This window comes from Triticum aestivum, chromosome 1D, assembly GCF_018294505.1.
Source record: "Triticum aestivum cultivar Chinese Spring chromosome 1D, IWGSC CS RefSeq v2.1, whole genome shotgun sequence".
Classification (NCBI taxonomy): domain Eukaryota; kingdom Viridiplantae; phylum Streptophyta; class Magnoliopsida; order Poales; family Poaceae; genus Triticum; species Triticum aestivum.
Window position 1 is genome coordinate 365812584 of NC_057796.1, and position 71686 is coordinate 365884269.

At 46.6% G+C, this 71686-nt stretch overlaps 2 protein-coding genes and 1 long non-coding RNA gene across 4 annotated transcripts; 1 reads left to right on the plus strand and 2 right to left on the minus strand.

Moving 5' to 3' along the window:
* The first annotated feature begins 25541 nt into the window (after nt 1-25541).
* LOC123182107 (uncharacterized) lies at nt 25542-32763 on the plus strand. 2 transcript variants are annotated; one of them, XR_006492020.1, is made up of 5 exons: nt 25542-25769; nt 29078-29162; nt 29276-29432; nt 29791-29884; nt 32562-32763. It is a non-coding gene; the product is annotated as an uncharacterized lncRNA (long non-coding RNA). The 2 variants fall into 2 exon arrangements; XR_006492019.1 differs by lacking the exon at nt 32562-32763 and adding an exon at nt 30483-31009.
* LOC123182106 (beta-galactosidase 7) lies at nt 25904-33723 on the minus strand. Its single transcript, XM_044594571.1, has 19 exons — nt 33402-33723; nt 30522-30617; nt 30291-30403; nt 29784-29850; nt 29520-29612; nt 29304-29447; nt 29123-29217; nt 28925-29033; nt 28762-28846; nt 28560-28678; nt 28318-28479; nt 28028-28212; nt 27834-27931; nt 27541-27653; nt 27153-27260; nt 26956-27063; nt 26718-26863; nt 26299-26608; nt 25904-26213 (listed from the first exon to the last, which is right to left on the minus strand). The coding sequence occupies exons 1-19, from the start codon at nt 33600-33602 to the stop codon at nt 26103-26105; spliced, it is 2463 nt and encodes an 820-aa protein (XP_044450506.1). The 5' UTR covers nt 33603-33723; the 3' UTR covers nt 25904-26102.
* A 22666-nt stretch (nt 33724-56389) lies between these two features.
* On the minus strand, nt 56390-59206 carry LOC123182108 (uncharacterized). Its single transcript, XM_044594572.1, has 3 exons — nt 58667-59206; nt 57592-57710; nt 56390-56808 (listed from the first exon to the last, which is right to left on the minus strand). The coding sequence occupies exons 1-3, from the start codon at nt 59093-59095 to the stop codon at nt 56661-56663; spliced, it is 696 nt and encodes a 231-aa protein (XP_044450507.1). The 5' UTR covers nt 59096-59206; the 3' UTR covers nt 56390-56660.
* Between the last annotated feature and the right edge of the window lie 12480 nt (nt 59207-71686).

Below are 71686 nucleotides of genomic sequence, written 5' to 3' on the forward strand. Positions count from 1 at the left end.
GGCTATACTTGACACTTTTATTGAACTAAAAGATGAAAAACATTATTCTAAATAGCAGCAATCAAATACTAATAAAATAAAATGACGCTCCAAGCAAAACTCATATCATGTGACGAATAAAAATATAGCTCCAAGTAAGGTTACCGATAATGTTGGAGATGAAAGAGGGGATGCCTTTCGGGGCATCCCCAAGCTTAGTTGCTTGGATCTTCCTTCAGTATTACCTTGGGGTGCCTTGGGCATCCCCAAGCTTAGGGTATTGTTACTCCTTATTCTCCTCATATCGATATCTCACCCAAAACTTGAAAACTTCAATCACACAAAGCTTAACAAAACCTTCGTGAGATCCGTTAGTATAATAAAACAAATCATTCACTTTGGTACTGTCAAGACAAGATTCAATTTGTTTCCACATGATGCCTACTGTACCCTATCATTTCTACAATTTATATTGAGCAATATAAGCCATAGAAACTAGAAAACAAGCAAACATAAGCATCGAAAACAAAATCTATCAAAAACAGAACAGTCTATGAAGATCTGAATTCAAATCATACTTATGTAACTCCAAAAATTCTGGAAAATTAGGACAACATAGACAATTTGTATATCAATCTTGTGTAAAAAATTCAAAGTTTTTACACGCTCCAGTGAATTTTAACAATTCTGGGACTGGGCGCAAAAGTTTCTATTTTTGCACAGAATCAAGTCAACTATCAACCAGTGGCGGAGCTATGTGGAGCCTGCAAGGGCCGTGCCCCCCCCCCAACATTGCTAAAAGCTATGAAGAAAATTTTTAAGAGCCTGCTTAGATTAGAAAAATTAGAGCCTTTGCCCCCCCCCAAAACATGCATAATTTGTGTTTGGCCCCCGTGAAGATCTTGTCTAGCTCCGCCACTGCTATCAACCACACTGTCCCAAAGGCTTTACTTGGCACTTTATTGAAACAAAAGCTATAAGACATGATTACTAAAGTAGCTTAATCATGTTAACACACAAAAACAGTAGGGGTAAATATTGGGTTGTCTCCCAACAAGCACTTTTCTTTTATGCCTTTTTAAGCTAGGCATGATGATTTCAATGATGCTCACATAAAAGATAAGACTGAAACATAAAGGGAGCATCATGAAGCATATGACTAGTACATTTAAGTCTAACCCACTTCCTATGCATAGGGATTTTGTGAGCAAATAACTTATGGGAGCAACAATCAACTAGCATAGGAAGGCAAAACAAGCATAACTTCAAGATTTTCAACACATAGAGAGGAAACTTGATATTATTGCAACTCCTACAAGCATATATTCCTCCCTCATAATAATTTTCAGTAGCATCATGAATGAATTCAACAATATAACCATCACATAAAGCATTATTCTCATGATGCACAAGCATATAAATTTTACTACTCTCCACATAAGCAAAATTCTTCTCATTCATAGTAGTGGGAAGAGCAAACTCAACAAAATAACTATCATGTGAGGCATAATCCAATTGAAAATTAAAATCATGATGACAAGTTTCATGGTTATCATTATTCTTTATAGCATACATGTCATCACAATAATCATCATAGATAGCAACTTTGTTCTCATAATCAATTGAAACCTCTTCCGAAATAGTGGAATCATCACTAAATAAAGTCATGACCTCTCCAAATCCACTTTTATCAATATTGTGAAAAGATTCAACACTCTCCAAAATAGTGGGATCAAAACTACCTAAAGTTGACACTCTTCCAAACCCACTTTCATCAACATAATCATCATAAATAGGAGGCATGCTATCATCATAATAAATTTGCTTATCAAAACTTGGGGGACAAAACATCTCATCTTCATCAAACATAGCATCCCCAAGCTTGTGGCTTTGCATATCATTAGCATCATGGATATTCAAAGAATTCATACTAACAACATTGCAATCATGCTCATCATTCAAAGATTTAGTGCCAAACATTTTATAGACTTCTTCTTCTAACACTTGAGCACAATTTTCCTTTCCATCATTCTCATGAAAGATATTTAAAAGATGAAGCATATGAGGCAACCTCAATTCCATTTTTTGTAGTTTTCTTTTATAGACTAAACTAGTGATAAAAAAAGAAACTAAAAGATTCGATTGCAAGATCTAAAGATATACCTTCAAGCACTAACCTCCTCGGCAACGGGGCCAGAAAAGAGCTTGATGTCTACTACGCAACCTTCTTCTTGTAGACTCGTGTTCGGCCTCCAAGCGCAGAGTTTTGTAGGACAGTAGCAAAATTCCCTCAAGTGGATGACCTAAGGTTTATGAATCCGTGGGGGGCATAGGATGAAGATGGTCTCTCTCAAACAACCCTGCAACCAAATAACAAAGAGTCTCTTGTGTCCCCAACACACCCAATACAATGGTAAATTGTATAGGTGCACTAGTTCGGCGAAGAGACGGTGATGCAAGTGCAATATGGATGGTAGATATAGGTTTTTGTAATCTGAAAATATAAAAAAGCAAGGTAACTAGTAACAAAAGTGAGAAAAAACGGTATTGCAATGCTTAGAAACAAGGCCTAGGGTTCATACTTTCACTAGTGCAAGTTCTCTCAATAATGATAACATAATTAGATCATATAACAACCCTTCAACATGCAACAAATAGTCACTCCAAAGTCACTAATAGCGGAGAATAACGAAGAGATTATTGTAGGGTACGAAACCACCTCAAAGTTATTCTTTCTGATCGATCTATTGGGCTATTCCTATAAGTGTCACAAACAGCCCTAGATTCGTACTAAAATAACATCTTAAGACACACATCAACCAAAACCCTAATGTCACCTAGATACTCCAATGTCACCACAAGTATCCGCGGGTTAGATTATATGATATGCATCACACAATCTCAGATTCATCTATTCAAACCAACACAAAGAACTTCAAAGAGTGCCCCAAAGTTTCTACCGGAGAGTCAAGACAAAAACGTGTGCCAACCCCTATGCATAAGCTCACAAGGTCAGAGAACACGCAAGTTGATCACGAAAACATACGTCAAGTAGATCACGTGGATATCCCATTGTCACCACAGATAAGCACATGCAAGACATACATAAGTGTTCTCAAATCCTTAAAGACTCAATCCGATAAGATAACTTCAAAGGGAAAACTCAATCCATTACAAGAAGGTAGAGGGGGAGAAGCATCATAAGATCCAACTATAATAGCAAAGCTCACGGTACATCAAGATCGTGCCAAATCAAGAACACGAGAGAGAGAGAGAGAGAGAGAGAGAGAGATCAAACACATAGCTACTGGTACATACCCTCAGTCCTGAGGGTGAACTACTCCCTCCTCGTCATGGAGACCGCCGGGATGATGAAGATGGCCATCGGTGAGGGTTTCCCCCTCCAGCAGGGTGCCGGAACGGGCTCCCGATTGGTTTTTCGTGGCTACAGAGGCTTGCAGCGGCGGAACTCCCGGTCTAGGTTCTGTTCTGGAGGTTTGGGGATTTATAAGAGGTGTTGGCGTCGGGGACAAGTTGAGGGGGCCCTCGAGGTGACGACAAGGACGAGGGGCGCGCCCTAGGGGGGGCCCTCCACCCTTGTGGTGGCCTCGGGACTCCTCTCCGATATCTTTTCGTTCCAGTATTTTTTATATTTTCCAAAAATATTCTCCGTAAATTTTCAGCTCATTCCGAGGACTTTCATTTCTGCACAAAAGAGACACCATGATAGTTCTGCTGAAAACAGCATCAGTCCAGGTTAGTTCTAATCAAATCATACCAAAACCATTTAGAATTGTTGTAAACATGACATGAATACTTCATAAATTATAAAGTATTTATGCCATGTTTGCAACAATTTTATATGGTATTGGTATGATTTGAATGGAACTAACCCGGACTTACGCTGTTTTCAGCCGGACTACCGTGCTGTTGTTTTTTGTGCAGAAATAAAAGTTCTCGGAATTGGACGAAACTTTTTGATGATTTTTTTGAAGCAAAGAAAAATACTAGAGCAAAGAGCCACCAGAGGGGGGCCCCTGCTGCCCACTAGGCACCAGGGCGCGCCACCCCCTGGGGCGGCCTGGTGGGTAGTGGGCCCCCTGAGGCCCTTCTTCGCATGAAACCGATGCCAAAAAATCATATATATTCAGAAACCCCCAAAAGTAACCTTAGATCAGAAGTTCTGCCGCCGCTAGCCTCTGTAGTCACAAAAACCAATCTAGACCCTGTCTGGCACCCTGCCGGAGGGGGAAAGCATCACCGGAGGCCATCTTCATCATCCTGGCAGCCAGCATGATAAGGTGGGAGTAGTCCACCCTCGGGGCTGAGGGTGTGTACCAGTAGCTATGTATTTAATCTCTCTCTCTCGCGCGCGCGCGTTCTTGATTTGGAACGATCTTGATGTATCGCAAGCTTTGTCAATATAGTTGGATCATATGGTGTTTCCCCCTCTCTATCTTGTTGTGATGAATTGAGTTTTCCCTCTGAGATCTCGTTGTTATCAGATTGAATACTTTTATGGATTTGAGAACACTTGATGTATGTTTTGGCACTCAACTCGTGGATTCCCGAGGTAACATTGGGATAATCTATGCATAGGGGTTGATACCGTTCTCGTCTTTGTTTCTCTGGTAGAAATCTTGGGGCACTCTTTGAGGTTCTTTGTGTTGGATTGAGTATTATGAATCTGAAATTGTTTGATGCATATCGTATAATCAACTCATGGATACTCGTGGTGACATTGGAGTATCTAGGTGACATTAGAGTTGGTTGATGTGTATCATATGGTGTTATTTTAGTACAAACTCTTGGATAGATCGATCGGAAAGGATAATTTGGTGTTATTTTAGTACAAACTCTTGGAAAGATTGATCGGAAAGAATAACTTTGAGGTGGTTTCGTACCCTACAAACTATTTTTTTCTTATGTTCTCCGCTAGATAAGAACTTTGGAGTGATTCTTCATCGCACGTTGAGGGATGGTTATATGATCCAATTATATTAGCATTGTTGAGAGATTGCACTAGTGAAAGTATGAACCCTAGGCCTCATTTTCAAGCATTGCAATACCGTTTGTGCTCACTTTTATCGTTTGCTACCTTATTGTTTTTATTTATTCAGATTATAAAAATATATTTCTACTATCCATACTACACTTTTATCACCATATCTATGCCGAACTAGTGCACCTATACAATTTACCATTGTATTTGGTGTGTTGGGGACACAGGAGACTCTTTGTTATTTGGTTGCAGGATTGTTTGAGAGAGACCATCTTCATCCTACGCCTCCCATGGATTGAGAAACTTTAGGTCATCCACTTGAGGAAAATTTGCTACTGTCCTACAAAACTCTGCGCTTGGAGGCCCAACACGAGTCTATAAGAACAAGTTGTGTAGTAGACATCAGTGATTGGAAGGCGGAGTGATAGACTCCACTTCCCATTCATTGGCAGTATTTTTTCTAGCATGGCAGGGTTTGGGCGTCGCCTGGTGATGGCACTGCAGAGGGCATTTATGTTGCCATGGCAGCCGAATTCACTGTCACAACAGTCCTTATCAAACCAAAACATTTTGTTTAAGCAATTTCATCACACACCATTGTGAAATCCTTTAAGGCTTTGAAGGGGAACTTAGTTCATTAACTTGTTCAAGCAGTTGTATCGCAAACCATTGCAAAACCCTTAAAGCACTAAAGAGGGACTAAGTTCACTAACTTACTCGATGTCGGATACCATTTTTCTAGTGGGGTAGCGAGGTTGCTTCCTAATAAGCTTAGTAGGCTCCACCCTTTATGGTGGCTTAAACATAGCTGCCAGCGCGCCACCCTATACCTTGCCAATGTCGGACGAGATGTTGGAAACTTTTCTGGACAGCACATCATTGGTTTAGGGCTCCGTGTCACTAGGCTGAACTCGTCGTCGTGACGCTCGAAGTAATGTAGGTGCGAGAGCCCGCATCGATGCTCTACCGACGGATCGCAAGGGCTACTCGGGGCCGATAGGAGCTGTCCGATCTGCCCGGATGGCTCGCACCCGGGCCACTCGGCTGGAAGGTTGATGACGGGTGAATCAAGGGCGCGTGATCGCTACAGTCGGCATGCGCCCATGATAGGTGGACCGACGGCGCAATTGATAAAGTCAGCCGGCAGGTCGATGACGGGTGGACCGAGGGCGCACGATCGCTACAGTCAACACGCATCCATGACAGGTGGACCGAGACCGTCATGCAGTGGACCCGCCTTCCTGGGTGCCTTGCGGGTGGAGAGAGCCAGCTGGTTGTCGGTCCGGCAGTAGCTTGCGTGAGGGCTACTCAGGAGTGATGTGAGCCATTCGATCTGCCCGGACGGCTCACACCCGGGCGATCCGACTGGGTTGTCCATGACGGGTGGACCGCCCAGCTGCGCCTAGGGCTACCATCATTGGGCAGCGACCTGTGTGTCAGTGCCGCACCTCTGGCCCGTTCTACTAGGGCGAGGCTTCTTCGTGTAGTTAATGCCTTCTCCTTCTCTGACCTCCCGGGGCCACCGTCAACTGTAGAGAGGGCTCTCTGTCTCGACCGAGAAGGCCAGACGGCTAGAGATGCCCCCCCCCCCGGTAGTCATGGCCAGCCGGGTAGACAGGGCTGGCCGACGGAGGTGCAGTGGCAAGGGCACGCCTTAGGGTATTTCGGTCTTTCTACTAGGTCGGTTGAGTTTTCCTATAAATTTGATGTTTGATGTTTTGTGTTGTTCGTCAGACATGGTGCACATTGTCCTTCCTCTTGCTTCGTTTTGCAAGGGATTCTTTGAGCTTACGTGGCGTTGTCGGCTTCATGCTTACTTGGCGTCCCTGGCTTTGAGCTCACTCGGGGTCGCTGGTTTTGAGCTTACTCGGCGGCGGTGGCTTCCTCTTTGTGTTCCTGCCGTGGTTAGGCGTCTCCCATTTGTGCATATTTTTCGCCTCCAGGAGGTATGAAGGCCGTTGATGAGACTGCTATAGAGGCCACGAAGCTCCTTACCCACGAGATTGAGGAGCACGAGCTGGAGATGGAGGAGGTGGACATCGAGGAGTGCCAGACGGAGGAGTTGCAGGTGGCTCCGGAGGAGGACGAGACGCGGTGGTCTATCAAGGCAAGCCACCATGGGACGGACGGCCAGAGGCTCTCTGCGCCCGCCAGCAGCCCAGGAAGGCGGATACTTCACCATCCTTTATAGGAGTAATATCGATGAATTTGATCTATCCATAAAAACTCGTTGAACATCCGATTATCTCACTGAATTTGAAATATTGTTTTACTAGAGATATTTGCATGCCGAACTTTGCTGAATTCCGTCGTGTTTGATGAAAATCGTCCAGCTTCTTGAAATCTGGTTTGAAATGTATATATACGGGCACGGTTCGAGGCCGGCTTCCGCGTCTACGTACGTGGATTGGTCCCCACCGGTCCGTAGACCGATACGGTGTCCGGTTTAGGAATTGGCGTCGAAGATGCCCTAACTATTGTACGGGTGGACTATCAGGTTGGCTACAAGTAACACGTCAACTCCATATAACCAGCTCTTGGCTATACCATTAACCATGCTCTTATGACGTTCCGCGTATAGTACATTCCTACATCATAACAGATATACTCCGTCATCAATCATCAAGTTAAAGTGCTCTACTTTCAGAACATCTCTGACTCTGTTCGTTTACCATGGTGTGCACTGTGCACTTTCGAACATACGCTAGTTAGCGAGTGAAGCTACCGCGTCGTCAAGCTACGACCGTAAAATGAACAAGCTGCTTCCGCGTCGTCGTACTACGTACGTGCTCCAGTACTTAATTGCTCCATGCACTGATCATCTTGCACGCACGTAAAATGAATCAGCTTAGCGAGCCATGGTCGCCAGCCTGACCTCCATCATGCGCGCGTCAAGGAGCCATGCATGCAAATGCAGGCCGTGTTCTCGATCGTAATCATGCATGGTTTATCTGCTACGTCAAAGATGAGTTTTCCTTCCTAGACTAGATTAATCGTACGTACCACGTAGGTACAGTTATAGTTTTGGTTATATAGTCCCATGCATCCGTACTAACTGACATGTACAACGACTGTATTTATTGTGCCCGTCGACAGCTTGGTCTAGATCTGGATCAGCAGGCCCCGGCCACAGTTGCATTGGTTACTGGTCTCCACTACGGATAGAAGCTGCGCATATGCATGTATCATTCATGTACGTGGTATCCGTCAAAGGAAAATCATGTGTGCATGCGATGTGAGATTGTAAGAGCATTACCAGTAGAGCCTTCAAACCCTCAAACCCCTAAAAATAACCGTTTTTTTTTATAGTTTTCGCCGAAAAAACGCCGTAGACTAGAACCTCTAAACCCTCAAACCCGTAAAAAAATTTAGAGGTCCAACCCTCAAACCACTTTGCAACCTGAAGAAGTAGGGGTTGAGAGGAAAATCTCCCCCCAACCCGCACTTCTCCTCCGCTCTCGCGCGGGAGCCAACTGCCTCCTCCTCCCGGCCTCCTCCTCCCGCCGCCTCCTGCCGCGCCGGCCATGGAGGGCCCCGCCGCCGCGGCGCCCCCGCCCGCCTCGCCCGCCCCCGCCCCCGCCCACCCGACCGTGGCCGACGTGGTGGCGGCGACCCACGTCGGGGCCAAGCGGCGGCGGGCGGGCCTCGCACCTCCTCCTGCCGCCTCCCCGGCTCCCGCCCCGGCCACCGTCACCGCCCCGGCGCCCGCCCCGGCCACCAAGAAGAGCCGGCCGAAGGCGGCCTCTCATGGGCCGCGAGGGGCGGCCTCCAAGGTCGCCGGCTCGTCCCCGGCCGTGACCAAGCCGCGGAAGAAGCCCGCGTAGCGGAACAAGCCCGCGGCCCCGCCCGCCGCCGTCGCCGAACCTCCTCCCGCCGCGCACGAGGTGTTCGAGGAAATGGCAACCCCATCCTCGTTCATGGACCTCCTCCAAAACGCGGAGGTGGACCTCGGAGCTCCGCCCCTAGACCCCTTTAGGGTTGGTGACGACTTGGAGGAAAAGGAGGAAGATGAGGAGGATGAAGGGGATGACGAGGAGGAGGTGGCCGAGATAGGGGAGGAGGCATTCACCGCCGCTTCCCGCCACACGCGCAGTCGACAAACTACACCGAGCCGGAAGATGTCCTCTTGGTTCGTGCTTGGGCAGCTGTGGGAATGGATGCAACCACCGGCACCGATCAAACCGGTAAACGGTATTGGCAAAGGATCGAGGACGTCTATTGTAGGCGAAGAATAGTGGGTTCATCCATCGCACTTTCCGGTCGCTTCAAGGCCGGTGGGAGTTGATCAAGCCCGCTTGTGCTCGTTGGAGTGCGGCCATGGATCAAGTGAGGGATGCACCACCTAGTGGAACCGTGGAGAGCGACTATGTGAGTACATATTTCTTTACTATTTTGATTATGTGTGTGCACTATGCTATTGGTGGGTTCTTATGTGATTTATGTGTGGTTGATAGGAGACAATTGCCGGCATGAGGTACAAGGAGATGGCCGCTTCCAAGGGCAAGCCAATTCTTCAAACCTTTGACAAGTGGAAGTTGAGGGATCAAGAGACCGCACCCAAGAAGTCGGCAATGCTAAGGATGGATGATAGTGAAGATGAGGAGGAGAGGAACTTGGGCAAGCCCGAGGGAACCAAGAAGGGCAAGCTAAGGGTGAAGATGGAAGAAGAGGCGTCAAGCCTAAGGGAGAAGATGGACCACATGATGAAGGCAAGAGAGGAATTGACAACGAAGACATTGGAGACGAAGCTTCTTATCACCGAGAAGAAGAAAGAGGTCAAGCTTGCACAAGTTGAAGCAAAGCGTGAAGAAGCAAAGCGCAAGGCCGAGTTGGAGGAGAGGATGATCAAGCTCAAAGAGGCAAAGGTATGGAAAGAACTCATGGTGGAAGAGAAAGAGCACATTATGATGTCCAAGAAGGACATGGATCGAGACCAATTGCAATGGTGGAAGGACACCAAGGAGGACATCGCAGAGAGGAAGAGGATGTTCCGTGTTGCGTCCTCTACTTTTCGAGGTGACACTCCGATGAGTAGTTGTGGTGATGGCGGTGTGTACGACTCCACCGGTGCCGATGGAGATGCTTGATGGAGCCCGCTTGTGGTCTAGGAGATGGCGCCGAGGTGCAACTTTTTGGTGATGGTGCCGATGAGAGGAGGAAGATGATGATTTTGTGATGTAAACTATTAAACCATGCATCAATGATTGTCATTTGGTAGTTTGTTTGGAAGTTGATTGTGTTCTTGTTGTCATAAATTATGAGATGTCAAATGATAGATTTAAAGGTTGGGGTCGAGGCAAAGACTAGAACCCTCAAATCTAATCCTTAAAGCAGTTTAAGGGTTGGGTTTAAGGGTTCTAGTATTTGCCCCTGTTTTTCAACCCTTAAAAGTGTCAAAAAGTGGCACTTCTCAACCCTTAAAACTGCTTTAAGGATTTGAGGGTTTGAGGGTTCTACTAGTAATGCTCTACTAGTAGAGCCCTCAAACCCTCAAACCCCTAAAAATAACCGCTTTTTTACAGTTTTTGCCGAAAGAACGCCATAGACTAAAACTTCTAAACCCTCAAACCCGTAAAAAAATTAGAGGTCCAACCCTCAAACCACTTTGCAACCTGAAGAAGTAGGGGTTGAGAGGAAAATCTCCCCCCAACCCGCACTTCTCCTCCTCTCTCGCGCGGGAGCCAACTGCCTCCTCCTCCCGCCGCCTCCCACCGCCTCCTGCCGCGCCGGCCATGGAGGGCCCCGCCGCCGCGGCGCCCCCGCCCGCCCCCGCCCCCGCCCCCGCCCACCCGACCGTGGCCGACGTGGTGGCGGCGACCCACGTCGGGGCCAAGCGGCGGCGGGCGGGCCTCGCACCTCCTCCTGCCGCCTCCCCGGCTCCCGCCCCGGCCACCGTCACCGCCCCGGCGCCCGCCCTCGCCGCCTCCCCGGCGCCCGCTCCGGCCACCAAGAAGAGCCGGCCGAAGGCGGCCTCTCATGGGCCGCGAGGGGCGGCCTCCAAGGTCGCCGGCTCGTCCCCGGCCGTGACCAAGCCGCGGAAGAAGCCCGCGCAGCGGAACAAGCCCGCGGCCCCGCCCGCCGCCGTCGCCGAACCTCCTCCCGCCGCGCACGAGGTGTTCGAGGAAATGGCAACCCCATCCTCGTTCATGGACCTCCTCCAAAACGCGGAGGTGGACCTCGGAGCTCCGCCCCTAGACCCCTTTAGGGTTGGTGACGACTTGGAGGAAAAGGAGGAAGATGAGGAGGATGAAGGGGATGACGAGGAGGAGGTGGCCGAGATAGGGGAGGAGGCATTCACCGCCGCTTCCCGCCCACACGCGCGGTCGACAAACTACACCGAGGTATGGAAAGAACTCATGGTGGAAGAGAAAGAGCACATTATGATGTCCAAGAAGGACATGGATCAAGACCAATTGCAATGGTGGAAGGACACCAAGGAGGACATCGCAGAGAGGAAGAGGATGTTCCGTGTTGCGTCCTCTACTTTTCGAGGTGACACTCCGATGAGTAGTTGTGGTGATGGCGGTGTGTACGACTCCACCGGTGCCGATGGAGATGCTTGATGGAGCCCGCTTGTGGTCTAGGAGATGGCACCGAGGTGCAACTTTTTGGTGATGGTGCCGATGAGAGGAGGAAGACGATGATTTTATGATGTAAACTATTAAACCATGCATCAATGATTGTCATTTGGTAGTTTGTTTGAAAGTTGATTGTGTTCTTGTTGTCATAAATTATGAGATGTCAAATGATAGATTTAAAGGTTGGGGTCGAGGCAAAGACTAGAACCCTCAAATCTAATCCTTAAAGCAGTTTAAGAGTTGGGTTTTAGGGTTCTAGTATTTGCCCCTGTTTTTCAACCCTTAAAAGTGTCAAAAAGTGGCACTTCTCAACCCTTAAAACTGCTTTAAGGATTTGAGGGTTTGAGGATTCTACTAGTAATGCTCTAATATCCGGGGGTAATACCTGTATGTAGTATGTAACATATGTCATCTGCAGCACTCTGAATTATTTCACGCCAGTAGTAACTCTCGCGCCTGTCGTCCTGCAGCACGCCCTTGCGAGGTCCATCCAAGCACGTGCGGCTGCGTGCATGTCGATCGAAGGCGGGGGAGTAAATCGGGGACCCGGAGACGAACCCTCTCATGAAGCCATCATTCATTTCACTGCCCTCTGGTCCATCGTTCTCGGCGCACAGGCGTAAGTAGAACGTAGGGCCAAAAGTTTTACTACGTGTACCAGCCTTTGGATCTCCTTCTCCTTGCCCGAGTAACAAGAAGGAAAAACAAGTTCAATTCTTCCTCTCGCACCCTGCAACAAGAAGGAAAACGTTGAGAAAAGAAAACGAAGTGGCAGATGTTGCTGCTAGACTCCAAGCCCTGTCTTTGTGTCCAGAAATTGCTGAAAATTTGAGATATTGGAGTCCCATAGAGAACAACAAGATGATGACAATCGCGGGGGAAGGGCCAAGAAAGGGGTCACTGCTTGTAGTTGTAGGTACGGGGTCACAGTTTGTCCCCGACAACAACTAGAAATTACGACCTTGAAAGGGAACTTAAACTTTTAAGTCCTTGATGCAGATCCATGGGGTACGGCACAGCCAGCTTACTGCTTACACGTCACCGGCTTATCTGCTTGAGGAGATTAAACCGCGCTTATGCAAGTTTAGTCGCGATCACACACGAAAAGCAACCTGCTCCACAGGGCGCCAACAGGAGATCTCCAAAAAAGAGACAGGGATTTCTTGGTTTCTTGTAGGACATCTCATCTTTTCTTCTTCAAAAGAAACGTGCGTGCGCGATCGATACTTGTATGTCTCCTTGTAGTGCACACAACCATTCTTATCAATTACATAAGCAGGGTAGAAAATAAAAGAAACCATGATCAAAGTATTACAAGATATGAAACTAACACTTCCGACAGAATCGATTTCTTCCACAGCGGCGTCTTCAACAAGGGCTAAACGTCCTTAGACCAGCGTCATCACGTCCGACCGGAGACATCTTGGACAATTATTTTCATCTTGGTTGTATGTCTCCTTGTGTAACCGAAACTAATTAGTTTGCCAACGCAGGATTAGGACGTTGATTGAGTGATGTTTGCTACAGTACCCAGCATACACCTGCTGGATTAGATGCCACATTACATCATTCTGACAACTACAAAGGTGAGGGGAATGTGATGGCAGTTTGGCCCGCTCTTGTAGTCAATGTCATAGCACTATCAGGCTGTCAGCACCTAGTTCTAGGTAATTATTATAACCCAATTAACTGACTGAACTAACTCGAGGATCAATGATTTGTTTTATTGGTTGCAAGGAGCTAAAGTATTTTTCAAGATCGATTGCGATCAGGATACCACCAGTTGAAGATCCGAGAACAGGATATACCTAAGACAGTCTTCACCACAAGGTACGGGCTATATGAGTACACGGTTATGTCATTTGGATTGACTAACGCCCCAGCCTATTTCATGAGTATGATGAATAAGGTGTTCATGGAGTTCTTGGATAAGTTTGTCGTGGTGTTCATTGATGATATCTTGGCGTACTCGAAGAATGAAGAGGAGCACAAGGAGCATTTGCGTTTAGTTCTCGAGAAGCTCAGGGAACATCAGTTGTATGCCAAGTTCAGGAAATGTGAGTTTTGGTTGAAGAAAGTTGGATTTCTTGGACATGTTATATCAGGAGAAGGTGTAGCAGTGGATCCTACCAAGGTTCAGTCTGTCACTGATTGGCTAGCACCCACCTCAGTTGGAGAGATCCGCGGTTTTCTTGGACTCGCGGGATATTATCGGAGATTCATTGAGAATTTTTCCAAGATTGCGAAGCCTATGACGGAGTTGTTGAAGAAAGACACTAAGTTCAAATGGACATATGAATGTGAGGCAAGTTTTCAGGAGTTGAAGAAACGTTTGGTTACAGCCCCAGTGCTGATTCTGCCGGATATACGCAAGGGTTTCCAAGTGTATTGCGATGCTTCTCGCTTAGGACTTGGAGGTGTATTTATGCAAAACGGAAGAGTTGTTTCATATGCCTCACGTCAGCTTCGACTGCATGAGTTGAATTATGCCACGCATGATTTGGAGTTAGCAGCTGTAGTTCATGCACTCAAGACCTGGAGAAATTTTCTTATTGGAAACAGTTGTGATGTGTACACGGATCATAAAAGTTTGAAGTACATTTTCATGCAGAAGGAGCTAAATCTCAGGCAGAGGAGATGGTTGGAGCTTATAAAGGATTATGATATGAAGTTGCACTATCATCCAGGCAAGGCCATTGTCGTAGCAGTCGCTTTGAGCCGAAAGAGTTATGCCAATACCCTCGTAAGCGGAGGATTGCCAAAGGAGTTAGCCGAAGATCTCAGGGAGCAACGTTTGGAGATAGTCCCTAGAGGTTTTGTCGCAGCAATGAAGGTTCAGTCGACATTATTGGGAAAAATTCGATAAGCTCAGAAGGATGACAAAGAGATTGCCGAGATAAAGGAGAAAATGAGCAAAGGAAAAGCCAAAGGTTTCCGTGAGGATGAGCACGACACCCTGTGGTTTGAGGGTCGTGTTTATGTACCCAATAATGCAGAGATCCGAAAGTTAATACTTCGGGAGGCCCATGACTCGCCATACTCGATACACCCCGGAAACACCAAGATGTATTTGGCTTTGAAGGAGCGTTTCTGGTGGACTGGTATGAAGAAGGATATTGCCGAGTATGTAGCCGTATGTGATGTATGTCAGAGAGTGAAGGAAAAACATCAGAAGCCGGCGGGATTACTGCAGCCTATGCCGATACCCGAATGGAAGTGGGACAAGCTTGGCATGGATTTCATCACCGGATTGCCCACGACCCGATCGGGATATGATTCTATCTGGGTAGTAGTGGATCGTTTGACCAAAGTGGCTCACTTTATCCCAGTGAAAACCACTTATACGAGTGCAAAGTTGGCCAAGAATATATGACCAGGATTGTATGTCTGCATGGAGTTCCGAGGACCATCGTATCAGATAGAGGAACGCAGTTTACCTCAAAGTTTTGGCACCAGTTGCACCAGACTTTAGGCACCAGGCTAGAGTTCAGTACAACCCTTCATCCGCAGACAGATGGACAGACCGAGAGAGTCAATCAGATTCTGGAGGATATGTTGAGAGCTTGTGCTAGATTATGGATCTAGTTGGGATGATAATTTTCCCTACGCGGAGTTCTCATACAACAACAATTATCAAGCTAGTTTGAAGATGGCCCCTTTGGAAGCTTTGTATGGAAGGAGGTGTAGGACACTGTTGATGTGGGATGAAGTTGGAGACCGTCAGTTCTTTGGACCAGATTTGATCAAAGAGTCCGAAGAGAAGGTTAAGTTGATTCGAGATAGACTGAAGGTAGCTCAGTCCAGACATAAGAGTTATGCAGACGCAAAATGCAAGGAGGTAGTCTATGAAATTGGAGATAGAGCATATCTTCGAGTGTCACCTCTGCGAGGAGTTAAACGTTTTGGAGTTAAGGGAAAGTTAGCCTCGAGATTTGTAGGACCATACCAAGTTTTGGAACGTATGTCAGAAGTGGCCTACAAGTTGGAGTTACCCGAAGGACTGTCAGGAGTTCATGATGTGTTTCACGTTTCCCAGTTGAAGAAGTGCCATGCTGAGATGGCCGATATTCCTCTGAGAGATACAATGCCCCTGGAAGCAATTCAGTTGGATAGTGATCTGACCTACGAGGAGAAACCTGTCAAGATTCTCGAGTATGCCAGCCAAGTCACACGCAGCAAGGTTATTAAGTTTTGCAAAGTTCAGTGGAGCCACCATACCGAGGATGAAGCCACCTGGGAACGAGAGGAAGATCTACGAAAGGACCACCCACACATATTTTCTAGCCAACCTGAATCTCGAGGGCGAGATTCATCTTAAGGGGGTAGGTTTGTAACATCTCAAATTTTCAATTTGAATGTTATACATAGGTCATCATTGCATATTATATTTTATTTGCATTTTGGTTTTGATCCTAGAAATTGTAAGCAACCCACGGAGAGAGTTGGGGATTTCGTTTATTTTCATATTTGAATTTTTCTCAAATTTGAAAAGAGGGTCATTTTGATTTTAATTATTTTTCTCTCCAAAATATTTCCAATATAAAAATAAAAGAGCGGAGATAAAATGACTTCTTCAAAATAAACGAAATATTGGAGGAAAAATATTAAAATCAAATGAATAGTTTTATTTGGTTTTATTGCTATTTTATTTGAATTAGAAAAATATGCATTTTTCAAAATTGCATTTTTAGGCCAGAAAAATGTTCACTTTGTTCTAAATATTTTATTTAGACGGCGAAAATTGTTTTTGGCATTTTTTAGAATTGTTTTTATTTATTTAGGATTTTTTTTACTTTCGGTGAAATTTATTTTATAAAAAAACGTTTCGGCCGACTGGGCCAGCGGCCCAGCCGAGCGGGCCGAAGCCCAGCGCTGCCAACCGCCTCCGTCGCCGTGGTAGGCACGGACTCTGAGGAGTTCGGCGCGCCGCCGCCGCCCGACTTCCGCACCAAGTCGGAGCCCCCCCAAGGCTATTTAAGCCCCCCCCCCCGGCCGCCTCTCACCACCACCACCACTGCCGCCCGCAGCAGCAGCCGTCGCCGTCACCTGCCGCGCTCGCCCCGCCACGCCGCAGCCTCGCCGGAGCCACCGCTCGCCGCCGTCGACCGTCGCGCCGCGCTCGCCCCGCCACGCCGCAGCCTCGCCGGAGCCACCGCTCGCCGCCGTCGACCGTCGCCGCGATTCGGTAAAGAAAACTGCCGCCGGTTTTTTCTGGTTTAGATCTAGTTCGTTTTTTTATTTAGTTCGGTTTTCTTCGGTTAGATCTATTTTACGAATGTTTGTTTGTTAGTTCGTATTAATGAACGAATTCGTTCGTTTTCCTCTGTTAGCGAGCGTTCGCGCCGTAGTTTTTTCTTTTTTGAACAGGGACCTATCCGTGATTTCTTTTATCGCAGATTAGCCCCTGATCTTCAAACCCTCGTAAATTTGGTTTCAAGAAGATTTGTTTTCGAGGTTCTTTCGACCATAGTTTCAGTTTCGTAGCTCCGATTTGATCGATTCTTTTTGCAAATCGAAGCTCTTCAATTGAACTTTCAGATTTGATCTGCTTATTTGAGTTTTACCCTTGCATCTATGCTTGAGTTCTTATGTATGCTATTATTTGTTTGCGATAGAATTTCCGGAGTGCGAAGCGTGGTACTACGTGTCTCTAGGGTTTGCGGATCGTCAGCAAGGCAAGTAACACATTGATCATACCCCTTTATTACCCAGTTTTTATGCATTAGTCACAATCCTCAAACACTGCATGGTTAGGATTTGATTAACATGTGGGTATTGGGAAGTAGATGATGAGGTAGAACCTATTGCCCTTTTATTATCAAACCCTCGGGAGTTACTTCTACGTTACGCTCATGTTGCTATGCTATGCTCGTAGACGTGGATTGGGTTTGAGTGTATCCATGAAAAATGTGAGATTATTACTTAATGGTTAACTTAAGGTGGCTACTTAAATATACATCTGGGTGGATTGGTTGCGGGTACCTGGGGATATACCAGTGTTGTCCTTTGGTTCGCCACCCAGGCTCAAAGGGATCATAAGATTATTCATGCTAGAAACTTTCATGTGCAGCCACAAGCTATTATGGGCTCTAGCATAGTTGAGTATGTTGTATGACGTCTTTCAGTGGTAGGCTAGCAGATGTAGGGGATGTAGGTTGGTACTGTCTACCCAGAGTAAAGAGTTAATGCTTCTGAAAGACTGTGGCTCGGTCATCCGTTTTTCAAACACCATGTAGTGCGAGAAATCCAACAGAGGAGATCGAGTCATGTGGGGAAAAGTGTGCAAACCTCTGCAGAGTGTACAAACTAATCATGGTTAGCTGTATCCCCGGTTATGGACATTTTGAGTATTTGGTTCTTGGATTATCATGTTGATCTTATCACTCTAAATTAATTTGTTGGGTTGTTAATTACTTTTTAATTGGGATTGAGATGGGATTACCATTCTCAATGTTTATCAACTACCATGATAGTTAAATAAAATATATTCCTTTGTTGTAGGGGAAAATTGGCTTTTCGCACATAGAGCCTCCACCAGCCATATATGCATGTAGTGATATCATTTACTTGTTCATTGCTCTACTGTGTTATCTTGCCAGCATATTCCATGTGTTGACCCGTTTCGGGCTGCAACATATTATGTTGCAGACTTTCAGATGAAGAGTAAGGTGCGCTAGGTCGTTGTTATGCACTCAGTTATGCCATTGGAGTTGATGGACTCACTTTATCTTCCAAGTCTTCCGCTGTTATCTTTTAGATGACCTTAAGCCATATTTATTGTAATAAGTTCTCTTTTGAGACATTCGATGTAATAAGTGTGTGATTGCACTTTGTTATAAATCCTTCAAATATTGTATGTGTCAGAATTACCGATCCAGGGATGACCATTATACACAGAGATTTGACCGTCTGAGGTCGGATCGCTACAATGTCCCTTTGCACAACTTTATTTATGTCAAAAGAGAAAAACAAGTCAGTGTTATTTTCATGCCATGGAACGAAACTATAAGTGTGTTGAGCGTGCGTGACTATATTTTTTTGGTGAGAATCTTGGGGTTCATCGGTGGAAATTTTATTATATACATGTCTATTTTAAATGAGTGTAAAACTCCAAAAATACTTTTTGGTCACTTTTTCTATATATTTTTGTCAATAAGAATATTTTTTTCTTGATTGTATGCCAACAATAAGAACTAATCAGATTACCCCCTGATTATTGGAAATCATTCCAACATTCTTGATATCTGTGTCCATGGTTCTACAGGACTTTTTTTAGAACACCGGTAACTTTGTTGATACTCATGACCATTACAGATACAATATTTTGGATCTAAAATCCAAGAAAGTACAAAGTAACTGTTACGGTAAAGAATTACAATGAAATCTCTTGGAGATATATTCTCCATGGTACACATCTTTGTAAGGTGAAATAGTTTTAGACATGAACAAAGAGACTGCAATTGGACCGTTGCGCTGAAACTGCCGCTCGTTCACCCGCATGAACTTGATTATCAATAATGGTTTCTAAAAGTCGCTCGAGTCGCCCATCCAAAAAGATGGGAAGCTATGAACAATGAACGAACTAGGACCAAGAATAATCCCTAGAAGTGCAGGTCCTCAAACCACAAGATCTTTACCATAGTGTCACTGAAAGATTCCGACTCCATACAAAATCAAACCAACAAAGGCAACATGATGCAATAACAAAAACTCACCTGATCTGGGAAAACAGATCTATGAGGCCACAAACTCTCTTGCTACATGGCACCACCACGATGGAAAGAATAACTTTATTTGTAAGAATACCACTTGAAAGATGACAACGGAGACCACAAAGGTCTCAAGATCGAAGGTCCTCCATCTTTCAACGCTAAAATGGCAACAATTGGCTAGGGGACGGGGAAAAACATCTTCAACAGCCACACAGTCTCCTTGATTGCTCTACACAGCTTCTCAATGGGAATACACAACTTGTTTAATTGGTAAGTCTTAGAGGGTGGAAAGGTCATGCCAACAAAACTTGCAGCTTCTCAAAATGAAGCCAATGAGCAGGCGCTCGGTCGCTACTGCTTACAAACATGGCTTAATGGTCCGATCCTGGCGTGCCGGCCCGATAGCCCATGTCCGACCTATGACGGGCCACACGACACGTGTCTTAATGGATCGTGCCCGGCACATGGCCCGTCTAGGGCCATGCCTGGCCTGCCTAGGTAGGCACGCGTGGCAACCTGACACATCACTTCTAGAACACTGGCCGTCACAGCACGACACGCCCGACCCGTATGGCATGTTAGCGAGACTGCGAGAGGAGGGGTGTCTCTCTCGTGCGTGTGTCACGAGGATTGTTGAGAAAATAGTTGGGGGAGGAGGGGGAGCGTGTGATATGGCAGCAGTTAGAGGGAGGTTTGGGGGGAGGGTTAGTGTCTATTTAGGTTGGTTTAGTCCGAATTTTGAATATTTTTGACTATTTACTATAGAGCAACAGCCCCACAGTCCTTTTATTCCAGAAATTTTCGCCCAGTCCTGTTTAAATCAACTCCCATCGGGAGTCGAACCCAGGACCTGGGGTGCTACTAAGGTCGCTGCAACCACTAGGCTATAGGCATGTTCGCGAATTTTGAATATTTCACTATTGGAGGGCTAAATTGGTCCAAAAAGGCCAGTTTTTTTTTGCAAGCTGGCCACCCCTCTCATTTCTCACACTCAAATCCCCTCTCATTTCCCACACTCAAACATGGAAAATTCGAACCAGTTCGAATGAAATGCAAGTGATTTTGATATTCACATACCTGAGTTTGTCGATCAACCTATCCTTCTTCCGACAAGAATACACAACCACGATCCGGACCCATTCAACTACTACCAGCACTACCTACTACCATCGGTACTAGAAGGATTCGTCGCAAAACCTCGAGCGTTGGGACTACTTCAATGAAGAAACAGTCAGTTGTGCTTAAAGCTAGGTGCAAAAGATGAGGGGTCTTGTATTCCATTGGGGGGGCAACAACCTCCACCAGCACCAACTGCAGGAGAAAAATAAAGGAGCATGGAGCAAATTATTTGGTTCTTCATCCTCTGCCCCAAGCTCTTCCAAGGCAGTAACAACGAATGTACTTTTAGGTGGCGACGAGTTAGCGAAGTACCTCAACAATGATTAAGCCAGCTTCAATGAAGATGATGAGGATGACTTCGACTCACTGCAGTGGTGGCATGACCACAATGTTACATATTTGGTGCTTTCCATGTTAGCACAACGTGTGTTGTTAGTAAAAGGGCTGCCCAGCCCTCTCATTTCTCACACTCAAACCCCCTCTCATTTCCCACACTCAAACATGGATGATCCCAAACCAATTCCAACTCAATGGACGTGTTCGATGCAAAACTCCTGCTTAGAGCTAGGGTGGTGTCAACGTGCTTAAAGCTAGATGCAAAAGATGCAGGAACTTGTATTCCACACGGGAGGGCACGAAGGAACCGACCACCTAAGTAGGCACAAATTGCCACACGTCAAGAAGGACGAGGACTCCGTGGGGAAACAGGCCGTGTAGTTGTAGTCTTCATTTTTTTTTCCTTTTCCTTTTTCTATTTTTTCTTTTGTAATCTGGAACGTGACTTTGTACGCTTTTACTTCCCACAAATGGAAGGTTTTAATGAGGCAACCACTAATAAAGTCAATATTTATCTCACATGATGACACTTTACCTTGTTTTTCATTTTTTGTATTTTTCTCAAATTTCAACAAAAATTCCGATTTTTTCTTTCAAATAACATCTTTTGGAGGTATTTGGATGAAACATGCCTCGGTGGGCCACGCGAGCAAAGTGTGTCGAGGTGCCTAACGTGCCTCCGTGCTGGCCTGTGTAATATGAGGGTCGTGCTTGGGCCATGCGAAAACTATATCTCGCTTATAGTGAGATGGAAGGAGCTCTCGCTTTCAGCGCATCGCTAGCAGGCTGACCCAATAGCGTAGGGATTCACTCACCGTGATTCGCTCGTTCTACGTTTGCTATGCCTTGGTTTTCTCCTTTTTTTTCATTTTCTTTTAATCTTTTCTTTGTTTTTTCGGTTTGGTTTAGTTTTCCTATTTTCTTCGTGTAACGTATGTTGTTTTGTTTGTTTTTTTCCTTCCTTTTCATTGGTTTTTTCTGTTCTTTCTTTTTTTCTTTCTTATTCTTTCCTTGTTTCTTCGTTTTTCATTTATTTTCTTCAGTTTTGTTTATTTATCTTTATCTTTCACTGGTTTTATGTAGTTTTCATTGGGTTCTTTCTTTCTTTCTTATGTGTTTTTCTTTATGGTTTTCATCGGTTTTAGAACCTTTTAGATTGACTTTTCTCTATGTGTTGTTGTATAATCTTTCCTCAGTTCTCTACGTACATTTCTCATGTACATGTGAAACATTTAATTTTATACTACCTTCATCCGGGATTAGAGGTCCGGCGAGCCATTGTATGCTATACAGATTTACAAGGCCGTGGCAGTTAAATCGATAAGTTTGTTCCCTCGATTCCCCTGCAGTGCGCTGCTTTAATTGTCGTTGAGTGCATGCATCCATATACTCCCTCTGTTTTTATTTACTCTGCGTATTAGATTTGGTTAAAGTCCAGCTTTATAAACTTTGACAAAGTTTATAGACAAAATATTAGCATATAGAATAACAAATTAATATCATTAGATTCATTATTGATTGTACGTTCATATATATAGATTTGTTATGGTAAACTTTTATATTATTTTTTATAAATTTGATCAAATTTTATGAAATTTGACTTCAGTCAAATCTAATATGCAAAGTAAATAAAAACGGAGGGAGTACTACAATTGCTAGTCCATAGTGCATGCAGCCAGTTACAACATGCAGTCACTTAAACAATTGCAGTTAATTGCGCCGAAACTACTTTTTTTTTGTGCCGAAACTAGTGCATGCGGTTAATTTCTGCCAAAGCGCGTGCAAGCCTTGGTCCTGGTGTACAGGCTCGCTGGACTTTTAATCTGGAACGGAGGTCGTACATGTTAACATTCTTTAAATATACAATTATTTTTTAAAATAAATGTATCTTATGTCTACATTTTTCATATGCGTCAAGAACATTTATAGACAAGTTTCACAATCGCTAATACATTATTAGTATTTTTAAATACAATGATTAACATTTCTTTCAAATATATCTTTGATGTATAGATTTTTTATACACATCTGAATCACTTATTTGATATATGGTTAGCATTTTCCAGATACATGATTTCCCATTTTTGTAATATCACAAACATTTTTTTTAAATGTGTGAACATCTTTAAAATCTCACAAATATTTGTTGTACGCTATCAACATTTTTCATATGCATTTTAAACATTTTAAGTACATTTTAACATTTTTAATACATGATTAAATTTTCTTTTCATATATATGTTTTGATGTGTACTCTTTTGCATACACATCGCACATTTTTTGTATAGATCAAGAATAGTTTTTATCCACCTTTAACATTTTTTACATACATTATTAACATTTTTTCACAGTTTTTATGTCTACTTTTCCATACACATTCTACATTTTTTTTATACATTAGAAAAAAAATTCCATACATGTTTAACATTTTTCAAATGCGCGATTAGTATTTCCTCAATTCTGTATGCAATATGATTTTTATACTAAATAGATTTTGAATATTTCAAAATATAAGAAAAACTAAAACCATAAAGCAAAAAAGAGAAAGAAAAAAACAAAGGGAAAAACGCTCAATGCTTGCGGTACCCAGCCAGGCACAGACCAGGGAGCTCCTATACAACGACCTGCGCACTGGGAAAGAAGGCAGCGTGCACCCCATTCGGTTCCTTTTTTTTTCTTCTTTAAGAAAGTTCAGATTGGAAAAGAATTTAGAATTTTAAAAAGTTCAACAATGCAAGGCAATGTTTACGAATTCAGAAAAAGTTCACAATTTCTGAAAAATGAATAATGTTTGAATTTTGATGGACACTTTTTGTATTTGGATGAACACAATTTGAATTTTGGATGAACATTTTGTTAGTATTTGATGTACAAAATATGAATTTTGAAGGAATTTTTTTAATTTAGATGACTTTTTTATATTTGATGAACAAATTTGAAATTCAGTGAACAACTATTTGAAATTCATGAACAAATTTTAAATTCAATGAACACATTTTTGAAAAAACTATGAGCAAATTTTGAATTCGAGAACATTTTCTGAATACAATGAACATTTTTTAATATGATAAATTTTTTGTTAAAATCATGAATATTTTTTGAATTTAATGAGAAAAAAATTATTTTGATGAAAAATTTGTATTTTAAAAATATTCACCTAGATGACAAAAAGTTTTAATTTATAAAAAAATTCACTGATTTAATGAAAAAATGTTCCAGATTGCAGAAAATGTTTGTGAATTTGGAAAGAAAACACAAAAAAATAAAGTAAAAGGGAAATTAAAAATAAAGAAAAAATGAAAATTAAAAGGGATATGAAAAAAGGAAAAAGAAAAGGAGAAAAAAAAAGAAATAACCGGCTTGGCCAGCCCAAACCTAGGCAGCGTCGACTATGGGGGTGCGCGCGGTCACTAGGCAGCGACTGGCACGCCAAATAGGATCCGGAGAGCAACTAATTGATGAGTATTCCTTCTGGAGCCCCCACAAGGGTCACTTGGGGTGGGCTGGGGGCGCGCCACTTGGCGCTTTCTCAACCGCCTTCACGTGTCGCGCTCTGAAAGCTTCCTCTGTATTTTTTTATTTTTCTGTACGCATTTTCAGATTTTAGATTATTTATTTTGGTTTTTTTTCGACTTTTCAGTTTTCCCGCGGTTTTTCTTAGGTTTTGGATTTTTTTAAATATTTTGCGCGCAACAACACGTTTTTTCGTGAGAGGCACATATTTACTTCTTATGAAGGCATGGATTTGCTTCTACGAGAGGCACGGTCGTGTCTCTCGAAAAGAGAAAAATGCATTTTCATTTTTCCCTTCCGCGAGAGGCACATTTTTACTTCTTGTGGAGGCATGGATTTACTTTCGTGAGAGGCACGGTCGTTCCTCTCGAAAAGGGGGAAAACATTTTTTTCCTTCCGTGAGGGGCAAAGATTTACTTCTCGTTGAGGCACGGATTTACTTCCGCGAGAGGCACGATCGTGCCTATCGAAAAGGGGAAAAGCATGTTTTTTTTTCTTCCGCGAGAGACGAATACTTTTCATGGAGGCACGGATGTGTTTCCATGAGAGGCACAGTCGTGCCTCTCGAAAAGGGGAAAATATGTTTCTTTCTTTTTTTCTTATGCGAGAGCCACAGATTTACTTCTCATGAAGGTACGAATTTGCTTCTGCGAGAGGCACGGTCATGCCTCTCGGAAAGGGAAAAACGTTCTTTTTCTTTTGTGAGAGACAAAGGTTTACTTCTCGTGGATGCACAGATTTGCTCATACGAAAGGCACGGTCGTGCCTCTCGGAAAAGGAAAAACGTGTGCCTCTTTGAAAAGGGAAAAAACAGGCTCCCGGTTCGTTTTTTCCATGAAAAAAAATTCCATTGAAACCTATCAACATGGTATCTAGTTTTTAAGATCTTGACATGAATCCAACGATGAAAACGGTTTGAGATTTGGACGAACGGTTTAAGAGATAAAATATTTTAAATAAACGAATATGCGAAAAAAGAGAAACTTCCAGATAGGGACAAGTGATGCACATGCAGCGCGTCACTTTTCACAATCTAATAAGATGAGAGTAATCTTTGAGAGAAGTACTTCTTAATTAGTGAGTTGCGATGTTCGCAAAAAAAATAGTGATTTTGTAGGATCTGCCTACAGACCAACCATGTAGTTTGGCGTGGCTGAGTGGGCCGTGCCGTGCCTGGCCGTATAGCCCACGCCGGACCATTCCGGCCAATCGCGGGCTAGGTTTTTGACTGCTTCTAACAGCTCGCTTGCCCATGCTTAAGCGGTTAAGCCCAAGCCCATGACCGGAAGTTGCATTCTCTCTTTCCTCTGTTTCGTTATGGCCTTATGGGACAGGAGGCCTCACCGGAGAACTCGCTGGAGTTTGCTTTAGGGTTGGGAGTTCGGAGATCTCTGAAGGGAGGGTCGTCAGCGGAGGATGAGGCTGCGGCGAAGATTGCGGCGGCCATCTTCGACCCGCCGCGGCCATCGTGGCAGGTGGTCGGGGCAACAGGCTACATCGCGAATCCGGGCACATTTCCGAACGATTTCTGTAAGTTCAAACCCTCTCCGTAGTACAACGCCCTAGCACCAGTCTATGTTTCTGCATTCTGTTCCAATCATCGTTTCACCCACATTGTCGTAGCGATGGGACGGTACAAAAGCGAACATGAGATACGCTCGAAATGCAAGGGATCCTGTATATTTTCCATTCACAGAAGAATGATGTATCTGTTGGTTTGGAGTGAATTACATATACATCTATCGGATTTTTTGGATTAAAAGCAACGGATCTGTATAACCTAACCTCAATCTGTCCAATTCTTGCTTTCTGCTGATTTAGCGGCCATTAACCTTACTTCCTTTAATGTGTGTATGTATGGTATCATCTGCAATTCGCAACAACTAGAAGGGATTTTTGGATCCCAGGGCACGGATCACCACCAAACCTGGCAGGAGATACCGGAATAGAGCAACCCCTTTTACCTATGCAAGCCTGAAAGAACAGAATAAATAGTTGGATGTTGTTAATAAGGGAGCAGATTGTAACATTAGTTCATCATATTGGTTATAGATATTACCTGTTTTACAACAGATTCCGACAGCGCGGCATGGCAACTTCCAGTTGAAAATGTTGTGCAGTCGCCTGCAGGATTCCCATAACTCGCGAACTCAATTGCCGAGATGTGTTTGCCCCTTTGGCACCGTAGACGTACTTCTGGATCCTTCCCTTGCGTATGGAGAGCCGGCGACGAGAGCTCATTCACGCTGCCACACACTGTTGTGATGGACACTGTGTTCACCGTTATCTCCAGCGGATTGCCTCCGATTTCCTCAACAAGAACAAGGAGGTTGTCTGTAGGTTTCAGGAAGTGCTGTGGAATGTGATACCTTCATGGTTCAGAAATGCAATGCCAGTGAGATATTGCTTGTACGGTTGGTCACAGGGGAGATGAGAGTTTGAGAAAAGAGGCTGAGAGTTGGAGCTAGCTGGGCTTACAGGGATTGAGAGGGCTGTCCACTTGGGGCCTTAAAGGAGACCCAGTACCGTCCAATGCTCTCCCCGTTGACCCATACTTCTCCCTTGCCCATACTAGTGAGGTTCAGTGCCACCGCATCGTTGCCCACTGGTGCGGCGAATGTTGTCTGGGTCACACAACAAATGGTGCAATGTATAGTATACTGTTGTAAAGTGTGGACATTTGGCACAAGATAATGAACTAGCTGGTTTTATGTACCTTGTACCAAGTAAGTGGATGATATGTCAAACTGTTTATCTCTGTCCATTCAACACTGCTTGATTCTTCTTGTGTGTAGATTCGTTTCCCTTCTCCATATAAACCAACCTGCGATTATTCTGTCAGATCAGATTAAAGAGCTTTATATTCATCTCTATCTCACATTCCAAATTAGAAATTAGTTGACTTGGATTTACCTGGTACCCCCATAGTTCGTTGTTGAGGAGATGTAGTGGTTGTTGTCCTTGCTGTATGCTCACTTTACGAATTCCAAAGCTTCTTCTTTCCATGTGAGCGCCGGAGTCCTTCCAATTAAAAGCGTGCAATTATGATAAAATGGCTAGTTTATACACTTCTAGAACTATGTCTGCTTGAAATTTGTTGTACTCAAGCTCCAGTATAACTACGCTTAACACATTTGCTCCTTTACGTTGTTGCAACCAAAAGAATAAGCATATTCCTGGTACATTGGCAGTTCGGGACCATATTGTGATAAAAGGACCCATTTTTAGGAAATCTTGGTTCCCCTCTATTAATTTCTTTTATAAAAAAAAATATTACCGGGGCAGCTCATAGGAACTATACCGGTGATCCAACCATTACACTTAGCAATGATATGGTGTTCTGCCCCTCCTTTAGAGAAATATTCGTGTTGAGAATTATGTTGCCAGGTCCATCATGACTCCCATGCACACACCCTGATAGACATGAGTGAAGTGCGATTAGCAATAACATAACTCATCAGTTGTAGATTGATTTATAAGATAGCATAATCTGAATAGTGTATATCATGGATATTGTGCATTTGTTGTTGCTTTCTTCAAAATTATATATGAAGAAGCTTGATAAAATCATAATTTATCTAATAGGATACTGACCTACGTATTCAGTGTTGACAAAAGCATGCAATACATGTGCTCGTGACTCAGCATTAAGAAGCACAAGCTGGCCATCATCGCTTGGTCTATATTCATAGCTGCATTTAAGCAATACAGTTAGCATAGTGAATCGAAATAATTAAATAAGTAAACACGAATGATGAACAAAAACACCTTTGAGGAAATTTTCTTACCTGACAATGTACCAGAGATAATCTGTCTCATCTTTAGTCATTGAGAGATGTTCAAAGAGTTGGTTTCCAGTGTACACAGCCTTGCTTATATCTTCAGGAATTGGTTCTTTAAATGCCTTCCATGTATGAATATCGTTAAGAGACTCTACTACTTTGGCTGTTCTTGACCCATACTGAGCATTTACCTGTGATAGAAATTAATAGTGAAATATCATAACAAGAGGTTATGCCATTTGCCTTTGATGAAAACGGCTGGGTCCTGAAGGAATATATGCCAATAGGTCACATACCTTGGCTGTTTCAAATACCACTGTCCTGCACTCTGATAGAATACTGATGGATTTGGGTGCCAGTTGGAAAGGTATATTACGGAATACTACTGTTGGTGACTGATGCTTATCAAAGTTGACCAAGAAAGCCACACACTTCAATTCTGTTTCGAATATATGTGCCTGGAGTACGTCATAAATCATGCTTATGTTGCTAGAATATATTGAATAAACTGATATTGTTTTGCGCTGTGTTATTTTACCTCTTGTTCTTGACCTAATGAAAAATTGGAGTATGTTCCGAACAGTAATGGTTCTGAAGATAGATTTACTGCAGCATGCAGTTCCCTGAGATGGCCCCATGTAGGTCGCCATATTAGACCTGGATACAGTAAAACTAAGTTTGTTAGTTGCTGTTATATGTAAATCCTTCTAGCATACCTTGACTCTCTTTGAAATATTTACCGTATTCATCTAGAGGAGCTCCATCATAGTAACTTGTTGTTACATATGAAGAGGCAAACCTACCAAAGTTTGTTCCTCCATGGTACTGTGTCATAACCAACAAGAGAGAATTTAGAAGTGATTATGCTGGGAAACTTTTGAAGTGTTTTTATGAAGTTCGTACCATGTAGTAGCTCACAAAGCTTCCTTTCTTTCTTGCTATGAAAAGTGCAACTGCAAAGGCAATATCTTCTGTAGATCTCAACTTTGTATCATTACCATATATAGGGTAGCTGAATACATTAAGAATTGACCATCAGACTTTTCTTTCCATCAGGATGAGAAGATCCAAAACCAAGTGAGCTGTGAGATTGCAACATACCGAGTTGTCCAATTTTCTGTCCACAATGCAGGCTTGCTAGGTGAGTTTGGTCCTACAAATGTTTCTCCACAGATGAGCCCGTTGCAGGTATTAATCTAGTCATGAACTTACTGTCAAACTGATATGAATTATTGGCTAATGAGGTGCAATCAGGTGAAACAATGTAATAATGAACACTAACAATTGGGTCTGGGGCATCGTTTTGCTTGCACATCATCCATGGAACACCTGTCTGGAGACCTACAGCCATTTCAGCTGCCCAACGGACATAACGCGGGCCACCTGAGCCAAATGCAGGCTCAACCATCTGGTACTCATTCTCAATCTGTGCTTCAACTTATTTAGTTACATAATGAAGAACTTAACACAACCACTACTTCAAGTTAATTTTCCTAACCTGAGAAATAATTATTGGGCCTCCTTGTGGGTAATACAGCCCTTCCTGTTTCATCATGCTTACTATCTGTGTGACAAATCGTTGCATATGTTGCTGCGCGGACAAAAACATATAATTTTACCATGTTAAAGATAACCAGCCTGAAATCATGTTAGTAGTGTTTCTGTAGGATTCTGCAAAACGAAAACTCTGAAATCACCAGTCACAGTTCAGAGTTTTTCATGTTTTACAGACTCTTAGAATGCCATCTCAAAGATTATTTACCTTGAAGGGTTCATTGTCTGTTCGGAAGGTGATGTTTGGAACATCATGTAGCCAAAATGGAAACCCTCTGCATGAACACAAGATACCCAGCATTTGTTCAGGTACTACTTTTTATCCAATTAGGTATGTGCACTCGTATGAAACAGTTCTGTGTAGAGAGTTGTATTCCTTGGAACATTTCAAATAGGAAGATGCTTATCTATGGTAACTACTGCACGCGTGGAATGCACATTTATCTCTTGACAGAAAAAGGTACTAGTATTAAGCATGCGCTAAATTGTGATCCATAAATTTGCAACTAGGAGGTAACGATATTGAAAATTGGGGAGTAATCAAGGGGAAGTTAACATAGAAGTGATTAGGAGTGAGAGTCACTTCTGCAAACAGCCATTGGATTCAGGTTTATAAAATTGAATAAACATCTATGGACAGTCAGATGAAGGTATCCCAGCTTAACCCGTATCTCTATAAGTAGTATAGATATAGATATAAAATATGTATCCATACCCGTATTTCCATTCTGCCTCTATAAAGGGTCCAATCCTGAGGCTTACATAGAGCCCTTGAGCCTGAATTTCTCTGATGAACTTCACGAGATCGTATCTTCCCTCAAAGTTATACTGATGCGATGATACAATTGAAACATACAGTATATCAGTAATGAACAACTCATTTACTAAATATGTTTCCCTTTGACAGACATATTTATGCATGTTTTGAATTGAAAAAGACACCTACCTGGCCCTGGACAGGCTCGTGAACATTCCAAAAGACGTATGTTTGTATGACATCGAGGCCACCCTTCCTGGCGTTCGCTATGAGTTTTGGCCACATCTGTCAATTGAAATACGCAAAAACTGATTTGGTGATGAATCAGAAGAAGTAGCTCATTAGAGAATGCCAACAAGCTAGGAAGCAGTATGGAAGTTCAGTTCAAACGTTGCCTAATATTTGACCTTTGTCTCATCTCCGGAAGAGGATCCACATTTTTTCTACTCGATAGATACTTTGAAGAGTTGTCTCCCTCCCTCTACTTGTGCAATTCTGCGGTCCATTTATTGCCTAGCACCCCTGAACTATGAGGTATGCCTCAAAATTTTACCAGTGACTTTTTAGCCGTGCAAGTTTGATATTGGTTTACCAAGGGGAATTATTACATGTAAAGCGAGTAATGTTTTGCTGAGGATGTCAGAGATAGATGAAATGACAGCCGGAGGTATTACTAATCACACAGGTAAAACAAATATTGCAGTATGTCATAGTTGGATGGAAGTACTTGGTAATTGTGGGCATCTTAATTCTCTAGCTGCCAAAATATTGGTCCATTTTCAACCGGGAGTAGCTTCTTTCAGAAAAGTGTCATGATCCTGAAACTCCTGATGACGTGCGCGGGGCAGGACAGTGGGAGAAGGTCCTCGTGGTGTTTATGCTGGGCCATGTAAGCCGTATGTGCCCAAGAAAGGCAAGCCGATGAGAAGAAATCCTAACTCTGAACCGAGATGGGCTTTAGGCCCATCGTACTTAGGCTACTGACCTGCGTGCAGCGTGCACCAGGGGTTCAAAAGATGCTAAAAAAACCAGGGGTTCAAATTCTTTGCTCAAAAAACAAAAAACCAGGGGTTCAAATTCTTTGCTCAAAAAACAAAAAACCAGGGGTTCAAATTCTATAGGAGACAGATCACAAACGAGAGCTGATCCTCTCTGAACAAAACAAAAAAGAAAATTTCCCTTAAAAAACTGAAAAGAGATGCAATTCCCTCATGGCCTCCATATCGGTCAAACAAAAACTAGACAACCGAAGTACTCCTAGTGATCTAAACGCTCTTATATTTCTTTATGTCAGGAGTACCGTAAAAAACACACGCTAGACAATTGGACTTCCGTTACCATTGAATAACTACACCATGACCAAATCAGGAGGGTGGAAGCTTTGCTAAATGTACCCAAAGCCCTGCTGGACAGTTACCTCAGGGGTGCTTCTAGTGTAGTGCATCTCACCGGAGAACAGAACCCTCCTTGTGCCATTCAGCACCAAAGCCCTGCCATCATACCTCACCTCCTTTCCCGCCCCGCCTCCTCCCTCCCCTCCCCGCCGGCCTCCCGCCACCGCTGCAGTACCCACGCACGCCATCAGCATGGCGACCACCATCGCGATGGTCATGACTCACGACGTCGTCGACCGCTGGCTGATAGTTGGCTAATTTTCCTTGAGGGTTCTCCTCAACTTAGTTACGATATATATTTATGGAGGCGACATGTGCATGCTTGGCAAGTATTTGCGCAGGTAGTTGAAAAAGGAAACGTGTGCTGGCCATGGGCTGCTATGCACGCCCGGTAGTAAAGTTTGGCTTGTCTTTTTGCTGGTCTCTTTGGAGTATAGTAAATCGGTAATGAAGGCTTAATTGCTTTTAGAAATACCCATGCACGAGTAAAATCTCTTCAATAGATTTCTCTCGTACTGAGTTAATGCATGCTCATAATTCTACTCCAAAGAAATGGATGCATGGTCTGTATAGTTTCTGCGAAAATCCCACACGATCAGGATTAATTGAGGTGAGACATAAATTGCTTTATTCGGTCCTCTCGAATTTGTTGTTTTGGGCATCAGAATGATCTTGGAAACGTGATTTTGACAATTAATTCCTGTCACATTATATTTATTAAATGAAATAGAATCGTGTACTAGGAAAATACTATTCAAGAAAAAAATCTTGCATGATTTTCAAGAATCCAATCTAAGTTTTTTTTTGTTAAAGACATTAATGGTCATTGTTTCAGAAGGACAGATTCTACAAGATTATTGTTGAACGACAGCTTCTACAAGATTGGAGAGGAAGAAACCAAGTGGTGTAGAATTACTTGTAGAGAGGTTGATGCGTTCGTAGTAAAGCTTTTGAGCAGAGAGGTTGTCAGGTTGATGGCCGACATGCTCCTATACGCATAAAAATGATCTAACAGTCCCTAAAAAAAATGATCTACTCCATGGCTGGCTGGCTGTGCATGCCGCGCATCAGCGTGTATTCGTATGAGGCGTTCAGTTAATTCGTCCATGGAATTACGGAAACCGCATGCGTCATCAGTTACGTACACGACGGCGACGCAACTACTGGATGCATGCACCAGTATATTAACGGTGCACGCACCAATCAAAACTCCGCAAACGATGAGCATTGTTTGTTATCAGTACCGGACCAAAATAGTACTGGCAAGCCATTCGTGTTGGAAATGAATAAGGCGGTGACCAAGGAGGGAGCAGGTCACCGCTGCACGAATTTACGACCAAGGAATGTTCATCAGTTTCCCACTTTGCGGTGATCACCAATCAATGTCAGCCGCCTGTAGCCGCTCTTCCTTGGCAGTTGCCGGAAGACGCAACGGAGCATACACCGTCGTTTGGACAAGTGTTTTCACTGGTTACACCGCCCCATAGCCATAGGCCACCATGCCCGAGCATGGCATTACCAGCTAGGCGTCGCATTAGCACAAGGTGGCGTGGATTGATTGGCAACCAGAACCAGGTAGGCGATCCTATGCTAAATTGATTGCTAAAACTCAGTCAAGAAGGTAAACAAAAACGCAGAGCAGAAACGGCATCAGAATGCAGAAGGAAGTGGTTACCTCGGGCGTGCTTCTGGTGTAGTGCATCTCCCCGGAGAAGAGCATCCTCCTCGTGCCGTTCACGACCAGAGCCCTGCCGTCGTTGGTGACCTCTCCTCCTCCTCCCTCCTCCACCCGCCGCCCGTCTCCTGCCGCCGCCGACGACGCGCACGCTGTCAGCACGATGAGCGCCACGGCGACCGCCGCATCGACCCTGTACATATCTCTGCCCTTGCAGTATCAGCTCTCTTAGCCAGGCAAAACGCTCAGGACCCGAGAGAGTGTATATAGTGCATGGGATGGCAAGGAAGACAAGCTATCTCCTGCTGTTGCCTTGCTTGGCCTCTCTTTGCTTGTTTCTTGGGGCAAAACGTCATGGATTCATGGGTTGCTTGCCACATTTTGATGAGGAGCAGTGGTAGTAGGGCACTAGACGCATGCGGAAGGGTTTGGTGAACTGAAAAGGTGTGATCACTTTCCATGGTTTTAGCGTTTCACATGGTCCAGGATCCCTGCAGGTACCGACCTTCACCCCATTGATCAGTGCTTTCCAGAAAAACCGATGCCGTATGTTACAGTTCACAGTCCCATTATTTCCGACTTGCATCCAGTAGTACAGCGTGCATAGCACGCATCGACTAGTGCATAGATAGATCAAAGTTTAATTACCATGCAAGTTTTTGCCAGCAAATGAACTACTGGCTTACCAGGACAGTAGGTCGCCACGCACATTAATCCAACTTTCAGTTCGGACATGTGTCCGCCTTGCCACAATAAAAGGAAAACCTTTTTCCAGTGACCATCATTGATCAATGATGGTGGAGATGAGAGTTGTGCCGTGTCATGCCCTTTCCGTTCAAGCAAGACTTGGGGGTGGGGGGGTCCTCCAACGACAACGAGGCAGCGGCAGCGCAGAGCAGAGAACGGTACGTGACAAGCTGCGTAATGTAGCTCCAAATGTGCACGCAAGGTGCTCATGTTTGTCATGTTTATCTTGCTTTTGTGTGATCGGTGTGGAACCGCAAGTTCGCAAGCCATTCGGTGGGCCGCACAATTTAGCCGGAATATCTTCTTTTTTCACGAATATGTAAAGCTTTGCGTATCATTCCATTATAGAAGAAGTTAAGAGTGAGCACAAGAGGTGCTACAAAACACATGTCATGAATGCAGAAGGCGTGAACATGGTGACAGGAGCGGAGAAACAAGGGATGCTCGGCTCAAAATAGAGAAAACAACACGACAAAGCTCACCTCCTAGGGAAGCAGCCCGAACCAAAAGAAACCATGACGACCAACTTCTCCAGATCCACCGCCGAGAATGCCGCGAGCAAACAAGACAGCACCTTCACGAAGGAGAACGACGCCGAGACGCCGTCACCGCCTGATCCGAAAAAAAACCGGACCTGATGTTTTCCCTGATGCTCGAAAAGGGACACAGTTAACGGCCATGGTAGCGCCTCCAAGAAGGGGACGGAACCCGCGGGTGTCTACGCTGGTCGAGCAAGGATTTCGCCTTGGCCAAAGTTTTGAGCAATCCCAAGCTGCCGGAGCCAGAGTTGGAGATGAGGAAGGTAGGTTGCAGGCCAGAACCATCACCGCAGGAATGGGAGCTTGTCGGATCTCGGGTTCCGGCAAAACCCTTAAGGTTCGAACTCTGGGGTGCGCGCGAAGATCTCCCCCTCGCAGATCACGCCCTCTCACGCTTCGCGATCTCTGGGCTAGCTCGACGAACTCACAACACAAGGGACACAAGATTTATACTGGTTCGGGCCACCGTTGTGGTGTAATTGTTGGAAATATGCCCTAGAGGCAATAATAAATAGGTTATTATTATATTTCCTTGTTCATGATAATCGTTTATTATCCATGCTAGGATTGTATTGATAGGAAACTCAGATGCATGTGTGGATACATAGACAACACCATGTCCCTAGCAAGCCTCTAGGAGACTAGCTCGTTGATCAATAGATGGTTACGGTTTCCTGACCATGGACATTGGATGTCGTTGATAACGGGATCACATCATTAGGAGAATGATGTGATGGACAAGACCCAATCCTAAGCCTAGCACAAGATCGTGTAGTTCGTTTGCTCAGAGCTTTTCTAATGTCAAGTATCAGTTCCTTAGACCATGAGATTGTGCAACTCCCGGATACCGTAGGAATGCTTTGGGTGTACCAAACGTCACAACGTAACTGGGTGGCTATAAAGGTGCACTACAGGTATCTCCGAAAGTGTCTGTTGGGTTGGCACGAATCGAGACTGGGATTTGTCACTCCGTGTAAACGGAGAGGTATCTCTGGGCCCACTCGGTAGGACATCATCATAATGTGCACGGTGTGACCAAGGAGTTGATCACGGGATGATGTGAGTTACGGAACGAGTAAAGAGACTTGCCGGTAACGAGATTGAACAAGGTATAGGGATACCGACGATCGAATCTCGGGCAAGTAACATATCGATTGACAAAGGGAATTGTATACGGGATTGATTGAATCCTCGACATCGTGGTTCATCCGATGAGATCATCGAGGAGCATGTGGGAGCCAACATGGGTATCCAGATCCCGCTGTTGGTTATTGACCGGAGAGCCGTCTCGGTCATGTCTGCGTGTCTCCCGAACCCGTAGGGTCTACACACTTAAGGTTCGGTGACGCTAGGGTTATAGAGATATTAGTATGCGGTAACCCGAAAGTTGTTCGGAGTCCCGGATGAGATCCCGGACGTCACGAGGAGTTCCGGAATGGTCCGGAGGTAAAGATTTATATATGGGAAGTCTTATTTTGGTCGCCGGAAAAGTTTCGCACTTTATCGGTATTGTACCGGGAGTGCCGAAAGGGGTCCGGGGGTCCACCAGCCCCGGGGGGGCCACATGGGCTGTGGGGGGTGCGCCTTGGCCTATATGGGCCAAGGGAACCAGCCCCAAGAGGCCCATGCGCCAACAGATAAGATAAACGGAGAGTCCTAAAGGGGGAAGGCACCTCCGAGGTGCCTTGGGGGGGAAGGACTCCTCCCTGGCCGCACCCTTCCTTGGAGGAAGGGCCAAGGCTGCGCCCCCCCTCTCCCTTGGCCCTATATATAGTGGGGGGAAGGGAGGGCAGCAATATCCTAGCCCCTGGCGCCTCCCTCTTCCTCCCGTGACACCTCTTCCTCCCCGCTTGCGCTTGGCGAAGCCCTGCCGGGATCCCGCTACTTCCACCACCACGCTGTCGTGCTACTGCATCTCCATCAACCTCTCCTCCCCCCTTGCTAGATCAAGAAGGAGGAGACGTCGCTGCTCCGTACGTGTGTTGAACGCGGAGGCGCCGTCCGTTCGGCGCTAGGATCATCGGTGATTTGGATCACGACGAGTACGACTCCATCAACCCCGTTCTCTTGAACGCTTCCGCTCGCGATCTACAAGGGTATGTAGATGCACCCCCCTTCCCCTCGTTGCTAGATTACTCCATAGATTGATCTTGGTGATGCGTAGAAAATTTTGAATTTCTGCTACGTTCACCAACAGTGGCATCATGAGCTAGGTCTATGCGTAGTTTCTATGCACGAGTAGAACACAAAGTAGTTGTGGGCGTCGATGTTGTCAATTCTTCTTGCCGCTACTAGTCTTATCTTGTTTCGGCGGCATTGTGGGATGAAGCGGCCCGGACCGACCTTACACGTACGCTTACGTGAGACAGGTTCCACCGACTGACATGCACTAGATGCATAAGGTGGCTAGCGGGTGTCTGTCCCTCCCACTTTAGTCGGAACGGATTCGATGAAAAGGGTCCTTATGAAGGGTAAATAGAAATTGGCATATCACGTTGTGGTCTTACGTAGGTAAGAAACGTTCTTGCTAGAAACCTATACAAGCCACGTAAAAACTTGCAACAACAATTAGAGGACGTCTAACTTGTTTTTGCAGCATGTGCCTTGTGATGTGATATGGCCAGAAGATGTGATGAATGATATATGTGATGTATGAGATTGATCATATTCTTGTAATAGGAATCACGACTTGCATGTCGATGAGTATGACAACCGGCAGGAGCCATAGGAGTTGTCTTTATTTTTGTATGACCTGCGTGTCATTGAATAACGCCATGTAAATTACTTTACTTTATTGCTAAACGCGTTAGCCATAGAAGTAGAAGTAATCGTTGGCGTGACAACTTCATGAAGACACAATGATGGAGATCATGATGATGGAGATCATGGTGTCATGCCGGTGACAAAGATGATCATGGTGCCCCGAAGATGGAGATCAAAGGAGCAAAATGATATTGGCCATATCATGTCACTATTTGATTGCATGTGATGTTTATCATGTTATGCACCTTATTTGCTTAGAACGACGGTAGCATAAATAAGATGACCCCTCACTAAAATTTCAAGAGACGTGTTCCCCCTAACTGTGCACCGTTGCGAAGGTTCGTTGTTTCGAAGCACCACGTGATGATCGGGTGTGATAGATTCTAACGTTCGAATACAACGGGTGTTGACGAGCCTAACATGTACAGACATGGCCTCGGAACACATGCAAAACACTTAGGTTGACTTGACGAGCCTAGCATGTACAGACATGGCCTCGGAACACAAGAGACCGAAAGGTCGAACATGAGTCGTATAGTAGATACGATCAACATGGAGATGTTCACCGATGATGACTAGTCCGTCTCACGTGATGATCGGACACGACCTACTTTGACTCGGATCATGTATCACTTAGATGACTAGAGGGATGTCTATCTGAGTGGGAGTTCATTAATCAGATGAACTTAATTATCATGAACATAGTCAAAAGGTCTTTGCAAATTATGTCATAGCTTGTGCTTTAGTTCTACTGTTTAAGATATGTTCCTAGAGAAAATTTAGTTGAAAGTTAATAGTAGCAATTATGCGGACTGGGTCCGTAAACTGAGGAGTGTCCTCATTGCTGCACAGAAGGCTTATGTCCTTAATGCACCGCTCGGTGTGCTGAACCTCAGCGTCGTCTGTAGATGTTGCGAAACATCTGACATACACGTTTTGATGACTACGTGATAGTTTAGTGCGTAATGCTAACGGTTTAGAATTGTGGCACCAAAGACGTTTTTGAAACGTCGCAGAACGTATGAGATGTTCCGAAGACTGAAATTGAGATTTCAGACTAGTGCCCACGTCAAGAGGTATGAGACCTCTGACAAATTTCTTAAGCCTGCAAACTAAGGGAGAAAAACTCAATCGTTGAGCATGTGCTCAGATTGTCTGAGTACTACAATCACTTGAATCGAGTGGGAGTTAATCTTCCAGATGAGATAGTGATGGTTCTCCATAGTCACCGCCACCAAGCTATTAGAGCTTCGTGATGAACTATAACATATCAGGGATAGACATGATGATCCTTGAGCAACTCGCGATGTTTGACACCGCGAAAGTAGAAATCAAGAAGGAGCATCAATTGTTGATGGTTAGTAAAACCACTAGCTTCTAGAAGGGCAAGGGCAAAAGGGATACTTCATGAAACAACAAATCATTTGCTGCTCTAGTGAAGAAACCCAAGGTCGAACCCAAACCCGAGACTAAGTGCTTCTGTAATGAGGGGAACGGTCACTGAAGCAGAACTACCCTAGATACTTGGTAGATGAGAAGGCAGGCAAGGTCGACAGAAGTATATTGGATATACATTATATGAATGTGTACTTTACTAGTACTCCTAGCAGCACCAGGGTATTAGATACCAGTTCGGTTGCTAAGTGTTAGTAACTCGAAATAAAAGCTGCGGAATAAACGGAGACTAGCTAAAGGTGAGATGACGATATGTGTTGGAAGTGTTTCCAAGGTTGATGTGATCAAGCATCGCATGCTCCCTCTACCATCGAGATTTGGTGTTTGCGTTGAGCATGATTGGATTATGTTTCTCGCAATACGGTTATTCATTTAAGGACAATAATGGTTACTCTGTTTATTTGAATAATACCTTCAATGGTCTTGCACCTAAAATGAATCTCGGTCGTAGTGATACACATGTTCGTGCCAAAAGATATAAAATAGTAATGATAGTTCCACATACTTGTGGCACTGCCATTTGAGTCATATTGGTATAGAACGCATGAAGAAGCTCCATGTAGATGGATCTTTGGACTCACTCGTTTTTGAAAAGATTGAGACATGCGAACCATGTCTATTGGTATATATGCATGAAGAAACTCCATGCAGATGGATCGTTTGGACTCACTTGAATTTGAATCACTTGAGACATGCAAATCATACCACATGGGCAAGATGACTGAAAGTCCTCGTTTTCAGTAAGATGGAACAAGAGAGCAACTTATTGGAAGAAATACATTTTGATGTATGCAGTCCAATGAGTGCTGAGGCATGCAGTGGATATCGTTATGTTCTTACTTCACAGATGATTTGAGTAGATGCTGAGTGTATTTACTTGATGAAACACAAGTCTGAATTATTGAAAGGTTCAAGTAATTTCAGAGTGAAGTTGAAGATCGTCGTGACAAGAGGATAAAATGTCTGTGATATGATCATAGAGATCAGTATCTGAGTTACGAGTTTGGCACACAATTAAGACATTGTGGAAAGTGTTTCACAATTAATACCGCCTGGAACACCATAGTGTGATGGTGTGTCCGGACATCATAGCTGCACCCTATTGGATATGGTGCATACCATGATGTCTCTTATCAAATTACCACTATCGTTTATGGGTTAGGCATTAGAGACAACCGCATTCACTTTAAAGGGGCACCACGCAATTCCGTTGAGACGACACCGTTTAGAGAAACCTAAGCTGTCGTTTCTTAAAAGTTTGGGGCTGCGATGCTTATGTGAAAAAGTTTCAGGCTGATAAGCTCGAACCCAAAGCGGATAAATGCATCTTCATAGAATACCCAAAACAGTTGGGCATACCTCCTATTTCAGATCTGGAAGCAAAAGTAATTGCTTCTAGAAACGAGTCCTTTCTCGAGGAAAAGTTTCTCTCGAAAGAATTGAGTGGGAGGATGGTGGAGACTTGATAGGGTTATTAAACCGTCACTTCAACTAGTGTGTAGCAGGGCACAGGAAGTTGTTCCTGTGGCACCTACACCAATTGGAGTGGAAGCTTATGATAGTGATCATGAGACTTCGGATCAAGTCACTACCAAACCTCGTAGGACGACGAGGATGCGTGCTACTTCAGAGTGGTACGTGATCCTGTCTGAGATATCATGTTGTTGGACAATACTGAACCTACGAGCTATGGAGAAGCGATGGTGGGCCCATATTCCGACAAATGGTTAGAAGCCATGAAATCCGAGATAAATGGAACTTTGAGAAGAAGACGGACGTGGACGGTAATGTTACCGTCTATGAAGCTCGACTTGTGGCAAAGAGTATTTCCACAAGTTCAAGGAGTTGACTACGATGAGATTTTTCCCATCCGTAGCGATGCTTAATTCCGTCGGAATCATGTTAGCATTAGCTGCATTTATGAAATCTGGCAGATGGATGTCAAAACAAGTTTCCTTACCAGTTTTCGTAAGGAAAGGTTGTATGTGATACAATCAGAAAGGTTTTGTCGATCCTAAGGATGCTAAAAGGTATGCTAGCTCTAGCGATCCTTCCATGGACTAGAGCAAGCATCTCGGAGTCAGAATATACGCTTTGATGGAGTGATCAAAGTTTTTGGGTTTATACAAAGTTTGTTAGAAACTTGTATTTACAATAAAGTGAGTGGGAGCGCTACAACATTTCTGATAAGTATATGTGAATGACATATTGTTGATCCGAAATGATGTAAAATTTCTGAAAAGCATAAAGGGTTGTTTGAAAGGAGTTTTTCAAAGGAAGACCTGGATAAAAGCTGCTTACATATTGGGCATCAAGATCTATAGAGATAGATCAAGACGCCTGATAATACTTTCAAAGAACGCACACCTTGACATGATTTTGAAAGAGTTCAAAATAGATCAGCAAAGAAGGAGTTCTTGGCTGTGTTACAAGGTGTGAGTATTGAGTAAGACTCAAGACCTGACCACAGCAGAAGAGAGAGAAAGGACGAAGGTCGTCCCCTATGTTTTAGACGTAGGCTCTACAATATGCTATGCTGTGTACCGCACATGGAGTGTGCCTTGCCATGGGTTGGTCAAGGGGTACAATAGTGATCCGGGAATGGATCACATGACAGCGGTCGAACTTATCCTTAGTATCTAGTGGACTAAGGAATTTTCTCGATTATGGAGGTGAAAAGGAGTTCGTCGTAAAGGGTTACGTCGATGCGAACTTTGACACTAATCCGGATGACTTTGAGTAGTAAACCGGATTCGTATAGTAGAGCAATTATTTGAAATGGCTCCAAATAGCGCGTGGTAGCATCCACAAGATGACATAGATATTCGTAAAGCACACACGGATCTGAAAGGTTCAGACCCGTTGACTAATAACCTCTCTCACAAGCATAACATGATCAAACCAGAACTCATTGAGTGTTAATCACAGAGATGTGAACTAGATTGTTGACTCTAGTAAACTCTTTGGATGTTGGTCACATGGTGATGTGACCTATGAGTGTTAATCACATGGCGATGTGAACTAGATTATTGACTCTAGTGCAAGTGGGAGACTGTTGGAAATATGCCCTAGAGGCAATAATAAATAGGTTATTATTATATTTCCTTGTTCATGATAATCGTTTATTATCCATGCTAGGATTGTATTGATAGGAAACTCAGATGCATGTGTGGATACATAGACAACACCATGTCCCTAGCAAGCCTCTAGGAGACTAGCTCGTTGATCAATAGATGGTTACGGTTTCCTGACCATGGACATTGGATGTCGTTGATAACGGGATCACATCATTAGGAGAATGATGTGATGGACAAGACCCAATCCTAAGCCTAGCACAAGATCGTGTAGTTCGTTTGCTCAGAGCTTTTCTAATGTCAAGTATCAGTTCCTTAGACCATGAGATTGTGCAACTCCCGGATACCGTAGGAATGCTTTGGGTGTACCAAACGTCACAACGTAACTGGGTGGCTATAAAGGTGCACTACAGGTATCTCCGAAAGTGTCTGTTGGGTTGGCACGAATCGAGACTGGGATTTGTCACTCCGTGTAAACGGAGAGGTATCTCTGGGCCCACTCGGTAGGACATCATCATAATGTGCACGGTGTGACCAAGGAGTTGATCACGGGATGATGTGAGTTACGGAACGAGTAAAGAGACTTGCCGGTAACGAGATTGAACAAGGTATAGGGATACCGACGATCGAATCTCGGGCAAGTAACATATCGATTGACAAAGGGAATTGTATACGGGATTGATTGAATCCTCGACATCGTGGTTCATCCGATGAGATCATCGAGGAGCATGTGGGAGCCAACATGGGTATCCAGATCCCGCTGTTGGTTATTGACCGGAGAGCCGTCTCGGTCATGTCTGCGTGTCTCCCGAACCCGTAGGGTCTACACACTTAAGGTTCGGTGACGCTAGGGTTATAGAGATATTAGTATGCGGTAACCCGAAAGTTGTTCGGAGTCCCGGATGAGATCCCGGACGTCACGAGGAGTTCCGGAATGGTCCGGAGGTAAAGATTTATATATGGGAAGTCTTATTTTGGTCGCCGGAAAAGTTTCGCACTTTATCGGTATTGTACCGGGAGTGCCGAAAGGGGTCCGGGGGTCCACCAGCCCCGGGGGGGCCACATGGGCTGTGGGGGGTGCGCCTTGGCCTATATGGGCCAAGGGAACCAGCCCCAAGAGGCCCATGCGCCAACAGATAAGATAAACGGAGAGTCCTAAAGGGGGAAGGCACCTCCGAGGTGCCTTGGGGGGGAAGGACTCCTCCCTGGCCGCACCCTTCCTTGGAGGAAGGGCCAAGGCTGCGCCCCCCCTCTCCCTTGGCCCTATATATAGTGGGGGGAAGGGAGGGCAGCAATATCCTAGCCCCTGGCGCCTCCCTCTTCCTCCCGTGACACCTCTTCCTCCCCGCTTGCGCTTGGCGAAGCCCTGCCGGGATCCCGCTACTTCCACCACCACGCTGTCGTGCTACTGCATCTCCATCAACCTCTCCTCCCCCCTTGCTAGATCAAGAAGGAGGAGACGTTGCTGCTCCGTACGTGTGTTGAACGCGGAGGCGCCGTCCGTTCGGCGCTAGGATCATCGGTGATTTGGATCACGACGAGTACGACTCCATCAACCCCGTTCTCTTGAACGCTTCCGCTCGCGATCTACAAGGGTATGTAGATGCACTCCCCTTCCCCTCGTTGCTAGATTACTCCATAGATTGATCTTGGTGATGCGTAGAAAATTTTGAATTTCTGCTACGTTCACCAACAGTAATACCCTACTCCAGTGTGGTGGTGGTGGATTGCCTCTTGGGCTGAGGATGAACAGTAAAGGGGAAGAACAGCCTCCTGAGGATAGGTGTTCTTGTGCTTGGTGAACTAGTGTGAGTGAGGATGATCGGAATCCGTCCTCCTATGGTGGTGGCTAGTCCTATTTATAGAGGCCCCGGTCCTCTTCCCAAATATCGACCGGGAAGGGATCCCACAACGGCCAATTTGAAAGGGGACAGCTAGTACAGCTTATCCTGACAAAAGTAGTCTTCGTCTGCCAAAGGCTCTGGTGGTGACGTCGTCTTGGGCTCCATGGTGACCTCGGTCCTACCGTCCTGCTGGTCTTGGTCTTGTTGCACCGATAAGGAAACCTTTGCTTCATGCCTCGGTACTCCTCGCCTGCGCTTGCCTCCTTAGCACCAAAGAGGAAACAAGGACACTGTACGCGCTGGCGCCCGCCTGGTCTCGATCGTCATGGCTCACTTCACGAGAACCTCGCGAGGTTTGCCCTGCCTTGATCTCTCCGCCCTCGCGAGCCAGCCTGGCGAGGCCGCTCCCGAGGAGGTCTTGTGTCGTCCGCCTCGCGAGGCTTGGCCCCTCGCGAGGGTCTTGAAAGCTTGTTGGTGAAGATGGGCCGTACGGGCCCGCTCGCAGAGCCACGCCGTGGGCCGCAGGCAGGCAAGTCTGGGGACCCCCGTTCCCAGAACGCCGACAGTAGCCCCCGGGCCCAAGGTGCGCTCGGGCTTGGCTACGAGGCGAAGCCAAAGGGCAAGTGCGGAGCGCCGTGGGCCCCAATAGCATGCGGCCTTGGTCGACGCGTGGCGGTTGATTGGACGTGGGCGTCTCCGCTTCCCCACGCTGCCTCGGCAACTGCCCGACTTGACAAGTCCCTGCGACATGCAAGGAAAAACCATCATTACCTGTGATCATGGGGGGCGCTGGTTGGCCTTCTCCTGCTATAAATGGGGAGGGGGGCAGAGCCCCCGTCGCCCATCTCTTCACATTCCGCTCGCTTCTCTCCCTTTGCTCCATTGCCGCCACCAATGGCGTCCATCTGAAGGTTTTCTGCTGCGAAGGAAAGACCCCCCTCGACGGGCCGGGGCCGCTCCCGCCGAAGAAGAGGCCGGTCCACCGTAGCGACGCGGCTGCGATGCAGGTGGTGACGAGGCCTTGGTGCGAGCGGCCTCCTCCTGGGTACCCGTTGCCCTTGTACGCCCAAGCCGAGGGTTTAGGTGGGAGAAGCGGCGAGCGGCGTCGCCCTCGCCATGGTCGCGGCAGCCAGGCCGCGGTGATGCGCTCCGTCGCCCCAGGAGTCCATGCCGTGGACTCCTCGCGCGAACTGGTGCTGTGGGCGGCGATGCCTCCACGCTCCTAGATTTGCTTCCCACGGTTCTTCTCTGACGTGATGCCGCCGAGGGGACCCCTCGAGCTTTGGCTGCAGCACGCCGACTGCGACGCGCCGGCGACTGGAGCGGAGGTTGAAGCCGTCTCCTCGGGCAAGATCTTCATGACCCGAGGCTGGGGTGAGATCGCCCGAGTGTGCCGTGCGGAGGGCGCCCTTGCGATCCACTTCGAGTATGACGGCGCCTCCACGCTGTTCTTCAAGGTTTTCGACGCAGAAGGCCGCCGCCTGGAGTGTTGCTCCGGGAGGGGTCATCAGGTTGACGCCGCAGCAGGGGCAGGGCCTGTTGTCCGCGTCACCAGCGGCTCCTCTGGAAGCCGCATCGACGCTTGGGAGTCCAGCGATTCTCCCGAGCTCTACGAGACTCCGGAGACGAGTGACGACAGCTACGTGCCCCCAAGCTCCCGCCGAGCCCGGAGCAGGGCCGCAGCGTCCGGCCGCCGCCGCTGATCTGGATCGGGTTGGCGCCGGCCTCTGGTGGCCCACTGTTGATGATGGCGTCAGCCGCATGGGCGTGTGTAGATAGGACTCCTTGAGGCTTTTCCCTTTTGTTTCCTGCGAAGAGTCGAGAGGTACCCCGTGGGGGCGTGTAAAGGGTCTGTAATGTCTTTTGTCAATATTATCCTTGTTATGAACTTGCGCGGGCGCGAGTCCTGCTTCAGCTTGGTCTCCCCTTTCTATCCTCGCGACGACTTGGTGCTCTACGCTGACAGGTCCCGGTCCCCAGGCAGGCTGCAGCCGTCGCTGGTATGCCAGGTCGCGTGCCGTGGTCAAGGCCAGGAGGTGAGCGGCTCGAGGTCCAGTAAGAGTTCCTGAGGCGCGATGGTCAGGAGGTCCCCTTTAGCGCTCAAGCAGCCGTCGGGAGGTAAGAAAGGGGGGTGACGTTGCCGCAGCAGGGCTGCGGCTAGTGTGGTTCCTAGGCCTTAGCGGTTTTAGCCAACCCGGGCGCGAGACTTATCTTGACGGTCCAGAGTCGATTCCTCGCGAAGCGCGGGCTTGTGCGCAGGCGGTCGTAGCTTAGCCAGGTCGGGCCCGTACAAGTCTTCCTCTCCTCCCACGCTCTCCTTTGTGCCCTACGTCCTCAGGTCCCGGCCCTCGAGCGAGCTCAACCGCCACTGGTATGCCAGGTCGCGATACCGTGGTCAAGGCCAGGGGTGAGAGCTGGAGAGCCAGTAAGAGCTCCTGAGTCATGATGCTTAGGAGCCTCCCTTTTAACACGCAAGCGAATCGCATGGGAGAAGAGGGAGCTCGCGGTGCCGCCTCCGTCATCCTCAGGGGATTTCTACAAGCCAGCACAAGGAGAAACACGGCTTGCCATTACGGTTGCCGGTCTGCCACCGGTTGCTTCGCGAGGAGATGAAGGCACTGAGGGCCCGATGAGGTGACGTGCGCGGGGCATGCCGCGAGCCAGAGCTCGACTGCTCAGGTTTCTCGACGTTGCCGGGATGGACCCGAGCACAAGCGCCGTGCCAGCGTGAGCAGCTCCCGTGGTGGGTGACAATCGAGCAGGTGATAGTCATAGATAGATTAAGCATGGAAAGCAAACTGGCTTAAGTAAACGCAGGGGAAATACCTGCCACTGGGTCAGGCCCGAGCGGCTTGGGGATGATGCAGCCCGAGGGGCGCCCCAACAAGGTAAGCTAAAGACATAGGAAAGGGATACAGCCGCAGGGACGGACCCACGCGACCTGGGAATGATGTGGCCCTGAGGACGCTCCCAGCTAAATAAACTTGGAAAATGTCACCTGGTTCTGTTGATGAAGGGATGTTGGGGCAGCTGAAGGTACGCGGCGAAGGGGTTGCTCCTCACGAGCCACCGGGGCCCTGAGCCTCGGGAGGCTCTGGGGGTCCAGGCGGTTCCTTGAGGACCGTCTCCATCTCTGTCAGGACGGCGTGGTGCCTGACCTCCTGAGATGCCAGGACACGCCGCAGGTTGCGCTGATAGGCGAATGCCACGCTCGGCGGGCCAAAAGGCATGCGAACGTAGTTGTGCGGTGGGCCCTCGCAGCGTCCCACGCGCGAAGGCCAGAAAAGCTCCTGAGATGCGGCCCGGTTGAGCCCTGGGATGTCGACGCAGACGCGCAGCCCGGCATCCTCGCCTGGATGGGGAGCTGCGCCCGGTGAGCGGCGGTCGCCGCGCATGGCTCTCGCGTCCTGCAGTTCCTGAGTGGTCTTGGCGATGAACTCCTGAGTGTTGGGCGCCCCTCGCCCTGTATCCTCCCGAGGAAGACGTGCCGCGAAGCACGCCTCCAAGTGGTGCCCGAGCGCCTCCCTCCTGACGTTGGAAAGGTCTGAGGCCCTCCGGAAGAGAGCCCCCGAGCCCTGCCCAAGGAGGACGCCGGGCGCGCCTTCCTATGCGAGGGAGGGAGGCGCCCTAGGTGCGGGCGCTGATCCTGACGAGGTACCTTTCGCGACGCCACCCTCCTGAGGTCCTGCACGTAGTAGCTGCCTCTTCTTCTTGGGGACAACCTCAGGAGAGTATCGAGCTGCACTGTTGTCGGGGTCTTCGATCGACGCTGCTTGGAAGGCGCGCTCGAGGGAGCACACCGCATCTCTTTCTTCGCAGGGGACTGTGATGATCCCGCCGCTCCCTGGCATCTTGAGGATGTTGTAACCGTGGTGCGTCACCCCCATGAACTTGGCCAGGGCTAGATACCCGAGGATGGCATTGTACGGCAGACGGATGTGTGCGACATCGAAGTCGATGAGCTCGGTGCAGTAGTTGTTGCGTTCTCCGGAGGTGACAGAGAGGCGGACCTGCCCTATCGGTGTGGTGGAACCGTCGGTCACTCTTGAGAAAGGCTTGGTAGGCTGAAGCTGATCGTAGGGCACTTGAAGGTTGACGAACGTGTCGACGGACAAGACGTTGAGTCCCGCGCCGCCGTCGATGAGGGTCTTGGTGACTTGTAAGTTGTTGATGACGGGCGAACAAAGCATCGGGAGGACGCCAGCAGTGGCCGCACACTTAAGCTGATCTGCCGAACTGAAAGTGATGGCGCACTTGGACCACCTGAGCGGGCGTGTGGCCTCGAGCTTGGGGAGGACTGCGTTCACCTCGCGGGCAAACTGCTTGAAGATCCGCTGTGAGGCTGGGGCTTGAGCCCCGCCCTAGATGCAGGCGATAGCACGCGGCTCCTGGAAGCCCCCAGCCCCCTCGTCTTGATGGTGGTCATCGTTCCTTCTTGGTGGTGGCGGCAGCGGAGGAAGCCCAGCATTGCCCTGAGGACGGTCCTCGCGAGGTTGATCCCTCCAGGCACCCTCACGAGGCTGATCCTGCCAGCGGTCCTCACGTGGCCGGTCGCGCCACTCCTGGCATGAGCCACGGTCATCCCAGTGTCCTCCGCCACGTCCTCCTCCTCGGCCGTAGCCCCGGTCGTTGCGCTCGGGGCGTCGACCGAAGCGTCCATCGCGAATGGCCCTGAGCTCCTGACAATCGTTGGTGTTGTGGCTGTGCACGTTGTGGAAGGCGCAGAATGGTCGGCTGCTCTTGGATGACTCGGGCTGGTCCCTGCCGCGCTTCGAGTCCGGCTCTGCCGCGAGCACGGCTGCTCCCTTGCGCTTCACTTCCTTGGCCTTGGCTTTCTTCTCCTCCAGGTCGGCAGCTGGGAGCTTGAGAAGGGAAAGGCGCCCTTCCTCAGCCCTCGCGCACTTGGTCGCCAGGTTGAACAGCTCCAGGGATGTGCACAGCTCCTCGTGGATGGCGAGCTCCTCCTTCATTTTGACGTCGCGGACGCCATCGGAGAACGCCGAGATGATGGCATCGTCCGTCACCTTGGGGATCTTGAGACGAACATTGTTGAAGCGCTGGATGTACTTCTGGAGGGTCTCTCCTGGTTGTTGCTTGACGCGGCGCAGATCACCCGAGGCCAGGAGGCGGTCGCGAGTGTCCTGGAAGTTGGCGACAAAGCGGTCGCGCATCTCGTCCCAGGAGGAGATCGAGCCTGGAGGCAGGTTCAGGAGCCACGAACGAGCGCCGTCTTTGAGTGCCATGGGGAACCAGTTCGCCATAACTTTCTCGTCGCCGTTGGCCGCCTCGATGCTCAGCTCGTAGAGCTGCAGGAACTCCGCGGGGTCGGGGGTGCCGTCGTAGTGCGGAGGCAGGTCTGGCTTGAACTTGCTTGGCCAGGCGACGCTACGCAACTCGGGGGTGAAGGTGCGGCAACTGGCTGTGCTCACCGGGGCCCGTCTTGGAGGTGGAGCTTGGTCTTGGCGCCCGCGCGCCGCCATGGCAAGCGGCGAGGGGCCCTGCTGCAGCAAGCGATCCTGACGCGGCGGTGCGGGGAGCGGTGGAGCATTCTCTTGCGGACGAGGGACTTCTTGGCAGCTTCCTTCTTCGCGCACGGGCGCCGGACGCGGTGGGTCGCGCCGCGGAGCCGCGCGCCTTGGCGCCAGGGCGCCGTCTTGGTGCAGAGGTGGTGGAGGTGCTCCGTGAGCTACGTCGCCCGTAGCTGGCGGTGGACGAGGCAGCGAGAGGGACGGTGCGGGGGAGCCCCCTGCGGCGCTGACAAGCTCGGCGATGCGGTCCAGCCAGTCCTCGTAGAGGTCGTCGATGGGGCGGTAGCGCAGGAGTTCGCGCGCCATGCATAGCGCAACCTGCGCGTCCATGGAAGCGCGACGGGCGTGAAACGACGAGCCGGCCGGGGTCAGCGATGGAGTGGCGGTGCGGCCGTCCCGCCGCACCGAGGGGTGTAGCGAGGAGGCTTGCTGCTTGTTTCCCGCCAGGCCGGTGGCGGCGTTGGCGGCAGGCGACGGAGAACGACGAGGTGGCCCACCGACGGGAGCCGTCTGGGCGACGCGGGTGGCGAGGGCAGTCCGGCGCTCAACGCGAGCTCGGCGAGCGTCCGCCATTGATGCGACGAAGCGATGGGACGCGGATCGACGGAAGAAAAACTCCGGCGCACCCCTACCTGGCGTGCCAAATGTCGGATCTCAGGTTCCGGCAAAACCCTTAAGGTTCGAACTCTGGGGTGCGCGCGAAGATCCCCCCCTCGCAGATCACGCCCTCTCACGCTTCGCGATCTCTGGGCTAGCTCGACGAACTCACAACACAAGGGACACAAGATTTATACTGGTTCGGGCCACCATTGTGGTGTAATACCCTACTCCAGTGTGGTGGTGGTGGACTGCCTCTTGGGCTGAGGATGAACAGTACAAGGGGAAGAACAGCCTCCTGAGGAGAGGTGTTCTTGTGCTTGGTGAACTGGTGTGAGTGAGGATGATCGGAATCCGTCCTCCTATGGTGGTAGCTAGTCCTATTTATAGAGGCCCCGGTCCTCTTCCCAAATATCGAGCGGGAAGGGATCCCACGACGACCAATTTGAAAGGGGACAACTAGTACAGCTTATCCTGACAAAAGTAGTCTTCGCCTGCCAAAGGCTCTGGTGATGACGTCGTCTTGGGCTCCACGGTGACCTCCGTCCTACCGTCCTGCTGATCTTGGTCTTGTTGCACCGATAAGAAAACCTTTGCTTGACGTCTCGGTACTCCTCGCCTGCGCTTGCCTCCTTAACACCAAAGAGGAAACAAGGACACTGTACGCGCTGGCGCCCGTCTGGCGTCCGCCTAGTCTCGATCGTCATGGCTCACGTTACGAAAACCTCGCGAGGTTTGCCCTGCCTTGATCTCTCCGCCCCTCGCAAGCCAGCCTGGCGAGGCCGCTCCCGAGAAGGTCTTGTGTCGTCCGCCTCGCGAGGCTTGGTCCCTCGCCAGGGTCTTGAAAACTTGTTGGTGAAGATGGGCCGTACGGGCCCGCTCGCAGAGCCACGCCGTGGGCCGCGGGCAGGCAAGTCTGGGTACCCCCGTTCCCAGAACACCGACATACGCCTGCCACTGAGGAGGCACCGGACACCGCCGGAGGTGGGAGCTACGATTTAGGCGAAAGGGTGCACAGGGCACCAAGGTGAGCAGGCTTTGTTGGCCGGGTGAGAAGCAAGAGACGGCAAGAGGTGGTGCGGAGCTGATTAGAAACCCGGACGAGCAAAGATCTGGAAAGGGTGCAGATCTGTGTCTCCCGGGAGCGACGCGGATGCCTTTCTGGGCCAACTCTCTTGATAATAGAGAAGGTCCATACAAGTGGCCCGCCAACTCTTATAGGTCTATGGTACGCCATTTATAGGCTAAAGGGTAGATTTTTTTAGGGCTGGCTAATTTATTTTTTTAAGGGATACGCACACTTTAATTAATTCGAAGCAAGATTCAAAGGGATACAAAGGGCTCGCTAAATGGTAGATGGCGCACACATTAGCGTACGTAGGTTTTCTAAGTGGGCCGGCCCATCGCTTATACACCCCATCGTACGTAGGTTTTCTATAAGTTTAGTTTCTTTCCACGTTTTTTTCTATGGGTTTTTCAACCGATTTGTGTTTGAATTTTTATTTATTATATCCACTTTTGGGGTTTTATTTTTGTTTTTACCTTTTCTTCTCTTTTATTTTCATTCTTTTAAGAAAATTCAAACTGTTGAACTTTTCATAATTCGTGAACTTCTTCAAATCTGTGAAGTTTTCTTGACGTTTGTGAACTTTTCAAATCCATGAACTTTTTTCCAAATTCGTGAACTTTTTTTAAATCTGTGTACTTTTTTTCAAGTGCATAAATTTTTTTCAAATTCATGAATTTTTGTTCAAATCCATGAACTTTTTAATATTCATGAACATTATTTCAAATTCAAGCACTTTTTTCAAGTTTGTAAACATATTTTTGAATTTATGAGCCTATTTAAATGTGTGATTTTTTAAATTTTGTGAACAGTTTTTAGTTAATAATTTTTTTTGTTAAAATCCATGAGCATTTCAATTCGTGAACAATTTCAAAGCTGTAGATAGTTTTCAAATCGGTGAACTTTTTTCAAATTCGCTAATTTTTTTTAGTCTTGAACTTTTTTCCAAATCCATGACTTTTTCTGAATTAAAAAAAATAAGCACATATTTTTTTCCTCAAAAGTCAATGGTCGACAAGGTTAACCACAGAGAGCGATAGGCGCTTGCGCTTTGACGAGTGAGCTACTCGCTCACGTTCCTAAGTTGCGCACCCAAGGGGGCATGCGGGCATTGTCTTAGCTACCTGACACAGGGACCGATGACTAGGAGCTCTCACATAAGACGTTGTATAGAAGCACCTCGTGAGCACGTCCAGAACATGCATGATTCATAAGGGCATGGTCAATGCATAGCCTCAGGATGATGCCCCGCATGTCATATAGGATGAGATGTTAGAAAAAGTAGATTCGGATGAAGCAGCGGGATCCTCTGCAAGAGGCGGGTACTTGGGAAAAAATTGTGATCCGGTGCATAAAGCTGAAAAAGTTGAAGTAAAGAGTAAAGAAGCATGTGTGGTGGAAGTCTTTATTTTCTATTCATTGATGCGGCCCACTAGTGGTAGCTTTGCATTGGGGAGAAAAAATCAATGTAGATGTCTCAAACTACTTTTTGTCGTGTGGCATCTGTATCTATATGCCACCATTGTACATGCCTTAAGAGATGGCGGTCCACTTGTACATTCTTTTTCCTTTTTGAGAAAAATGGCCAATTATGAGAGCAAGTTTTTTTAGGGCTATGAGAGCAACTAACTTTTTTTAGGCAAAGCAACTAACTAAAGGGTACCCCCTTGTTGGGGCCTCAAGGGGGTCATTTTAGTGGGCTAAAGGCCCATCAAAAGGTATGCCTGACCGCCGCCACGTGTCGTGTGCTGAGGCTCCCTCTGGTTTTCGTTCTTTTTTCTGTACATATGTTTTAGTTTTAGATAGGTTTTTTCGGGTTTTCTGTTTTTCGGTTTACGACCGCCTTTCCTAGGTTTTGAAGAAAAAAAATCCTGAATTTTACTTTTTACGCGAAAAAGTTGTGCTTCCACAAGAAGCATAGATTTGCCTCTGTGAGAAGCATTGAGCTTCTTGGAAAGGGAAAAAACTGTGAATTTGTTTTTTATGTGATTTATTTTTTGCTTCCATGAGAAGTATAAATTTGCTTCTTGTGGAGACAGATTTTCTTCCGCGAGTGCTTCTTGGAGAGGAAAGCAATCGTGATTTTTTTGCACGATTTAATATTTACTTTCACGAGAAGCACATATTTGCTTCCACAAGAAGCACTCGAAAAAAAGAAAAAAATCATGAATTATTTTTGCCAATTTCTTCTTTACTATACGAGAAGCACATATTTGTTCTCATGAAGACACAAATTTGTTTCTGCGAAGAGCACAACTATACTTCTCAAAAAAGGAAAAAATCTTGATTCTTTTGTGCTATTTTTTTCACCAGAAGCACAAATTTGCTACTCGTGTAGGCACGGATTTGCTTCCGTGAGAAGCAGGAAAGGAAAAAAACGTGAATTTTGTTTTGCGTGATTTTTTTCTTTCACGAGAAGCACAAATTTGTTTTTTGTGGAAACACATATTTGTTTATGCGATGTGCTTCTGGGAAAAGGGAAAAAGTTATGGTTTTTGCGCCATTTTTTTGGTTCCACAAGCACATATTTGTTTCTCGTGGAGTCACATATTTATATACGCGATATGCTTCTCAGAAAGGAAAAAAATATTAAATTAGGCGATTTTTTTGCTTATACGATAAGTATAGATTTGCATCTCGTGGAGGGACATATCTGTTAACATGAAATCTAATTTCGAAGATCTCGACGCAAGAAATCCAGCAATGAAACCCATTCGATATTTGGACGCATGGTTCAAAAGATAAAATGTTTTGAGAAAAGAATCTATTCCCTCCGTCCTTGAAAGAGTATACTTTCAACTTTGTTGGAGAATGCTTGCAAAACTAAATATGTATATGACGAAAATATATTTTATTTATGAATCTAATGCTACTAATTTGATGGCGTAAATGTTGGTCTATTATTGTATAAATACGGTCAGGCATAAAAAAGTTTGACTTTCCAACAAAATTAAAAGTACACTATTTCAAGGACAGTGCACCACTTATCAAAGCCGATTTTAGCCGAGAGCAACTAGTTAACGAGCGCTCCTTCGGGAGCCTCGCAACGATCAATGCCACTTGGCGCGCTCTCAGCCATTCGCCACGTGTCGCGCTCTGGACGCTCCCTCCAAATTTTATTTTTTTAATTTTCTGCACACGTTTTCGGCTTTTTAAATGTTTTTTTCGGGTTTTTTCGACGTTTTGGTTTTTCACCGGTTTTCCTTAGCTTTTCAATAAAAAAGTTTTTTAAAAAAAAATTGCACGAAAAAACGCTTTTTATTTTTTTCTTTCGCGAGAGTCACGGTTTTTGCTTCCGCGAGAGGCACGGTTTTGCTTTCGCGAGTCACGGCCGTGCCTCGCGAAAACAGAAAAAAAAACGCGTTTTCTGTTTTTTTTGCTTTCGCGAGAGTCACAGTTTTGCTTTCGCGAGAGGCACGGGTGTGCTTTTGCGAGAGTCACGGCCGTGCCTCTCGGAAACGGAAAAAAACACGTTTTTTGTTTTTTTTTCTTTCGCGAGAGTCACCGCCGTGCCTCTCGGAAAGGGGAAAAACGCGTTTTCTGTTTTTTTCCTTTCGCGAGAGTCACAGTTTTGCTTCCGCAAGATGCACGGTTGTGCTTTCACGAGAGTCACGGCCGTGCCTCCTTGGAAACGAAAATAAACATGTTTTCTCTCTTTTTTTCCGCGAGAGTCACGGTTTTACTTCCGCGAGAGGCACGGTTGTGATTTTGTGAGAGGCACGGGCGTGCCTCTTTCGGAAAAGGAAAAAACCCGTGCTTCTGGTTCGGTTTTTTTTGTCCGGTTCGTGAAAAAAAAGTTCGTCAAAACTTATCAACATGGGATCTACTCCCTCCGTCCCATAATATAAGAACGTTTTCCAAATTAACATAGCTAGAAAAATATTCTTATATTATGGGACGGAGGGAGTAGTTTTGAAGATCTCGACGCGAGGAATCCAACGATGAAAGCGGTTCGAGATTTGGACGCACGGTTTGAGAGATAAAAACGTTTTGAATAAACGGATGTACGAAAAAGAGAAAACTCACAGGTTGCGACAAGTGGCACGCTGCATGTACGCCACTTGTCGTAACCAGGGGAATTGGAGTGATCTTTGCAACGAGTACTCCTCAATTAGTGATTTTGATTTTAGCCAATTGCACGTGTTTTTTTTTTCTGAGTGGATGGGCCATTTGGACGTAGGTTGCCAAATCTGTTGCACCCACGGCCTCGGTCCGCCTTGATGGGCCGGACGGCAACCTTTGGGGGATTCGCTCTTCAGCCAGCGCCGAGCCGCCGTGGGCCAAGCCGATGCCGAGGACGCACGGTGTGTTAGCTCGCCGCGCGTCGGATCAGCCGCCGGCGCCCGTGGTTCCACCCGCTGAATCAACAGGCACTCCACGGCCGTTCCGCTCACCGAATCAGCGGCGAGCGAGTCCGAACGGAAGCAGACCTTGGCGGAACATGATGAAGCACGCACGTGAGGAACGAATCCTCACAGGTCGCGCTCTCTCTGTCTACTCATCCACCGTACTCGTGCTCGAGAGAGTACCAAGTACTAGTAGTAGTACCAACCAGACAGCCGGAAATCAGGCCGGATTGAATGGCTCCACAGTGGGGAGGTTGTTGAGCTTGAGCCAGCCCTTGAAGACGAATCATGATACCACGGTTCATGATGGGCCTGCATGCGCCCGTGGGGGCAAAAGCCTGCCCCCGCCCGAGCCAACGAGTTATGACTCGTGTGCTGCTAGGAGGAGGATAGGATAGGGTAGGATAGCCATCCCCTGCTAGCAGGGAAGCACAGTATGACACGTCATGATAGCACCGGGCGGGCGGGCAGGCAAAAACTCTGCGGAGCGCCGCTGTGATTCTGACAAACCGCACCGGCTTCCCATCTCTGCGTTGCGTTGGGGATCAAGAAGTTTCAAGGGGGCCATGCCATGGCCAATGGAGCTGTCGCCTTGTGTCGATTCCCGTTCGTTCATGGGAGGACGATCCGTCGGTCCTCCTTGGGGCCCTAGGACGGGGGACACCGTGCCGCGTGCGTAGCAACCTCAAGTTCCTGAACCGATGTATAGTCTTTGCACGCATGAACTTTGATCCATGTAATGTGGGACATGGTTCGCACGAGATGTATGTACGTCTCTACTGAAGCTTCCCTGTCTTGCAGATGTGCCGTGTTCTTGTAGGGGTTTTCATCCTCCAGTTTGGCTGGACGCACGAGGTCGAACAAAGTTTGAATCCTTCTCTCTACGAGACATGTTAAGAACGGACGGGCGAGCGAGAGGAGTCAATCTGCCGTCAAACACTTCAGATGATATACTACTCACCACACAAAGAAACATGTGGGAGTAATAGTACAGATGGGTAGTTGATGCACTGTCTGTGCTGCTCAAACTCAACAAACAAACAAACATACACGCAGAGCACAGATATGTTACATGAAGCGGGTCAGCTTTTGGCTTTACATCAGCGAAGTGAGGGTTATTGCTAATTAATTAACCAAGGAATGACAACACACACGCACACAGAGAAAGAGAGAAAAACACACGCACAGAAACAAACATACAAGGAGTACCGGAGGGTCATTGTTGCAGTGATCACTTATTTTAGCCTCTCGATCGGCGGTAAAATCATCCAGGGAGGCTCTTGGTGTGAGTGAACGAGCGTCAAGCCAGGAGCCAGAAGTTCTTCTGCCACCGGGTGCTGACGAGGTAGCCGCCGACGCCCTTGCTCTGCCGCCGCACCGCCAGCGTCAGGCACTCCGCCCTGCTGATGCACTCCTCCACCAGCACCTCGCCGCGGCTCCGCAGGAAGCTGCGTTTGCCAGCACAAGAGAAAACATCTTTAACAACGGGATTACGATAATGCTAGCAGCTCAACGTGGCAGATGAATGAATTAGCATGGTGAGAAGGTAACTTTTCAGAGGCTGTCATTTCTGTTTCGTAGGGGGTTTAAAACCGCCACATGACTACATGAGTGAGTAGTACTTCAGCACCAGCAGCAAGTCAGCAATGCTGCAATGGTCTGTGCACAAGCCCCACAGTACCTCCTCCCATCATGGTCTCTCGCTCGTACTCGATTCATCTAGAGTTTAAGCTCAAAGGACAGGGAAAGGCACCCCTGATTTATGGCTGGCACATGGCTCTACTAGCTCTTGTGTAACAATACAGTAAAAGGCAGAGCCCCTGTTCCTGCTCTACTCTCTGAACTCTGAAGACCCTTCTAAGTTTTCTTCCAAAAAATACAGCTTATTATTCGCTGACAAAAAGTTCACTTAAGCTGAGCCTAAAAACCCCTTCCAAAACTTATCACACACGGGCAGCTTTCAACTTTCTCCGCTTGTATGGTGAAAGACCCAAAGCTCTTACAAAGATCTTTGCATGGTGAAAGGCTCAAAGCTCTCCAGATCTTTGTTTGCAAAGGACAATGGGCTTTACAGCGTGATGGGCCAAGCCAGGCCAGCGATGTAGTATAAGATTCTCTCTTTTTTAACTTTCTACGGGACGATTCCGTGACAAATGGATACAGGTGTGCATGCACGCATATGCATCTTGTGCTGTAGCGGTGGTACGAGAGGTGCATGGATGGATGCTTACCAGCAGAAAGGGGACGGCTTGCTTTGGCTGAGCACGAGCACGGACGCCTCCAGCTTCTTCACCTGGCTGAGGACGGTGGCCAGCATGGGCCCCTGGATCACAAGCGCCTCCACCTCCACCTAACCACACTCACCCAAACCATATATTACAACACTGTAGTAGTAGCCAGCATGGGGCACTGTGAATATGAAGGGACGAGCGAGTCCCTCCCATTTCACGGGCTAGACGACGACGAATACTGAATGCATCCACTGCTAACAATCACAAGTACACTCCGAAGCATTCTAGTTTTTTACTTATTTTTAAGACAGTAACAAAAAAATTCTATTTCTTTTTCATTTTTTAAAGGTTTCTTCTACATAGTTACTACAGTACAAGACTAGGCTACAAATTTTGAGAGTACGATTCTGGGCATCTAGGCGGGAACCACACATTTTTTCCCCTTTCCAACCTCGATTTGATGAAGTTGAGGTGGCCTTTCTAGCTTTAGGCCTGCCATGATCCATGAATAAAAAGGTTGGCTATGATGATTCCCTTGCTTTACCTTTTCATGAATGTTCTGATCTGATCTACATCTCTAGCTACCGTAACTATTGCCGCCAAGTGGGCCAAGGCACCCAAAAACACTTGATCTGAGAAAAGCCACGGCCCCAACTAGCCTAGCACAGGTTTCTCTGTAGAGAAATGTCAGTGCAGTGCAGTGTCCTTTATGCTTGGAGAGGCCCAAAAATACAGAGTTACCACAACCAGCATCTTTCCCATTCGTTCGCTCCGAAACAAGTTTTAGTTAAGCAGGCAGCATTTTTTGTATACTACATCCAGCGCTTAAGGTCATTTTTTAATGAAGCTTCAGGGCATAATGCAAATTGTAAAACAAACTAGTCTAGTACAACAAATCACACCTGTCGGTGCCACCTGATGTCCCTAAGAGTAATGAGATGCCATCGTCAAGCGTAATGAGACGCAAAACATCCTAGCTAATGTACTGCGAAGTACTACTACCAAGTGACCAGTTCATCTTCTTCTTGTTAGAAGAAGAACGGGTCTGGTGGCAGGAGAGAGCACGGGCACGCACCTCGGGCTTGCAGGCCTTGCAGAGGGAGCCGAGGGAGTTGGCAAGCGCGGCGGCGTCCTCGCCGCGGGCGCCGCCGCCGCGAGGCAGGATGTGGAGCAGCGTGAGGAAGTCCCCCCGGTTGGCGACGTGGGTGAGCGCCCACATCATGGCGTGCTTGGCCCCGGAGCTCTGGTCCACCACCACCATCACCCGCTTCCTCCCCGCCGCCGCGGCCTCCTCCGGGGCGCCGCAGAACCCGCCGCCCCCGCCCCGCCGGTGGCCTCTCGCCCTCGCCTTCTTCCTCGACCACCTCCTCGACCCGCGCCTGCCGGTGCCGCCGCCGCACTCCCATTCCTCCGGCTGGCGCGGCGCCGGCGCCGGCGCGCTGCCGCCGTCGCTGGAGCTCAGCTGGCGCAGGAAGTAGTCGCTGCTGCCCCCGCTGCTCCCCATCGATCCCCTCCCTCTCCCCGCCTTGCGGCGCGCGGCGGTCGGCTCGGTGCGAGTGCGCGGCGCGGTGCTCTGGGCTTTGGTGCGCGGTGGTGTGCAACGTTTGTTTCCTGCTTTAAAGCGGGCGGAGACAGGCGCTGGCTGGCGGGAGTAATAATAAGGTGAGGGTGGACTCGGAAAAGGACACAGGTCGCGCACACGGGTGAAAACACAAATTACCAGCCAAAAACATTGGTAACTTTTCGAGGTTACAAAGCCCTAGCCGTTGGTAGGCCGCTCTGCTGGCATTAGCAAGTCCAAAGAAGGATTTCACGTAGTACTAGTAGTCTTGTGAGTAGACGCTTGTCGTTGCTGGTGTACTTTGGGTACGGTGGTCTGGTAATTCGGTTGTTATGGCGGGCGACACTTGTTTAGCTGCGGTTACATTTGGTAGTTAGTACGCTAATGCTGGTCCGCATGGGTTAGGAGTGGTCTAATTTTTCTATGGTTAGGCTTCTGTACCTTCTAATAATATGAATACTGTCTGGAATCTGGATTCTCGAGTCAGTCGCGCCACTCTACCATTTTTCACGTGAGCACCGACGGCGTCCCGTCGTGTGTTTTCGAGCACAGGAACAAGCGCCGCTTTTTATTCAGACCGATCGATCAATTCAAAGCCATCAACACTTTGGAACTTCGCGGCACTAGATTGTACCCGTGCATGTCCGGGCACAGGAGGACTTTTGCTTTTGCAAGTTTGGAGACAAGCACGGATTTCTTTCCCTCTCTTTCGAGGAAAAACAATAGAAGCACGGCCGATGGGCGTGGATTTTTGTCTCCTAGGTGCTCCGCCATCGTACACGAACATCAAATTCAAAAATATCTGGAAAATTGAAAAAAAGGGTTTGGGGATATCAAATCTGGGTGCTCAATCTACTCCCACGTAAAGTTCCGCAAAATTTACATTCGTGGTACTCTAAGTAAAAAAGACAAAGAAAATCATATGTACAAAAAAGAAACTATTAGGGTGGATCGTGTCGGACCGTATTTTCTTTTCTTGGTTTTTTCATGAAATTTAACACGAAAGTAGATTGGTCACCTAGGTTTGATACCCCAAGATTCCAGTTTTTTTAGTTTTCCTGTTATTTTTTTAAATTTGGTATCCTATATACCTAAGAGATTCATCCCCACTAACATATTTATCTTAGCATGCAAGCTGTCCACCTCATCACACATTCACACATGCCACGTCAGGCTTTCTGTTACAAACAGCCACTCTCCAGATGAACAACCATCTCCCTTAGAAAAAAAAAATACATATCTTTTTAATTCAACTTACTTCTTTTTATATTTAACTGACGCCAAGAATACACGATCTTCTCCCCTTCCCGGTCTCTTCCCCTTCTCGGCCCTTTTTATCCCCTACCTTCTCGGTCTCTCTCTCCCATAGTAGGACCGGCCCAGGTGACCGCAGCAGACGGTTGGAGAAGGTTGGGAAGGCATCGATGGGGATAGATTGGAGCTCTTTTGCACAGACGGCTCCCTCCTCTCTCTCCAGTACAACACTTCTAATACCCAATCCATGGCTCCTGTAACGCTTCTAACACCTAGTCCATGGCTCCTGTAGGTACATCCCGTTCCGGTGCTCTGATGTCCAGTAACCATGGTAACCGCCGCTGGTGTTCGGATCTAGGCGGATGGACCTGAGTGCGCGCGGCGGGTTAGTGTCGTAACCCCAGTGGACGAGTCTCCACTTGAGCAGACCGTTCCAGTCGGGGCCGCCTCCTGCTCCTTCCTAGGCCATGGTCTCATGGTTGCCGCCGGAGAGACAGATGTTGCTGCCGGTGCGGTGGGTTCCTGACTTCCAGGTGGGTACCATCGCCTCCATTGACTCCCCGCTCCTCCTTGTAATATATTTATGGTGATTTAACTATTGATTTTCATAGAATAATTTTGGTGTTTTTCAGTACTATGCATTCTCTTTTGATGTGCTAAAATGTTATGCAGCTACTAGATTTGACTGATTCTGGTAACATTGTGAATATATTCATTGTTTCATTGATTTTTTTTAACTTTGATTTGCTCTCATATGGCACCCTCTGTAAGTATATCAATCTATTTTTGCTAGAGATCTTGACGTGTACACACAAAAAGGGGCACTGAAGTCACTGAAACCACTGGCAAGAAAAAAACAGTTACTCAGATTTTGCAACGATTTATGTTTCTTCATGCTTCCGGTGGACAGATTATAAAACATCACATGCTACCTGGTAAACGAAGTAAATCAACCAATTTTGAAGTGACATGATACTTACTGGTGTCTAACTCTGAACCATTTTCTAATTTTCCTTTTCTTCCTAAAGATTACATCCCACACGTGCAACAGTTGGAAGGTATCTGCAACTTTATGTTTCTAAGGTAATTCGGTTGTTTTGTCGGGCGACACTTGTTCAGCTGCGGTTACATTTGTTAGTTAGAACGCTAATGCTGGGTAGGAGTGGTCTAGTTTTTTTATGGGTAGGCTTCTGTACCTTCTAACAGCTATAAATACTGTCTGGAATCTGGATGCTCGCTCTACTCTACAATTTTCGCGTGAGCACCGACGGCGTCCCGTCGTGTGTTTTCGAGGACAGGAACAAGCGCCGCTTTTTATTCAGGCTGATCGACCAATTCAAAGCCATCAACACTTTGGAACTTCGCGGCACTAGACTGCACCCGTGCATGTCCGGGCACAGGAGGACTTTTGCACGGATTTCTTCACCACACAGCTTACCATCTGTGGTTGTAATAACCACTGGCCATAACGGCAAAAGTTTCCACATTAGGCTGGCGTATCTGCGAGGAAACGGAGATATACACAGACAGGGAGAAGGCAGTCACCTCTCACCTGTATATATCATGGTTTGGATCGTAGCGAGGGTGGCCGGACTGGACGCTGAAGATTCTCGGCCCATCGCAGAGCGCGGCGCGGCACGGCACGGCATCTGCATGGTGGCAGCGCTGGACGCAGAGGAGGAACTTGCCGTTTCCTGAAAACACCGCCGCAGCAAGGCGACGTGACGTGTGGTGCCGGGGCCTGCCGCCCCGACGGACCCGTGCACATCTCAACACGGGCAATGCGACGCACCGCTGCACGTACGCACGCGTGCATGCGTGCGTACCGCCCTCCGCACAGGGTCCGCAGCCTTTACGACGCACGTACGTCTGGTACATAAAGAAGATGTTTGAAGAAAAAAAAGGCTGAGCAGTGACCATTTCGTGGTTTCTTAACTCGTTTTTGGCCGGTACCATCAGCTCTGGACTAGCTCGTGCTACTTCGGTTGAGACCGGCCACGAGCTGCACAGAGTGTACTGCCACGATTATGATGCTGGCTCGTTTGTTCGACTTTGTGTACGGTTTACTATGGACGACGTACAGCTTCGTCTACGGCCATGTGAGCCGCGGGAAAAGATATCGAAAAGTATGGATTCTTTTCGCCAAAGGAGCGAAAGCAGAGGCGATCGGGACTTCAAGAGGCCTGTGAAGGATCAGTCAGCTCAGCCGTGCCCAGTGCACACCTACCGTCGTGCGAGAGATGCAGGGCAGGCCTCTTCTCGTCTGAAGCTCGAATTAATATAGGCCCTGCAAGATTCTCATCCCGCTGTCCAGTTTGATCCTAACAATATACTCCCTCCGTCTCGAAATACTTGTCATTGGAATGGATGTATCTAGATGTATTTATATACTAGTACAATTCACCTTTCACAGAAAGTGTGCTTGCTACTAGTACTAAACGCCTAATCGCGATCTAATCCACCTTTGGGATTAAAGGCAAGTGTTTTGACCTGGTCGTAACCGTACTACCTCTCTGCAAGCAATGGTGGTGGGCTGTGGAGAGGCTGTACCTCAAAGGCAAGGCCCTACTTTGCCCAAATAATGATTTCAGGTCAGCTTTTATCCAGGGGAAGGACACTAGTACATTTTTTGGGGGGTTCAGGACAATAGTACAATTAATGGTACTAATCGTAGCTCGAATTTACTTTTTTTTAATACTCCCTCCGTTCCACAATACTTGCCTTCCTTTTGTCAAAATATAGATGTATCTAGACATGTTTGTCTTTACAAGTCTGTTTGCTTTGCTGCCCACGCTAGGCCAGCCAAAGAATCGGCAATTTGGGGAAAGTTATCTGCCAAACCACATTTTTTCCGCAAAAGAATCGAACTCACGAGCAGCTCTATATTGGTCTATTAACTCCTACTCTCTCTAGTCCTTTTTACTTTGCATATTTTTTTTCTAAAGTCAAACTTCATAAGTTTTGACCGACTTTATAGGAAAAAATATCAACATTCATACTACAAAATAAATATGATTAGATGTGTAATGAATTTAATTTTTATATTGTGTACCTTTAGTATCGTAGATGTTGATATTTTTTCATATAAATATGGTTAAATGTTATATGCGGGGTAAGAAAGACCGGAGGGAGTATGTGACAACCAACCCGAGCCGAGTAATTCACTGTACATGTAGAAACTTAATGGTGTTATATCTTTGTCTTAAATGCGATTTGACTAGAAAGAACTAATGGTTGGATTAGTAAAAATCTGAAATGATAGCCTCATCGGTCCATTTTATAAGCTGTGCGCACGTCTCGATTTTCAACAACCGCTCATGATCAAACACCGTGCCAACTTTTGACCCGAGGAATTTTTTTTATTGAAAACATACCCTGATAACTTATGTGCAAATATCATGGTAATGTATGTAGTGCAGACCTGATAACTTACATAAAACACCACGGTAACTTTGACCCAGGAAAAAAGTGGTTGACAAACATACTCTGGTAACTTCTGTGTAAATAACATGGTAACATACGCAGAACAGAGCTGATAACTCAAGTTCAAATAACACGGTAACTTTTGATCCAGAGAAAAAGTTGTTAAAAACATACTCCTCTTTGTAGCTGATGGTCTTTCTGCTTTATTGACTAAAGGAGTTGAAAAAGATGAATTATCTCCAGCTAAAGTTTGTCGAATGGCTCCGGGCATTTCTCATTTATTTTTTGCAGATGATACCTTGTTATTCTTTAAAACTGAACTTAATAAAGCCCATCGAGTACGTTAAGTTTTGAAATCATATGCTCATGCCACTTGTTAGTTTATTAATCCATCAAAGTACTCTATACTTTTTGGTAATGGATGCCCTACTAGTGTCCAGAATGAGGTCAAATCAGCTTTGGATGTTACTTCAGAAGAGTTTGAAGAGAAGTACCTTGGTTTGCCTACCCCGGATGGCTGAATGTCACTCGGAAAGTTTCAAAATTTCCAAGCTAGACTAGCAAAACGAATGCTCTTGTGGGATGACGACTTAATATCCTAACTGGCTAGAGAAGTACCTATAATGTCTGTAGCGCAGGCCCTGCCGACTTATATTATTGAGGTTTTCAAACTTCCTCTCCCCCTTTGTCATGAACTAACAAAAATGGTTAAGAATTATTATTGGGGATCTGCAAAAGGGAAAAGGAAAACTCACTAGAGAGCGTAGGACAAGCTTCAGAAACCAAAGCGACAAAGTGGGCTGTGAAGGAAATATGCCATAGAGGCAATAATAAAGTTGTTATTTTATATTTCTTTATTCATGATAAAGGTTTATTATTCATGCTAGAATTGTATTGACCGGAAACTTAAATACATGTGGGAATACATAAACAAATACCGTGTCCCTAGTAAGCCTCTACTAGACTAGCTCGTTGATCAAAGATGGTTAAGGTTTCCTAACCATAGACATGTGTTGTCATTTGATAACGGGATCACATCATTAGGAGAATGATGTGATGGACAAGACCCATCCGTTAACTTAGCATATTGATCGTTCGGTTTATTGCTATTGGTTTCTTCATGTCAAATACATATTTCTTCGACTATGAGATTATGCAACTCCCGGATACCGGAGGAATACCTTGTGTGCTATCAAATGTTACAATGTAACTGGGTGATCATAAAGATGCTCTATAGGTATCTCCGAAGGTGTTTGTTGAGTTGGCATAGATCGAGATTAGGATTTGTCACTCCGAGTATCGAAGATGTATCTCTGGGCCCTCTCGGTAATACACATAATAAGCTTGCAAGCAAATGACTAAGGAGTTAGTTACGAGGTGATGTATTACGAAACGAGTAAAGAGACTTGCCGGTAATGAGATTGAACTAGGTATAGAGATACCGACGATCGAATCTCGGGCAAGTAACATACCGATGGACAAAGAGAATACGTATATTGTCATAACGGTTCGACCGATAAAGATCTTCGTAGAATATGTAGGAGCCAATATGGGCATCCAGGTTCCGATATTGGTTATTGACCGGAGAGGTGTCTCGGTCATGTCTACATAGTTCTCGAACCCGTAGGGTCCGCACGCTTAACGTTCGTTGACGATATAGTGTTATATGAGTTATATGTTTTGGTGACCGGATGTTGTTCGGAGTTCTGGATGAGATCACGGACATGATGAGGAGTCTCAAAATGATCGAGAGGTAAAGATTGATATACACGACGATGGTATTCGGACACCGAAAGAGTTTCGGAATGCACCGGGTAGTCACCGGGTCACCGAAAGGGGTTCCGGACACCCCCCGGTAGGTGTATGGGCTTAATGGGCCAAGGAGGGGGCAGACCAGCCCACAGGGGGCTGGTGCGCCCCTCTCCCTGGCCGGCCAGCCCTAGGGAAGGAAAGGGGGGAGGGCTAGCCCCTCCTGCCTTTCCCTTCTCATGGGAGAAAGGAAAAGGGGGAGGGGCGTCTCCCTCCCTGCCTTTCCCCCGCACCTATACATGGCAGGGGGGCGCCACTTGGGAGGAGACCCCAAGTAGGATTCGGCCTACTTGGGGCACCCTCCTGGCTGCTCCCTCCTCCCCCACCTATATATATGAGGGAGGGGGCGCCTAACACATGAGAATATAATCTTAGCCGTGTGCGGTGCCCTGATAACCCACAAGTATAGGGGATCGTTTGTAGTCTTCTTCGATAAATAAGAGTGTCGAACCCAACGAGGAGCTAAATGTAGAACAAATATTCCCTCAAGTTCTATCGACCACCGATACAACTCTGCGTACGCTTGACGGTCGCTTTACCTAGAACAAGTATGAAACTAGAAGTACTTTGTAGGTGTGATAGGATAGGTTTGCAAGATAATAAAGAGCACGTAAACAAAATCTAGGGGCTGTTTAGCTAAAGACACAACTAAATTAATTTTAGTAGAGAGCTTTTGTCAACAAGAAAGTTATTTGTCCCTAGGCAATCGATAACAAGTACCGGTAATCATTCTTGTAATTTTATATGAGGGAGAGGCATGAGCTAACATACTTTCTCTACTTGGATCATATGCACTTATGATTGGAACTCTAGCAAGCATCCGCAACTACTAAAGATCATTAAGGTCGTGAAACCCAACCATAGCATTAAGTATCAAGTCCTCTTTACTCCCATACGTCATACCCCACCTACTCGGGTTTAAGTTTCTGTCACTCTCGCAACCCACCGTAAGTGAACCATGAACATATTGCAACACCCTACAGCGGGGGCCCCTCACGTTTGCGCGAGAACGGAGGGCACCGTAGGACAACACCATAAATAAAATATACAATCATACCAACCAAGATCACGATTAACCCACAGGACAAAACGGATCTACTCAAACATCATAGGATAACCATAGATCATTGGGAAATAATATATGGACTTGAGAACCATGTTAAGTAGAGATTACAGCGGGGAGAAGGGGTATTACACCGCTGCAAAGAGGGGGAGAGAGTTGGTGTTGACGGTAGCAAGATTGTCGATGTAGATCGCCGTCCCGATTGTTGCCCCCGGCGGCACTCCGGCGCCACCGGAAGCGAGGGGGAGAGAGCCCCCCTCCTTCTTCTTCTTCCTTGGCCTCCCTCCTAGATGGGAGGAGGGTTTCCCCTCTGGTCCTTGGCTTCCATGGCATGGGAGGGGCAAGAGCCCCTCCGAGATTGGATCTCCCTCTATGTCCTCTTCTGTTTCCCGCTCTCCAGATCTGGCCGAAAACCGTTTCTTATATTCCCGGAGATCCGTAACTCCGATTGCGCTGAGATTTTAACACGATTTTTTTCCAAATATAAGCTTCCTTGCGCCCGAAGTAGAGCTCCAGCCGACGTACGAGGTGGGCACAACCCACCACCGCGCGCCAGGGGCCTCTAGCGCGCCCTGGTGTCTTGTGGGCTGTGTGGGCCTCCGTTTGCGGTGATTCCAACTCCCAAAAATCACATATATTCCAAAATAATTCTCCGTGAAATTTTATTGCTTTTGGACTTCGTTTGATATGGATACTCTGCGATACAAAAAACATGCAGAAAACAGGAACTGGCACTGGATCAATAGGTTAGTCCAATAAATCATATAAAAGTTGCCAAAAGTGTGTAAAAGTTGAATAATATTGGCATGAAACAATCAAAAATATAGATACGACGGAGACGTATCAGCATCCCCAAGCTTAATTCCTGCTCGTCCTCGAGTAGGTAAATGATAAAAAAGATAATTTTTGATGTGGAATGCTACCTAGTATAAACTTGATCATATATCTAATCATGGCATGAATATTAAGACATAAGTGATTCAAAGCAATAGTCTATAATTTGACATAAAGACATCAATACTCAGGCATCCCAACAAACAATCATGTCTTTCAGAATATGAAATGCTAAAGAACGTTATCCCTACAAAATCATATAGCCTTGTCATGCTCTGTCTTCTCAGCTCAAAGTATAAATCATGTACTACCCCGGTGTCAGCCAAGCAATTGGTTCATACTTTTTAACGCGCTTCAACATTTTCAACCCCCACGCAATACATGAGCGCAAGCCATGGATATAGCACTATCGGTGGAATAGAGTATGATGATAGGGGTAAATATAGAGAAGACAAAAAATAAGAAAGTCTCACATCGATGCGGCTAACTAACGGGCTATGGAGATGCCCATCAATTGATATCAATGCAAGGAGTAGGGATTGCCATGCAATGGATGCACTAAGAGCTATAAGTGTATGAAAGCTCAATATGAAACTAAGTGGGTGTGCATGAAACTCTACTATGAAAAATTCCCACTAGTATATAAAAGTGACAACATAGGAGACTCTCTATATGAAAAACATGGTGCTACTTTGAAGCACAAGTGTGGTATTTGCATGCCCCTTTTCTTTTCTTTTCATTTTTTTCTTTCCTTTTTGTCCGGAGTCTCATCCCGACTTGTGGGGGAATCATGGTCTCCATCATCCTTTCATCACTGGGGCAATGCTCTAATAATGAATAATGATGATCATCACACTTCTATTTACTTATAACTCAATACTACAAAATATGACTCTATATGAATGCCGCTGGCAATGATCTAGCATAACATGTATGAAAATGATGAACGGTGGATGAGCCACAAATGCTATGTCAGCTATATGATCATGCAAAGCAATATGAAAATGAATGCTCAAGTTAAACGGAAGCGATGGAAGCTGCATGGCAATATATCTCGGAATGGCCATGGAAAAGCCATAATAGGTAGGTATGGTGGCTGTTTTGAGGAAGATATAATAAGGCTTATGTGTGATAGAGCGTATCATATCACGGGGTTTGGATGCACCGGCGAAGTTTGCACCATGTCTCGAGGTGAGAAAGGGCAATGCACGGTACCGTAGAGGCTAGCAAATTGCAGAAAGGTAAGAGTGCGTATAATCCATGGACTCACATTAGTCATAAAGAACTCATATACTTATTGCAAAAGTTTATAAGCCCTCGAAACAAAGTAATACTACGCATGCTCCTAGGGGGGAGGTTGGTTGGAGTTAACCATCGCGCGCCCCCGACCTTCACACAAAGGTAGACAATCAAGGATAAGTTGTGCTCCAACTTTCATAGCATAATGAGAGACTATACGTGCATGCTTCAGGAATCACAAACCTTAACACCAATATTCCTAATAACCACAACCGTTTACTAGTACCTCCCACATATTATCATCTCTATATTGCAAAACTATTGCAAGGAATCAAACATATCATATTCAGTGATCCACAAGTTTTATGTAGGATTTTATAACTAACCATGCAATTGAAGGAAATATGCCCTAGAGGCAATAATAAAGTATTATATATTTCCTTATATCATGATAAATGTTTATTATTCATGCTAGAATTGTATTAACCGGAAACATAATACATGTGTGAATACATAGACAAACAGAGTGTCACTAGTATGCCTCTACTTGACTAGCTCGTTAATCAAAGATGGTTATGTTTCCTAGCCATAGACATGAGTTGTCATTTGATTAACGGGATCACCTCATTAGGAGAATGACATGACCCATTCCGTTAGCTTAGCATCCGATCGTTTAGTATGTTGCTATTGCTTTCTTCATGACTTATACATGTTCCTATGACTATGAGATTATGCAACTCCCGTTTACCGGAGGAACACTTTGTGTGCTACCAAACGTCACAACGTAACTGGGTGATTATAAAGGTGCTCTACAGGTGTCTCCAAAGGTACTTGTTGGGTTGGCGTATTTCGAGATTAGGATTTGTCACTCCGATTGTCGGAGAGGTATCTCTGGGCCCACTCGGTAATGCACATCACTATAAGCCTTGCAAGCATTGTGACTAATGAGTTAGTTGCGGGATGATGTATTACGGAACGAGTAAAGAGACTTGCCGGTAACGAGATTGAACTAGGTATCGAGATACCGACGATCGAATCTCGGGCAAGTAACATACCGATGACAAAGGGAACAACGTATGTTGTTATGCGGTCTGACCGATAAAGATCTTCGTAGAATATGTGGGAGCCAATATAGGCATCCAGGTCCCGCTATTGGTTATTGACCGGAGAGGTGTCTCGGTCATGTCTACATAGTTCTCGAACCCAAAGGGTCCGCACGCTTAAAGTTACGATGACAGTTTTATTATGAGTTTATGTATGTTGATGTACCGAAGGAGTTCGGAGTCCCGGATGAGATCGGGGACATGACGAGGAGTCTCAAAATGGTCGAGACGTAAAGATCGATATATTGGACGACTATATTCGGACTTCGGAAAGGTTCCGAGTGATTCGGGTATTTTTCGGAGTACCGGAGAGTTACGGGAATACATATTGGGCCTTATTGGGCCATACGGGAAAGAAGAAAAAGGGCCTCAAGGGTGGCCGCACCCCTCCCCTTAGTCTGGTCCGAATTGGACTAGGGAAAGGGGGGCGCCCCCTTCCTTCCTTCTCTTTTTCCCTTCCTCTTTTCCTATTCCTTATGGGAGGTGGAATCCTACTAGGACTAGGGAGTCCTAGTAGGACTCCACACTTGGTGCACCCCTCCTAGGGCCGGCCTCCTCCTCCCTTGCTCCTTTATATACGGGGGCAGAGGGCACCCCAGGGACACACTTGATATACGATATTTTAGCCGTGTGCGGTGCCCCCCTCCACCGGATTACACCTCGATAATACCGTCGCGAAGCTTAGGCGAAGCCCTGCGTCAGTGGAACATCATCATCGTCACCACGCCGTCGTGCTGACGAAACTCTCCCTCAACACTCGGCTGGATCGGAGTTCGAGGGACGTCATCGAGCTGAACGTGTGTAGAACTTCGGAGGTGCCGTACGTTCGGTACTTGATCGGTCGGATCGTGAAGACGTTCGACTACATCAACCGCGTTGTGATAACGCTTCCGCTGTCGGTCTACGAGGGTACGTGGACAACACTCTCCCCTCTCGTTGCTATGCATCACCATGATCTTGCGCGTGCGTAGGAAAATTTTGAAATTACTACGTAACCCAACAGTGGCATCCGAGCCAGGTTTTATGCGTTGATGCTATGCACGAGTAGAACACAAGTGAGTTGTGGGCGATATAAGTCATACTGCTTACCAGCATGTCATACTTTGGTTCAGCGGTATTGTGAGATGAAGCGGCCCGGACCGACATTACGCGTACGCTTACGCGAGACTGGTTTCACCGTTCGGAGCACTCGTTGCTTAAAGGTGACTGGCGGGTGTCTGTCTCTCTCACTTTAGTTGAACCGAGTGTGGCTACGCCCGGTCCTTGCGAAGGTTAAAACAGCACCAACTTGACAAACTATCGTTGTGGTTTTGATGCGTAGGTAAGAACGGTTCTTGCTAAGCCCGTAGCAGCCACGTAAAACTTGCAACAACAAAGTAGAGGACGTCTAACTTGTTTTTGCAGGGCATGTTGTGATGTGATATGGTCAAGACATGATGTGATATAATGTGTTGTATGAGATGATCATGTTTTGTAACCGAGTTATCGGCAACTGGCAGGAGCCATATGGTTGTCGCTTTATTGTATGAGATGCAATCGCCATGTAATAGTTTTACTTTATCACTAAGCGGTAACGATAGTCGTAAAAGTAATAAGTTGGCGAGACGACAACGATACTACGATGGAGATCAAGGTGTCGAGCCGGTGACGATGGTGATCATGATGGTGCTTCGGAGATGGTGATCACAAGCACGGTGCTTCGGAGATGGAGATCACAAGCACAAGATGATGATGGCCATATCATATCACTTATATTGATTGCATGTGATGTTAATCCTTTATGCATCTTATCTTGCTTTGATTGACGGT

What these genes read in the sequence shown, in the direction of transcription:
- LOC123182106 (XM_044594571.1), bottom strand. Translation starts at nt 33,602, where the DNA reads ATGTACAGGGTCGATGCGGCGGTCGCCGTGGCGCTCATCGTGCTGACA. An exon ending in AGCTCCTCTAGATGAATACG is followed by an intron (nt 28,679 to 28,761) that starts GTAAATATTTCA and finishes TACTGTATCCAG; the next exon opens with GTCTAATATGGCGACCTACA. An exon ending in GGACAGCCCTCTCAATCCCT is followed by an intron (nt 26,609 to 26,717) that starts GTAAGCCCAGCT and finishes TGAACCATGAAG; the next exon opens with GTATCACATTCCACAGCACT.
- LOC123182108 (XM_044594572.1), bottom strand. Translation starts at nt 59,095, where the DNA reads ATGGGGAGCAGCGGGGGCAGCAGCGACTACTTCCTGCGCCAGCTGAGC. An exon ending in GCAAGGCCTGCAAGCCCGAG is followed by an intron (nt 57,711 to 58,666) that starts GTGCGTGCCCGT and finishes GAGTGTGGTTAG; the next exon opens with GTGGAGGTGGAGGCGCTTGT. An exon ending in AAGCCGTCCCCTTTCTGCTG is followed by an intron (nt 56,809 to 57,591) that starts GTAAGCATCCAT and finishes TGGCAAACGCAG; the next exon opens with CTTCCTGCGGAGCCGCGGCG.